At 50.6% G+C, this 70,176-nt stretch overlaps 2 protein-coding genes, 2 long non-coding RNA genes and 2 pseudogenes across 7 annotated transcripts in view; 1 reads left to right on the top strand and 5 right to left on the bottom strand.

Moving 5' to 3' along the window:
• The window catches only part of Lrrc32 (leucine rich repeat containing 32), a 12,527-nt gene extending 3,635 nt beyond the window's left edge, over positions 1 to 8,892 (bottom strand). The window contains exons 1-3 of one of the 3 annotated variants that reach the window (XM_006507979.3): positions 8,803 to 8,892; positions 3,889 to 3,983; positions 1 to 95 (exon numbers count right to left, since the gene is read on the bottom strand). The exon at positions 1 to 95 is cut by the window's left edge and continues 3,635 nt beyond it. In XM_006507979.3, coding sequence (XP_006508042.1) covers positions 1 to 95; positions 3,889 to 3,975 — 182 coding nt within the window. In that variant the 5' untranslated portion in view covers positions 3,976 to 3,983; positions 8,803 to 8,892. Of the gene's footprint in view, positions 96 to 3,888; positions 3,984 to 6,059; positions 6,158 to 8,099; positions 8,207 to 8,802 lie in introns of those variants that run through there. The other 2 variants (NM_001113379.2, XM_006507978.3) reach the window with 2 other exon arrangements.
• A 3,083-nt stretch (positions 8,893 to 11,975) lies between these two features.
• On the bottom strand, positions 11,976 to 16,932 carry Gm38588. Of its 2 annotated transcripts, XR_869808.1 has the most exons (3): positions 16,803 to 16,932; positions 14,616 to 14,832; positions 11,976 to 11,988 (listed from the first exon to the last, which is right to left on the bottom strand). It is a non-coding gene; the product is annotated as a predicted gene, 38588 (long non-coding RNA). The 2 variants fall into 2 exon arrangements; XR_869807.1 differs by lacking the exon at positions 11,976 to 11,988 and having other exon boundaries at positions 14,428 to 14,832.
• A 3,786-nt stretch (positions 16,933 to 20,718) lies between these two features.
• Gucy2d (guanylate cyclase 2d) lies at positions 20,719 to 57,781 on the bottom strand. Its single transcript, NM_001130693.3, has 19 exons — positions 57,682 to 57,781; positions 54,014 to 54,772; positions 48,160 to 48,455; positions 46,309 to 46,663; positions 44,711 to 44,795; positions 44,048 to 44,144; positions 43,838 to 43,966; positions 42,067 to 42,147; positions 39,751 to 39,927; positions 39,417 to 39,573; positions 39,052 to 39,192; positions 36,013 to 36,161; positions 34,100 to 34,263; positions 30,426 to 30,618; positions 27,009 to 27,183; positions 25,810 to 25,908; positions 24,910 to 25,004; positions 23,455 to 23,540; positions 20,719 to 21,013 (listed from the first exon to the last, which is right to left on the bottom strand). The coding sequence occupies exons 1-19, from the start codon at positions 57,686 to 57,688 to the stop codon at positions 20,905 to 20,907; spliced, it is 3,354 nt and encodes a 1,117-aa protein (NP_001124165.1). The 5' UTR covers positions 57,689 to 57,781; the 3' UTR covers positions 20,719 to 20,904.
• On the top strand, positions 31,713 to 33,070 carry Gm44978 (annotated as a pseudogene).
• On the bottom strand, positions 42,520 to 43,104 carry Gm2926 (predicted gene 2926; annotated as a pseudogene).
• Positions 57,782 to 60,422: 2,641 nt separating the features above from the next.
• Gm39053 lies at positions 60,423 to 64,737 on the bottom strand. The gene is made up of 3 exons (XR_869806.2): positions 63,971 to 64,737; positions 61,428 to 61,550; positions 60,423 to 60,877 (listed from the first exon to the last, which is right to left on the bottom strand). It is a non-coding gene; the product is annotated as a predicted gene, 39053 (long non-coding RNA).
• Between the last annotated feature and the right edge of the window lie 5,439 nt (positions 64,738 to 70,176).

Genomic DNA, 70,176 nt, shown 5'->3' with positions numbered 1-70,176 from the left:
TGGTTCCCGGACAAGTAGAGAGCTTGGATGTCCAGTGAGAGCACCGAGGGGACCTGGAGCAGGCCAAGGCCGTGGCACAAGGCCTCCTTGTTCACCTAGGGAGAGCAAGGGTGGCAGAGATGCTGGCATTAATGGGGACAGGACAGTAGGTGGGGACAGGGTTCTGTAGGAAAGATGACTCGCCCTCTCCCCAAGCTTGGGGTGCTTCCCCCAGAGTCCCAGGATGTTAGCCTTGCCTCCACCCAAGCTGATGCCCCAAGCTGCTCTCTGGCCCTGACTGGCAGTCCTGCTGGTGCTGGGCAGAAGGGAGCAGTAGACAGAGACATAGTAGAGAGCTCTAAGAATACGTATGTGTTGACTAGTATCCTGTTCTATGGGAAACTAAGCCATATTTCACTCACAGTGATGCAGAACAGAGGGGCAACATGGCCCACAGCTTCCAGTTTCACACCTGGGTCCTTGCCACATCCCAGATAAAATTCTAGCTTTAGGCTGGAAGCGTCATCAGGAAAAGATGTTTGCAACAGGGAAACCAGCAGGCTTTTGTGCCAGCCCTTTGATTTGGTCCAGCCAGCACAGCTCAGACCACATTCCTGCTGTGACTCGTTCCTTTCTGCAGCTGCTAAATACCACCATATCAGTGGCCTGCTCTGGTCCAGCACAGCATCCAGGTCGTAGGAGTAAGGAGACAGAATAGAATAAAGGGATACCAGAACCCAACGGGTTATCTGATGACAATTTAACTGAAAGATCATTAACAGGACACATCAACATTGACACTCCAGTTCCTTATCCCAAAATTAACTTGTCCTTCCCAGCACCTACTTAATACATCAGGACTTTCAGACTGGCGATCTTGTCAGAGCCTTACAACAGCCCACCCAGTGCATATGGGTAATCTGATGTAATTATAGATTTTTACCAAAATCCAGGTTGGAGAGGGTAAGAGAGACTTCAGGACCACCCAGCTGATATGGTGGGAGTTGGGATTCGAACACAGGGCTCTTAGCAACTCGTTTCCTTCCACAAAATGCATCGTTAAGGGTCATAATTCTATGCAAATGCACATCTCCATCTGGTGGCTCCCAGATTCTCACCCCAGGTGCCCCTGCCCTCCCTAGCAAAGAGTGTAATGTCTACATCAGCCAGCTTAGTTTTACCCCTGCCCCTAGCCTGTCTCCATCGACCCCCACTGAACTGCCTACCTGCGAAAGGCCCACAGACTGTTCAAACTCCACTTTGCCTATGGTACTCTTGGCTTAAACACAGAGCAGGGTCCATCAAGTCTGTCTGTGGCATTGACCAACCTGTCGACTGACTCACTGCAGTCCAGTTTACATGCAGTGACCATGCCTAGCACTGGTCCCACCCCCTTGCACAGCCATCCCTGGACATGCATGGAGCAGACCTGTATGAGAATTCCTCACGGGGAATCCCAACATGTCTTCCACAGAGGCCCTCCCTAACTGTGTCTTCTCCCTACAGCTCAGTGTCCTGGAACAATGGTGGAATGGGGACCCGCAGACAGTGAGCTCTGCACGGACAGGGGCTACTTTGATTGACATGGATGTCTTGGACCTGGCCCAAAGAAAGTCCTCCGGAAATGTCTTTTATGAATGAGTTGCAGACATCTGTGCTTAAGCAAAGGGCCTTGATCCAATCAATGCCGGAAAGAAAAGAGCTAACCCAGATATTCATATTCAAGCCAGAGAGAGACATTAGAACGGAGTGAGCCAGCCCACCTGCTGTCCAGATGCTGAGGTCAGGGTCTGCCCTGGCAGTAACTTGCCTGTGTCACAGGGGTCCAGTGGCTGAGGTAGCAAGGAAGAAACACAAGCCTGGCATCCCTGTCTGACCTAGCTCTGAGCCTCCTTCCCCCCAGACCCCCCAGGCCGGGCACCGTCTGGCTATGGGCACCTGTGCAACTGCCTACTGCATAAAATACCTTGACAAGCCTTGTACTTCCAGAAAAAGCTGCCACCTGAGGCTCTAGGAGACCCAATAACATCCCTCACCAACACCCATAGAAACTAGACACCTACTTGACACTTAGCTCCTGGACCACCCTGCTGTAAGCAGCATTGAGATGAGCTCAATGCAAGCATGAGTTTCTTTTTGTGTAAACGGAGCCTTCAGCTGCCCAGGTACTCAGGCTGGCTGAACAAACACCACCAGACACTATTTACTATGCATTTGCAGGGTGCATGCCACGCTTCCCCATGTAAGCCCACACCCATGGACTCTCCCTTCTGGGTAAGCAGAGGCTCTCCAGGACCCCAGCTCCAAAGGGACCATGACAGGAGGTGACATAACCTGAGACCACCTATCAGAAACTGCAGAGGTCCAGGGGAGTACCTGGTACCCTCCTCTTTGATCCAGCCCAGACTTCAGAAGGAGCCTGAAGGACTGGACCATCTCAGCACCCTCCCTGCCCTTATTGCTGAGCTCTGACTGACTGCTAGAAGTCTCTGGTGCAGAGATATAGGGGTCTTGGCTGGGGTTTAGCATCCTCCTTCACTCTGCCATGTCAGTCACTGATCTGCCCTCTTCCTGAGGGGGGAAGGAACATGCTATCCAACTTCACTTCCCATCCATACACAAGAGGAGAGGTTCTGGCAGTGAACTGCACAGGGGGAACAGGGTTTGAATCCTGTCTCTGTCATTTCTGCTGTCGGAGCCCACAGGGTCACATGTCTTTTCTGCAGCTGGGTCTAGAGCTCTTTCTGACAGTTCAGAAAGTCTTCTCCTATCTCATGCTTCTCAGAGAGCCCCTGCTCCATGCCCTCTGTCTACAGGTGCCAGAGTCCTCACCATTTAAGACCTCAGTCCGCCAAGGCTGTGGGCATATGGTGATATCTGAGGTCTTTGCTCTCATTAGTCTGGGTGTGAGACTCTCAGGATGTCTCTAAGAAAGAATTAGTGGCCACAGCAGGGCACACAGACCCCAGGAAATGGCTGCTGGCATTTCTGGCCTCTTTACACAGTTAGTCCATTCTATGCCCAAGTGCAGCTGGTGGTGTGCCTGTCCTGCTTTGCAAGTATTCCTAGAGCAGCGGTTCTCAGCCTTCCTAACCCTGTAACCCTTCAATACAGTTCCTCATGCTGTGGTGACCCCTGGCCAGAAAGTTATTTCATTGTTACGTCACAACTGTAATTTTGCCATTGTTATGAATTCTAATGTAAGTATCTGATATGCAGGATATCTGAGCTAAACCCCCTTAGGGGTCGAGACCCACAGGTTGAGAACCACTAGCCTAGAGGGTTTTTCTCCCTATACCTCACAGGGTCACAATGTCTTCAGCCTGTATGGTTTCTGCCCCCTAGGAGCCCTTGGTCGGCTGGGTAAGACAGTTTTTGGCTATGGATGAAGTAGCACATATCCTCCGTCTGCTCAGCATGGAGATGGGGGAGGACACAGAGCCAGAGGAAGGAGCAACAGAAGAAATCAGCAGTCAACGGTGGGAGAGGTTTCCTGAGCAAGGTGGCCTTTGACCTGGCTGCAATGAGGGAGGAGCATTCTAGCAGGCAGTCCAAGTTCAGGGTCCCAGCCAGGGAAGGGCTATGTACCCGGGAAGAACAGTACAGCGGAGCCTTTCCAGCTTGTGTAGCCCCCAGGATGTCCCAAAAGACCAATCACTTGTAACAGGGAATAGAGGGCCAGTGGCCCCACGGTCCCTAACTGAATAACCTTGCTTAGGTCACCTGGCCTCTCCAAACTTCCCCTTCTGTAAAATAGGAACAAATGCGATTGTTAGGTAGACAGGCTTCTCAACTGTCTAGTGTATGCGCGACAAATACCGAGGCAAAGCTCTATCCTTTGCTGGCCCCACTAACCTTTGACCTGGACTGGGCTGTGGGACCCCTCACTCTGCCTGCACTGTGTCTTACCGTCCTACAGGGCACTTGCTCTCGACGCTGAGAGATAGCCAGGCCCAGGGTCAGCATGGCCAGGAGTAGCAGGATCTGGTGGCTCATGGCTCTGCCTAGGGTGGAGAGAAGAGAGCAATGTTGAGACCACGGCTCCCCCCACCGACAGCAGCACCCACTTGCCCTCCCTCGGGGATCCTGACAGAAATCGGGAGCCACGTGGGCCGTGCGCGGGCCTCAGGGGAGCTGAGAGTAGTGGTATTCTGGAACTCAAGAGGCTGAGGTAGGAGGCCAGGGATTGCAAGTTTGAAGGCGAGCTGAGTCATTGCTCAGAGGAAGCAAGACTTTTAAAGCAATGTATGACCGTCTGCTTTGCGTTTACCTAAGGCCCACCTCAGGCCATTGAAAAGGCCCAGGGGTAAAGGCTCTTGCCATTAGGCCTGAGTTTGACTCTGGGACCCACATGGTGGAAGGAGAAAGCTGGCTCCTGGACTTCAACTTCCCGCTACACATGCACACCTCCCTTCCAATAAATAAAATGCAATAAAAAAACTAAAGAGGGTCACCTGGCAGAAGACAGTTAGGAAGGGGTGCTCAGGTGACAGAGGGACCCTAGGGCAGGGCCGGATTGGGTGGGGGAGTGAACCTCTGACTCAATTTCCCTCCAGGCCCCAGGCAGGCCCCCATCCCAGGTCCTTAGCCCCAAATGGAATGTTTCATTCTCCACAAATCCTTCCTTTTGACCTTTTACTTTTGGTTGGAATTCTTAGACCTTGTCATTGTCAGGGGCTGGCCGGGTGCTGACAGGAAGCCCCACCCCAGCAGGCTGCCAGGCAGCTACTTTCACTGAAGGCTACAGCTGCCCAGGTCCAGAGCTCCATTGCAGTGTAAGCAGCCAGCACAGGGACCCATGGGGACCTCAGAGGCTCTTAGCAGGGGTGAATCCCTGTGGACTTGAGCCATGTGCTGGGGAAACACAGATCAACCTGTTAGTTAATTAATTAATTAATTAATTAATGCATTCACTTCCTCCCATACTGAATGTCACCTCACATCTAGTTCTATGCTGGGAAACAGGGAGATTACAGCCTGGACATGGCGGCGGAAGCGTGGATATGGCGGCGGCAGCGTGCTTGCGAGGAGAGACCATAGCACTCGCTCCCTCTCATCTCTGCTAGGCATCTGCTGTGTGACCTTACACAGGTGTTATCTCTCTGACGTTGTTTCCAGGGGTAAATGTCAGGTTTTGTTGAGGACAACAGACATTCTATGAAGGTGTTACAGCATATCATACCTCACCATCAAACCTGACGCTCAAGGACTCAGCTCTGTTTCCTTACACATCTTAGTTTATAGAAGGGAAAAGACAAACAGCCAAACCAAAACAACACCGAGGCTCAGAGAGGTTATAAAATACAGCTAAGACAACACAGCTACATGGTAGACTCTGTGCCCTTCGCCTCTGCACTTGAAGGTCTCCAACAGTGGGTAAGGGAATGAGAGTTGCCACTCTAAAGATGGCCTTGGGAGAGCTCTGCAGGCCTGTGCCGGCTCTTTTGACTGTCAGAACCCACTGGGGATGACTCTCAATGCCGTGGCTGCTTATCTTGCTGAAACACGCAGGGGCTAGTGTGGCCCTTTCAACTCTCCTTCCTGGCTCCCCCAGAGCCCAGCCCTGCCCCACAGTGCTCCGCTTTCACTGCAGGCTATGAATTCACAGGAAATTTTGTTCTTTTGGTTCAAATGCAGTCCCTACCTGCTTAACATCAGCATCCTCAGAGCTAAATGAAAGCCCCTGGCCTTCATCTCCAGGCTCTGAGCAGCTATCCCTTCCTGGGCCAGCCTTCATGTCCAGGCCCTGGGCAACCATCCCTCCCTCGGCCAGCTCTTGTCTCCCACCTGACTTGTCATTGTCCTCGCTCTGTCTCTGAGCCCTGAGCACATGTACGGACCTGTGCTTCCTTTGGACCTCTGGACCCCTGGCTTCCTCTGCCTCCCCTGCAGCTCAATGTCTCTTCACCCGTGGAGCTTAGATGCCCTGTCCTCTAGGAAGCTTCCTCTGGTTCTCACGGTTACCCTGTGTTCTCAGGGCTCTCACAGTTGCTGAGCATCGGACAGCTCAGTGTGGGGCACACAGCACACCCCACTGTGATTCCCTACCTCTTGAAAAGGAAGTACCCGTGGGGACCCACCTTATGACACAGGGAAGTCAGATGGCGCAGCAGCAGGCAAGTCTCCACTATGGGATACAGGTGAGGAGAGGTCCCCCTGGCCCCTCCCCGCCCTAGTCCAGCAGGTTCAAAGCCGCCCACCTTCACTGCAACAGCCAACTCCACTGTTTGCCTTCTTGCTTCCCTCTAGGACGGGACAATCTGCCCCATACATGGCACCCAGTGACGTTTCAAAATCACATGCCAGATCTTACAAATCACTTTGAAATCTCCAGTAGCGTTCAGACGTCACCCTCTCTCCCATCAGCTCCACCTACCACCTTCTTCCCCTCAGCAAACTCCTCAGTCACCTCAGTACCTTCCCTGCTGCCTGGTGGTGGGTGTGTGTGGGGGGGAGGGGGATGGGGGATGGGGAAGGACTCTGCTTGGCTGCTCCCTCCTGGTCCAGAATGTTCCTGCTCAGGCTCCTGGGTGTTCTATCCCCCCTCCCGCTCTCATTTCTCATTTGCTTCATTCCTTAAGTATATGCTCACTAAATTTCTCCCAGGGAACAAGTGGCTGAATGATGTCACAAATTCAGCTGCAATAAGGACAAGTTAGGACCTGGGGTTAAGGTAGGGATGCCCAAAGGGACCCTGTCTCTCCTTCCTCTGCACATCCAGAAGAGACAGTCCCCACAGAATTATGGTGGAAAGAAGCACCCTGCTGTGCCCCATCTGCAGCAGTGAGAACTCAGCCCCCCAGGGACAACCAGAGGCATTCAAACCCAGGGCTCACTGTCAAGCCCCACCACTGGCTAGTGTGGTCCTCAGGGCAAATTCTTTATCTCTCCTTGCCTAGGTGATTCATCTGCAGGACACACCAGTTCCCATTCCAACACTGGCTATCCTTGCTTAGCATGGATCAGGTGGAGCATGACCAGGAAAGTACTGGGACCCTTCCATGTCCTTCCCTGATGGTTCAGATACCAACGATGCTGAGGATAGAGGTCCTGGCTCTGCAGGCAGGTAGCTGGATTCTGATTGGAGAGGTGTCAAAGAATATCTCTGTATGTGCTTGTATGTGTGTGTGCACATGCACGCGTGCTCGCGCGTGCATGACAGAGGGGGACAGACAGATAGTGGAGTCAAACCTATAATAAAAATAAGACTGCCCCTACTATGCAAGGAGGTTACAATTTTTCTAAGCCCTAGGTTGACTGCAGGTCTTTTAACTCTCACAACCACCAAGTGAGGTGATTACTATAATTCCCATTTACAGACTGGAGGACCGAGGCTTGGGAAGGCAAAGTGCCTGATCCTTAGCCCCTAGGTGTGCTGCAACTGGGACTCAGCCAGATCTATAGTCCCTTAGTGCTGGGTGGTCTCCACTAGTGCAGACCCCACGGGCACCCTGTGGATCTCTCTCCCAGACCACGAGATTCAGAGAAATGACTTACCCTAAGGCACTTGTACAGTAAATCGAAGAGTCGGTATCAGAATCCAGCCCCTGTGCCTCCAAAGCAACTGCCAAGACTTCCTTCCTAAGTTACTCAGGAGCCTACAGCCCCAGGCCCAGGAGTATACTGAGCGGTAGGGCTCTCAGTCTGTTATGACTACTGTCAAAGGGGGCCTGGGAGAGCAGCTTCAAGGCTCACAGTGCAGTGAATCACTCACTAGGGGCAGCCCGTTCTAGAGACATCCTACATCTCAGGGGAATCAGACCTTAACCCAAAGGAATGTGCTTGTGATGTGAAATGTCAGGGTGGAGGTGGGGTAGGGGGGTCCCTCCTATCTATCACACATAAAGAAGTCTCCCCAAAGAGTTCTGGGTATCCCCTCCAGATAATAGTGGTAGTGTGGAAAGCCCATGTCTGCCTGGGGCAGACCTGAATTCAAATCCTAATCTGCTTGCTTGGCTGTGTGCTCCTAGGCACACCCAGAGCTTCCTGCCTCGATTTTCCCAGCTGTCAAATGGGAACGCCTATCTGAGCCCTTCCTTAGGTAGATCTGCTAACACCCGGGTGCCGAGGGAGGGTCCGGCCCTAGCTCTCTAGGCACCGCCGCCGACCGCCGCCCCTACCTGGCTCAGCGCCGCCGCCGCCGCCTGACTCCTCCGCGCATCGTTCGCGCAACCCCGGGGGTCTGGCCCGCCGAGGCCGGACCGCTGCAGCGCCGCTCCAGCCGGCCGGGAGGGGGCGGCGCCCGCCTTTTAAATAGCACCGGCCGCCCGGCCACGCCCCCTGGGACTCTGAGCCGCGGGGTCCTAACACCGCCCTGCCAGCCGTGCGGACCTAGGAACCGAGCATCGCCTCTGCTCTGGAATCGCCCGGACCCAGCTAGGGCGGCGCTTGAAACCGAAAAACGACTGGAGGGAGAAGGATCACAAAAGAAGCTAGGCCGAGGCAGCCGCACGTGCAGCCGTGGGCCCGCGAGGTCTTGGGTGCAGGGAGCCGCAGGTCCGCGGAGGAAATCCTGGCGCCACCGCACCAAGGCAGGGGGCCACCCAGAGGTGACTGGCAACCACCGGCACGGAAGGAAGTGACCCTTCTTTGGCCCTGGGATGGCCCTGAGGGGGTCCCATCCACCCCCCCCCCCCCCCAGCTATCCTGCCTTTAAGTCATCTCCAAGCCTGTCAGTGTCCCCTGCTTACTGATAGAGAAGCTGAGGCTAGGAGTGGGATGAGGGAAAAGCCAGCTGGTTGAGACTTGTCAGGTCCCCACGGACATTTGGGGGACCTGAGGCTCTGATAGGTTAAACTGCATAATGACAGTCTCATAACTTACCCAAAGCCGCTGCCTTTACAAGGTACTTAGCCTCCTCAGACACTGGCACCGTGCCCTGCTGGGTCTAGACTGAAAGATGGGTGAAGAGTGTTGCTGCCGTCCTCCAGTCTCTAGTTCTGTATTCATAATGTTCTCCCTGGTGGTCACAGCGCCTAGAGGAGGGCCATCCACCCTATCTTAACAGCACCAAGCGGGGTGAGCCAGAGTAGGGCTGGGCTCTGAGCTGGGCCTTTCCTCCCATCTAGTCCACAGTGGTTGGATGGACCCATGCGGTGCGAACAACCCAGAGAGGACAGTCCCTGACAACTCCAGTCTAGAGCCCTGACCTAACCTAAGGTCAGGGAAAGGTTCACCAAGGAGGCATCCTCTGATGCTATAAGGAGTCAGAGCAGCAGAGTAGCCCAGCTTCCTGCCCCCACCCACCCTCGGGAGCTCTCAGGGTTGTGGCTCTCCCACCTCAGCCCTTGTGTGTACTATCTAGTCAGACTGAACTTCAGTTCCCCTCTCTGCCAAGTGTAGAATGGCAAGAGCCGCTCTTTTGGATGAAGTCGATGTAGGCCTGGGCCTGCACCCGATGGGTGTTAGAGACCGTTCCTCATCTGCTGCTTTAGGAGGACACCTTTTCCAGGTTGGAGTCCATGGGGTCATGTATCAATCGAGGAAGGGGCTTTGTGACTACTCTGTAGCGAGGGCAGAGCATGAACAAAGACTCAGGTAGGCTGGGGCTCTCCCTACCTGCTTCCCCATGATGGCCTGATGCTCTCTCACACCGTCAGAGTTGCCCTAGAACTTGGCTCAAGGTGGGGGCAGGGCAGGGCTGGTGCCATCACTACAGGATGAGCGGCCTGCTTCCCTTGTGCCCCCAGGGGCTGCGGTTGTGGTTAGGAAGCACATGGGGTTCTGTGCCCGGATGGGGCTCCCCAAGAGATAGGAGATAGAGGGGCAACCAAGCATGTCCTCCCCCAACTACAGAGGTCTCTTGGGACTGAGGACCAGGCGGAACTCTTTAGCCCCCACCCCCTACATCTCTGCTCTTGAACTGTCATGCTGTGTGACTTGGGGAAGGTTGCTTGACTTTTCTGACCTCCACTTGTTTCTGTAGAGCGAGACAAATGGTAAATCTACAGTTCCTCTGGCTGGGGAGACCACATAAGACAGACTGGGTTGAGAACCCAGTGAGGAGCCTGTCTCTCTTCCGCAGGCCCTGGGAAGCTGGGAAATAAAATTGTCCAGCATCCTCTCTTGTGGGCAGATGTGAGGCTGAGGAAGTAGAGCAAGGAGGGTGGCTGATCCAGAAGTGTAAAAGTACCCTCACCCCCTCCAGGAGGCAGAGCTCGAGTCTGCAGGGAGTGATGGATGTCAGAATCCAAGCAGGGTCTCATTTACAAGGCAGCCACGGACAGCACATTTTTCTAGGACCCACGGAGGGCATCTTTCCATCAGTTTCCTGCCACTGATGCTTCCATCTGCCAGAAACTGGATGTCTTCAACACAGTCCTCAGGTGACAGGTCAGACAGGGGACACAACTTTTCCTGGGTCCTTACTGGTTCCACCCTGACAGAGTGGCTCTCAGACACTCAGTCTTTCTCAAGACTCCCTGGGGGAATTTTGCTGAGGCAGGATAACCCTTGAGGCATAGGAGCTAGTGACCCAGAAGGCCAATGGTGCACAGATCCACTGTGACTCGGAGCATGCTGCTAAAACTCTGTGAGCGTCCTGTCCTTGCTGAACTGTGGATCGGAATGAGAAGGATCCGATCCCTAATTTAGTCTCCATCGCCCTTTGCCGGACCCCTGTTCTGGCTCAGTCCTTTTTATTTGATATACCAGAGTAAAGATGGCCACACACAGCTCTCCATTAGCTTCTATCCTCATCGACTGGAAAACAAGACTCAGAGAGTTCAAGTGACTGTCTCAAATCACACCACTTGGGAGTCAGGAACTAAGCACAGGTTTCCATCCTACACCAGAATCTAGTGCTCAGTTATGGCTATCTTCATTCTGTGACCCTGCTGACTACTGATGCAGGCTCCTGGGAGCCAGGGAGTTCCCCCACTAGATGCTAATAGGGCCCTAACTGCTGGGCCAGAACCCTGGCTTCCCCGGCTCTTCCCCGTTCATCTTCCCTTATACAAAGAGGGTGCTGACCATACCTGTTAAGGATCACGGCTCTGACCTTGTCTCTTGAAGGGACAATAAGAAAGTACAATTCATGTGTCTAGGTGTCAGACATATTAGAGAAAAGAATTTGAAGCCGAAAGCCAATACTGGGCCCAGGGAGACAAGCCCACATAGAAACTAGGTGTGTAATTTGCACTGGGGAATGAATGGCTTTAGTGCAGGGAAGAGAGTTGTGGAATGGGGTAGGGTGGATGCTTTTCTGGAGATCTCCCCTTGGCTGGTCATCATGGCCCCTTTCAGGGACAGGCTCGGAGATTCTGGCCTTATCCATACAATGGGTAGGGCAGGTCATCTTGAAGTCAGCAGGTCTATTGAGCCTGGGTGACCCCCAGAGGGCTGGTTTTCTGTTCTTAGTGGAACATGTGATTGTCAGAGTCATCCATGCAGGGGTAGCAGGTGTCGCTGAGGCCCAGTTTCCCCCAACTCTCCTCCCCCATCACACAGGGGCCTCCAGGCTCTGTGTACCAGCAGCGCACCAGCAGCAAGCATCTCCCAGCAGTGAGCACTTTGACTGATCCCCCTACAGGCTCCCCAGGCCCCCAGGGAGTGGCAAGGTGCCAAGTGAGAACTTTTAAGACAAACACGAAGCTCCAAGCATCTTCATAGCGTGTCTGTGCTGAGCCATAGACCGTGAAACCACAATACTGCAGCCGGGGACTGCTGGGAACTGGGGGGTGACCCAGCTCACAGGCTTCCCGGTTAACCATTTGAAGGTCAGATCCCATGGGGCTCTATCATGAGGGTAGTATGTCATGGCCTTATCCATGGTCTCTGAGGTGGTACTGGAGTTGGCAGTTATGGGATCTGGGCTTCACGTAGAGGACAGGTTCCTGCCAGGGACCCTCAGCTCAGCATCCTCACTGTGGTCTCAGATCATCTTCATCTTCAGTAGAATGGAGCACAGCTTCAGAGGTGGTGAGGGGCTGACGGGACCAGGGAGGGAGAATGGTGCAGGGCTGGATCATCTGGTCGGTGGTGTCATCTTCCTCTGGGAAAGCCAGAGTTCTGGGGATGGCAGGAAGATGGTGAGAGCGTGGGGGAAGGACCTGGGAGGCCTGGTTTGAGGAGAACTGTAACACAGAGACCTTGCCCCGTAGGCTCCATGCACCCCACGCTCTCACAATGGCCACCCTGTCCTGGCAGTTCCCTGAGGCCCTTTCCTAAGGTGAAGACTAGATGCCAGGTTCCTGCCTGGGCTGAGTTTGCAGTGGGCATGAGGTTCCATCTTCCTCAAAGGGCTAGAAGTCCCACATTTGGCAGAGCCTCTGGAATCTGGCTTCCACAAGTCAGACTGATCCCCACGGCTAGGGGTCACCTTCCCACACTTCAGAGGATGCCATCTGCCTGCTCTCCTAGAATCAGTAAGGTGAGAACACAGCCTGTGGTCACATGGGGAGAGTCCAGTTCTCTCGGCCCCACTCACTGTCTTCAACATGCTCCACATTGGATGTGAAGCTCCTGGCTTCACACAGCAACCTCTTCAGAGGAGACAGAGTCCTGCTCCCACACTTCCTAAAAATGAGAGTTCTTTAGTCTGGTTAAAAAAAGATAGCAGCCTCCCAAGGGAGGCTGACTCAGCGGGTTGGAAGCGAGCCCCAGAAACTGGACCTTTAGTGAACCTCGGTGGTGTTGAGGCTGCTGGTCCATGGACCTCCCTCTGAGAGGCAGCTACACTAGGATGGCTCTGGACATGGGGGACTATGTGATGGGGGACAATGGGCGGTAGGGTAAAAGGACAATGGAGAGATGTCCTCGTCTTGATAAGCAAGCACATTTACCAACCGAGCCATCTCCACAGGGCATCCCTGTGGGCTTGAGAGCTTGGCTGGAAATAAAAGGGCCTGTTTCCAGGATCCCTAGTCTTCCTCACCAGAGGTGGTCTCAAGCTGGTAAGGCAAGGCTAGACCAGGCAACTTTTGAGTTATAGCACAGTCAAGCTCCACTACACCTAATAAGGCAGGTTTTAAAATCATCCTCAGTGATATTGTCATCTCCATTTTGAGGGTGATACATGCTGATGGTAAGTGATCAGCTGAAGGTCACCGAACCAGGGCACAGCAAGCAGATTCAGCTTCCTGCGCTACATCACCAATCCTGTGACAGTCCCTAACTAACTTGCTGGTAAGAGGCACACACGTGCTCCACCAACACTGTGTGTCAGCAAACAACACCCACACATATATGCCTTCCACACACAGCCTTGGAGACAGCCAGAGACCTCTGGAGCACACATTCATGGAAACAAAGGCCTGTCACCTGACACAAAATGCCACATAAGTGTGCAGTGTCACCAACCTCTCAAGCTCCTGATGGGTCATCTCAGGGTTGGTAAAGTGTTTGCTGGTTAAGCATAAATGCATGAGTTTGGATCCCTGAACCCTCTTTAAAAGCTGAGTGTGGTGCACATATTTCTAATCCCAGTGTTGGACTGGATTGGACTGGGCTGTGGGCTGGGCAGGAATTGGAAGATAGAGGAGGTTAAGAGACAGGCTAATCCCTGGGAATCGTGAACTCCAGGTTCAGTGAGAGACCTTGTCTCAAAAATGAATAAATAAATAAGGTGGAGAGTGACTGAGCAGGCCACCCAACTCTGATCTCTAACCTTCACATGCACATGCAAGCATGTGTGTGCTCCTGCACAGACATGTGCACACATATACAACACACACACAGACACACAGAGAGAGAGAGAGAGAGAGAAAGAGAGAGAGAGAGAGAGAGAGAGAGAGGTCACATAGTCATCACACACAGATACACACACAAGTTCAGCACAAGAATGCAGGGCTTGTGCAGAACACATCACAGGTGTATACACAGCACACATGCATGCTCATACACTGTATATAGAATGCAAACTATGGTTCACATTTTTTTTTTGAGTCAGGGTTTCTCTGTGTAGCCCTGGTTGTCCTGGAACTCACTCTGTAGACCAGGCTGGCCTTGAACTCAGAAATCCACCTGCCTCTGCCTCTGCTTCCCAAGTGCTGGGATTAAAGGTGTGTGCCACCAACTGCCCAGCGAGTCCAGGTATTACAAATGCAGCAGGAAGGGAGAAAATAGAGGAATAAGCCGTGAAACCCCACCAGAAGGACAGAATTGAATGCCACAGACAGGGCGGTTATATTGGAAAGCCAAGTTGGATGCAGCAAATGTGGCTGGAAATCAGAACAAGCATTTTTCATTTCATCATCCTTTGTCTGTAACAAGGAGACACGCAATTTTGTCTGAATGTCAACGTATGGCTCACATCTTATGTGTATGGAGGGACAAATGTTCCAGCTCCCCCAAATCCTTGTTCGTACACCAGAGATGTGGACAAAAGTCTCCTTTCTGTGTGTACACATATACACACTCAGACACACAGGCACATTTGTAGACACACTCATAGGAACTGGGCTGCCATCTTCAGGGCCCAGAAGTAGATTTTCTCACTGTTAGTCCACACAGGAGCCATGTGTCTTTTACTACAGCTGATTCCCTAAGGTACAAAAGGGAATGGGGGGGGGGGAAGACATGTTTTGGCATCAGTTAGATAGCAGCAGCCGTGGAGATCCCGTGATTAATCCAGACAAGGAGGCCGGGCTATGTCAGGGGATGCTTGCCCTTCTCCCCGAAGCTGCTCCTTTTCAGACCTGTGATCTCTCGGAAAGCCCTGGGCGTTGAGGACTCTGCTCTCTGGTCTCTTCCGGGCTGGGTGGGTGGTGCCTGCTGGCTCTCTCTCTCCTCTGAGCGGCAGGCAGGCAGGACACCAGGGTTTGAGGTCTGAACTCTTCCTCAGAACAAACTTGATCCTGTCTGCATGCATCCCGTAGGTGTGCCCAGTCTCCTGGTGGTTAGCTGTGCTGCCTGCTGGCAGATACGGTCCCGAGGAAGAAACATTTAGATAGTTGCTCTCCCTGTGTGTTTTTCCCAGCAGTAGGGACAAAGCCCTAATTCCCAGCTGCCTCTTCCCAGTCAGACTTAGAAGGGAGCTGACTACTTTCCTGTCTTCCCGCTCCTCACTGCTGCCTCCGGCTCCTCAGCCTACTGAGCCGGATCACAGCCTTCAGGCCAGTGTCACCATGGATGGACTCTGTCCCTGGTTCCCTCGGCCACTGGTCTGCATCCCTCCCTAAGTCTTCCTTCTCATATCTCCCTCCTCCCGTCTGAACCCGGAGCCTCTTCTGGGTTCTCACCCTTTCCCTAGGACAGCTTCCTAGTCCAAGGCCCCCTTTCCTGTTCCTATGTCCCTGTGGCAGCCATGGGTCGGGCCACTCCCTGCTTAAAGAGCTATGATGTCACTGTGGTGGGGCTCATACCACCCCTCCTGTCTTTCCTCTCTCTTGGATTGTTCACATCATCTCACAGATCACACAACCACACATGTCCTCTGCCCCCCTCTCCTTCCTGCTCTTTCCAGCCTGTTTGGTTATCGCCACCAAAAGCCCTTTCCAGTTCCCCACTCTCTTTCCTCTCCGGCTCCTCCCTCTCTGCTTCCCTCTTCCCCACCTCCTCCCTCTCTCATGGAAAATTCCAGAGGCGAAGGCTGGAGGAACTTCCTAGGAGGGCTCCATGCTGACCCTGCAAAAATGGCCCAAAGGGGTCTCGAGTGTCTGTATTCCTTGGGCTCAGGAGCCAGGGAAAGGCCACCGAAGGAGGGACAGGAGAGACACTGAAGGGGCTACTGCCGCGCACAGCCGCATAGCCGCACAAGTCTGAAGCATCCTAGGTCTCTGGCCTTCCCTTTGCTCTCCCACAGCCTGACATACTATTAGCTGGAACGTGGCCTCTGTCCTCAGCACCCTTCTTAGCCCTTCTATTCATGTATACATCTGTTCATGGCATTGCCCTAACCGGTTCCTTTTCTGGCTTCATCTCAGAATGCTCATGTTTCCACTGTTGGGCTTTTCCCTCTCCCTCCCTCTCTCTCTCTCTCTCTGTATGTGTGTGTGTGTCCATGTCACCTCATTACTCTGTAGCTCGTGAGGTTGCCAGGTTGGTGTTAGAGTTGGCTTTGGAGTTGAGGTTCAGTTCTGCGAATAGGGTGGCCGGGTGACCTTGACCCCAGCCTGAATACCTTCATCTAAAAAGATGGCTCCTACTTACCTCGTGGGACTGTGGAGAAGATGGAGTCCCAGACACCTCATACACATTAATTCCCTTTTTGTGTGACATGAAAGGTGCTCTACAGCTACGTGTGAAAGCCTCACAGTGTTTCCAGTACCAAGCCTTTAAGGAGCCCAGGCCTTAGGGTTGGGGGAATGGCTAAGTCAGTAACGTGCTTGTCATGCAGCAGAAAGGCCTGAGTTCTGACTCCCAGCACTCCACAGAAAGGTCGCTGTGTGGCATGCACCTCTAAACCTAGCGATAGGGAGCCTGAGACTGGAGCTCATTGGCTAGCCCAATCAGTAAACTCTGGGTACAGTGAGAGACCCTGTCTCAAAAACTAAAGTGAAGAACAATCAAGGAAAATTCAGCATCAACCTCTGGCTCTATTTGCATGCACACATACCTAAACACAATCTACATACATGTATACACTCATGCACACCTGTACACATGTGTGTACACACATGGGCACACACACACACACACCTGGCTAGACCCTGCATAGTTGAGAGACCTGGTCTGTAGATCTAGGGCTCAGAAGAAAGGCCAAGCCATCAGTGGGAGGCCACTAAGTGTCTCGCTGTCTGTGAATGGGACAATCTGGCCTGCCTCCCAGGAGAGGGTGCAATAAGCCACGGGAGCCAGGGAACGTACTCTAAATGAGCTCGACCTACTTGTCATTTGGTAGAAAGTGTGACTAATGAAAGGCCAATGAACCCTTTAATACATACCTCCCGGTGCCCCCAGGCCTTCTGTGTGGTGACAGGACACTGATTCCTCGCTGCCCTTCAGTGGTCAGGTGGAGTCTCCAGGCAAGTCGATACAGTTAGTTAAGCCTACCACTGCCCTCCCTCTTCCAGCCGGCCAGCCAGGTCACCAGCCTGTAACTCAGAAAGCCTGTCTGCTTCTGGAATGCCTTGCCTGCCCCCTAGTGGATGTCCTAAGATCCATCTCTCTGAGACTGGCACCTTGAACAGGACATGAGTGAGGGTCAGGGAGAGGGGTCGTGTAGACCTCAGACCCTTCAGGAGGGAGCCAGGATTGGACTGGGGACCTTGACTTCTCATTAAGGAGCAGCTGACCCTCTCCCCAGGACCTCCAGGCTGTCCAGAGACTGTGTAGGCGATGGACAATCCATGTGTCCCTCTCTGCAGTGTGTAACTGCCTCCAGCTTAATGTGGCTTCTCTTTTCTTTTGAGCAGTGTTCCCCAAACATTGGTATCCTTACACCGGTGCTTACTTAACAACTGTAGCTGCCTCTACCTCTTCTGCCACATTAAATTCCTTCTCTGTTGACCAGAGACTCAAGTTACAAGAGCAGGGCATAGACCTGGCCCTGCTCAGGAAGCCCCAGGTCTCAGATCAGTACAGCCAGAGTGGCTGGGAATGAAAATCCATGGCAGATATCTCTTGCATAACACTCAGGGGTGGGACAAAGGCTCCAGGGAAGGCTTGGAGGGCTTCCTGTAGGAAGTGGCAAAGAGCGAGACCTGGAGAGGAGGAATCTGTCAGGAGAGGTGGTAGCCAAGGGTCTGGAAAGAAACACCAGGCTGTGCATGACTGCAGTTGCTGTGGGGTTGTGAGCAGAAGCTGTACAAGAGAGGCTAGGGCAGCTGACATGCCACAGAGCCTAAACCACTGGACCCTGAGTGGGCATCAGTCCAAGGAAGGATCCCATAAGAAGTCTATGGGCTCCTTGGCTTTGTCACTTTGCGTATTTGCCCACTCACTAATTCAGTCCCTCACCTGCCTCTACTTGGGCATCAGGCTAAAGGAATGAGCTGGAGAAGGCTGCTGCCCCAGAGCTGCCAGCCATAGCAACTGTTAGCTCATTCAGAGGAGGGGTGGGGAAGGTTTATAGCAACAGGAGGAGGCTTCTTCAGATGGGCTTTGATGGGTATGTAGCAATTTACAGGGCGTTGGAAAGGACTAAGGTCATTTAGGTAGACAGCGGCAGGAGCAAAGTTGGGGTATCCCGAGGGGCCTGGGGAAGAGTAGAGAATGTGCCACAGCAAATGATCTGGGGTTCTGGGAGCCTGTGGTGGAGCAGAAAGATGCAGAGCCTGGAGGTGAGCTAAAGACTCTGCAGTGTTCCAAGTCCACTACCCCAAATCATGCCCAATTGCATGATGGGGGACTGACTGCTTCCAATCACCTGGCTCCACCAGGGACCCCTCTGCTGAAGTATGACCCCCCCATTTCCTAGTGAGGCTGGAATGGTTCTCCCCTGAGAACCCACTCCCAAAGGATGGGAGGATACCTAGGCTGGTGGGACAGAGGGACATCTCAGTCACCAGCTAAAAGCCAGCATAGGACTCTGCCTGAGTGTGTGAGCTCATGTAAGACACCAGGCTGGCTTCTCTCCAGAGCCACTGTGCCTGGCTCCAAAGGCCCCACAGCTCTCTAGACGAGAGCCTTGGTCCTGGAGGCAGACCCCTGGGAACATACTGGGGACTGTGGCTTTTTGGAGGGGGGCTTCTCTAGTGCTAGGAGGCAGGGGTCAGGGAAGGGAGAGGGCACACTACCCCCTCCAACTCTCCATCTCCTGGTTCATAAAATGGACAAACAGTTCCTTCAAGGGTCGTGGGCATGGTAGAGCTAAAGACAGGCCTGACCATGCTGAGCAGGCAGTATGCAGGGCATAGTGGGGGTACAGCCCACTCCCCAATTCTGACAAAGAAGTGTAGGGCAAGGGAACACCCTCAGAGGGGCCAGCTCACATAACTACTTGTGCTTAATTGGCAAGTTTTAGAGCCAGGGTCCCACTCCCCACCCCAAACCCCAGATTCTTCCAAAGGTGTCTGTGTGCAGAAGTCTGAGAACAGCTGCTTGGGCCACCAGTGGGGACATCTCCTTGGTGACCAGCTGGCTGGCTGCTCTCCTGTACTGCTCAAGTGTGAAAGCCTATAGGTAAAGCCAGCTACACTAGAAATGGCACATACATGGGCATGCACAGACACATGTTATAGGAAATACAAAGGTGAGCTGCACGGTGCTCACAGCAGGGCTTACACAGACACTCAGATTCAACCACACACATGCTGAAGCCAGGCTTGCAGCTCTCCAGGCTCACAGATACAGTGTCACCTGCACTCAGAAACACAAAACACAAGTGCATAGACACAGAAACTCATAGACAGTGCTTGCATGACACAGTGACAGCTCACATAGGCTCATTGTGTTCTGCCTGCAAGGCTTCACAGAGATTCATGGGTCAGGTCACTTACATGTGTACACCCTAAGTCATAGCTGTCCCATATCCTGAGTTTGGGTGGCTTCCACTTCCTGACCCCCCTTGGATTGCACAAGAGCCCACAAGACAGTAAAGGCATCTGGCCTCTGTAGTGAAGTGGGGATGGAGGCTCAGAAACCTGTGTGATGGTCGAGGCTACGCAGCTCGCAGAGGGAACACCAAAGCCCAGGTGAAGGCAGTTTCCATGTGTTTGCCCATCATGTGCAGATACCTCTGTATCCCTCTGTGTACCCCAGGACACTCACAGCATCCACATGTTCAAGAATCCAGACAGCCTCACTGACTATCTAACCAATCACTCATGTCTCAGAGGAAGATACGGAGGAAGGTTTCCAGTAAGAGCTACGGGCCTGAGGCAGGCCGTGAAGACCCACAGAGCAAGCAGGTCCTCCATAGCTATACCACACAAGCCATAGACACATCCCACCACACACAGGAGGGCTTCCCCTTCCAGCATCTGTAGGATGACTTGGTGGACTGGCATAATGTCCCCACATGCTTAAAAGGATTAGGTGCAAAGTTACACAGGTAGGGATGGCCAGGTGAAGGGAATCTGGACACAGTGACCCTAGAATAGTTTTCCAGAACCCCTAGGCTAGAGTCTTACCATCAGCTCCTTCTCCCAAAGGGCTCCAGCTAATAATGGGGACATGAGTTACATGTGCAGCTGATCTTGCTGGCTCTGAAATCAGCTGCAGGGATTTGGGGGAGCGTTCTTTGATGTGCTGCTGTTTAGTGAGTTGGGCTCTTATATTCTCCTCCTCCTCCTCCTCCTCCTCCTCCTCCTCCTCCTCCTCCTCCTCCTCCTTCTCTTCTTCCTCATTATTATTCTGAACTCTCATTTCCTGACAGCCAAGGAATTCTCAGCCCCTCTCCCCCATCATGAGATTCTGGGGCCCTACATTGGACTCTCAGCACCGTGCTCCCAGATGCTGAAGTTGTGGACCTGTTCTGGTGAGGCAGGGGAGTAGTCAGGACTGGGCGCTGCCTATGGGCCCAATGGTATACTCCAGCCATTCTGAGAGAGAGAGAGAGAGAGAGAGAGAGAGAGAGAGAGAGAGAGAGTCCTTTTGATGCTCTTAGGGAGGATAACAAAGAAGCCCCAGAAGCACTGTGATGGGGCTTGGGGCGAGGACAGAACCAACACACACACACACACACACACACACACACACACAGAGGGGTGGGGGGGTACACTGGCCAAGCCTGAAGATCCCTCTCCTGCCCAGCTTTTACTTTTGCCCAGAAGAGCTGTGTCACTTGGGGCAAAGGCTCCCCGTACCCTGGTCTTGAGCCCTTAGCTATGTGCTGGGGACAGGATCTTCCATAAGGAACAAGGGACTTGGAGACAGTGAGCTCTCTGCCTCAAAATGGCTTGTCCAACACTTCAGGGTGGAAGCGGGTATTCTATTTTTATTGTTTTCCTGACAGGAGGCAAGGACACCCCTGGAGTTACTAGGGAAGACACCAACTGCTCATACCACTCATGGGTGGCAGACAGCCAGGGAGCTGACATTCCTAGCAGAGCAGGGGTGGTGGGGGCATCTTGACTGCCTTGGCCCTTGCCCACTGACTTGCTATCAGGGACCTGGCCCAGCCTCCCCTGATTTTCTGGGCTCAGCCAGTCCCTGGCGTGCTTTGGCAAAGCCAGTCCGGATTTCTTGGTTTATGCGGTCCTGCCATGGGTCTCTGAGGAGAAAGGAGAGATGAGGATCATAAATGACTGTCAAAGCAACAGTGAGAGGTGGTAGGGCTTTTTAAAGGGGCCAGGCATGCCTTCCGCTCTTATGTCTGCTGACACCGAGCAGCATGCCCTGGGCACAGGGGCACACTGGACATACTGCGCATACCAGGCCCACTGAGCATAGTGTGCATACCAGGCCCATTGGGCACATTGGGTTCATGGGGACATACTGGCTTGATCCTTCCTACCTTTGTATTGCAAGATCCCAATGCTCAAACATGTGATGTCTTCTGCATGGTCACACAGTGACTTGCCATCAGCGTGTGTGGCCACCTGTCTGTGCTCTACTTGGGACATGACTCTGGGAGGCACTGGAGCAAAGTGTTCCCTGAACATCCCTCCATAAATGTTCACTTTCTCATGCTCTGCCCATGATGCCCAGAGCTGGCCACCTTCTCCCTCCACCCCACCCTCCACCCCCTACCCCCCACCCCTGGCATTGCTTTGGTTCAGACAATGAAGCAGGCATCTGAGGGACAGCCAAGACAAGTCACAGCATTCCACAGGAGTAAAACCCAACACTTCGCAGATGCTAGGCAGGCATTCTGCCACTGAAGCGCACTCCCAGCCCTCAGAGACACCTTGGAGGCTGGTTGGCAAGTGCAGAGGGAAGAGAAGGGAGCTTTGTGGTGGGATGTCTCCCTGAGGTATGTTGGGGGCAGGGCTCTCTGAGTTCTGTTGCCTGGTAGGTGGCTTTGCCATCACAAAATCAGGGTAAAGCTTCTGTCTCTGATCTTTGTCCCACTTTTGATGGAAATAGCATGTGTACACAGACGCTGTGAGTGTGTGTGTCTGTGTGTACAAACGCAGACCCCTGACAGCTCACATGTAGGCTCTGAGCACAGACCCTCCTCTGCCTGCCTGAGGCTCTGGGTCAGACGATGCTCCTTGCAGCTAATCTCCAGTTCCCTACCTCCCTGAGCCAGAAGATGAAAATGTTTCTGGTACTTTCTGAAGTCTCTGCCTGAGACCGGGAAAGTCATCAGCCTAAGGAGCCCAGGTTGATAAACTGCAGCCAAGCCTGCAGAACCCGGGCCTGGGACAGAGGAGTTGGGGCAGAAAGGACTTCAGTGAATTGTAGACACGGACAGAGCCTGGGTGGAAACAGGGCAAGAGGGGCCTGGGACTTCCTCAGGCTGTGGCCAGATCAGATGAATAGAGGGAGCCTGCGAACTGAGGCCTGAAACGCAGGAAGGGGCAGGGCTACTGAGGGTGTGGCTCAGCGTTGGAGCACAGTCCAAGTTCAGTCCCAGTACTACAAACAAACAAACAAACAAACAAACAAATAAACAAAATGACTTAATGATTAAAAAAAAACAACAAAACAAAGGCGCTAAAAGTAGCAAGGCATCTTAAGCCATAGCAACAGCAAGAGCAAAGGCCCTGGGGTGGGAAGTCTTGAGGTGTGCTTTAGTGGGTAGCCCAGAAGCCCCCGAGGAGCTGTCCAGCTGCAGGAAACATTGGCGTCCGTACTGGCAGGGGTGAAGGCAGTGGCTCAGAGCAGCCAGTTAGATTCCCAGCTGTGGCGACCCTTGTTTAATACAGTTCCTCATGCTGTGGTGACCTCTGACCATGAAGTTATTTCATTGTTAGTTCATAACTATAATTCTGTTACTGCTTTGAGTCATAATGTATGCAGGATATCTAGTATGTGACTCCCAAATGGGTGGCAAACCACAGGTTAAGAACCACTGTGTTAGAGGCACCTGGGAGGGGCCTGGTGCATTCCCAGACTTAGTCCCCTGGTGGACTAAGATCCTTGGGCATCATGGTCCAGAATCTTCTGTCCTTTAATAACACCTATGCCTGCTGCCTTTGTCTGTGGAGGCTGCGTATGGGGGCAGGGGAGCGAGGATCAGCCTGTTAGAGGTACCCACTAATGTTCCACATGGCCCTCAGTGAAGGACATGGTACTCCCAAGGATGGAGGGCAGAGAACATGCTGTCAGAGGCCCAAGCTCTAAAGCATCTTCCTCATGCCACCCTTTGATGTTCTGTCAATGTAAGAGTCCCGTGTCTGTGGCAGATAGCGACAAGGACACAGCTCAGAAGAAAGACCCTCAGTGCTGGATGCTGGATGTGTATGGCATGTCCCTGTGTGGTGTCCCCACCGGTGGCCTGTTTATACAGCTTTTGTGGGGACACAGGAAGCTCTCACACTAGCTAAGTGAGCGTCCTAGGGAACTCTGTTGCACCCCAAATGGTGGCTCAGCCAGGCTGTGGAGCAGTCACAGCTGCCACCCATTCACACAGAGACAGTGCTTAGTTAGCACTAGGCAAATTATGTATTTCCCAGGTCTTTCCAGTAGTCAGGCCTTTGATGATCTAAAAGAACAGGATCACCCCTAATGAGGAAGTGTTCTAGTTTTGAGGAAGCCCTTACTCACCCAGGCTTGATAGACAGAGGTGTAGGCAGGGGTCTGCAGAATCCTACCTTCCCTGTCAGCCAGTAGGTCTCCTCCAAGCCCTTCCCCTGGAAAAGAGGAAGAGGTGGGAGACCCAGGCCCTGAGAAACCTCTCCAGGCAGGGAGAAGCCTGGCTCTCCCTCTTTACAACTGTGTGACCTTGGCCAACTTACCTCACCTCTCTATGCTTCCTCTGTTATCTACTAAAGCCATTGTGAGAATTAGATAATGTAATACTTACCAGTTAAAGAGATGAAGGCATGCCTGGGATGCTAAAAACCTGATGCATGCACTGTGTAGAATTCCTTCCATCCTTCCCTTGGAAGACTCTGCAGCCTTCCTTGTGGACTGGGTGGGAGGGAGCTGTAGGACACTGGTCTCCTATGCTATTCCAGCCCGCAGAGTTCCTCTTTTGACACAGCTCTCTGTTTCTCAGGACACAGTATGCCATGCTCATGTCCCCAAGTCAAACTCTCCTGCCCTGGGCTCATTCCTCACTGACCCTAAGCCTTCTCTAGCCCTGTTAAAGCCCAGAGTGTCACAGACAGACAATGGCCCCCCAGAGCTTGAGAACCTCAGTGTCTCCTGCAGCTACACCTCCTGCTGTCCCATCATCTCAGTGCCATGAGATGAATCATAAGGAGTGCCTCATCCTGAGGTCCAGTCACAGCCCGGGGCGGGGGGGGGGGGCTTTACACTAGGCAGCCCCTGCATCATAGTCAGGCCGTCCCCTAGCAGAGGAACTGGGGAGGAGGATGGGACAGGGTGAGGAAGGGGAAGCCAATGCCTTTATCAAGCATTGTATTAAACAAAGAGTAGGAGGAGGAAGAGGAGGAAGAAGAGGAGGAGGAGGAGGATACAGCTAAGGCTCAAGGCTTTTCTCTGCCTCGAAGGAGTTCATGGACAAGTTCAGAGCCCAGGATCACACTGTGGCTGTGGGAAGCCATTCATGGGCGCACAGGGAAGTTATGGCAGCCACTATTTGGAGGAAATGGAGATGTTCTTGGGCCAGGATAGGCTTTGGTGAGAGGTGTTGTCTGAACTGGGTTCTGAGAGATGCACAGGAGTCCGAGAGTGTTATAGAGAAGGCACAAGATCGGAGCTGTTATTGGATCGTGTCATGAGCTAGCCTTTGCTTTTCAAATTGGTCTTACTGAACTATATAACATGTAGGTATTTGGTTCTTTTCTTAGCTGCTCTGAGGGTTATAAGCGTTATGTGTGCTGGGCACCAGCGCACTGCACAGGTGGATCATCCGTGGCTACAACTTCTCTGACATGCCCCTGACGCTAGAAAAGAACCAAATGGCTTCCAGGGAGAAGCCTTTCTTGTTCCTAAATTGGGGCCATAGAGGATCACTTCTATGCCCAGCTCACACAAACTGGCCATCTGAGGCCTCCTGATGCCCAGAAGCCAGTCTCCAAGGCAGTCCCTCACCTTCAGTTCAGTCTGACCTCTGACATCAATTTTGTAGCCTTCATCAAGGCTGAGCAGGGCCTGGACAGTGCTTTGACTGACATGGATCCTGTAAGCTAAGAAGAAAGACAGAGATCAAGCCATTGCCTGGTGGCAGTCTACCTCCTAAGAGCCTATGACTCCAGCCCCAATCAGCCACACAACGCAGTTACTATGCATATGATTCTCTCTCCTAGACAGTTGATTGCTAGAAGGGCCCCCAAGAAAAAGCAAATTGTATAAATGAAGTGTTAAAATGTGGTGTTCCCCCCCCAAAAAAAAGAGGTGGTGTCCCAGGAACACAATATTTGCCTGTAGAGCTACCACATCCAGTTACACAGTGTGTGCATGAGCTACATTAGGGACTGCACCATCTACACCCAGACACAGGTCCTAAGATGTGGCAGTGTTGGCTCCTTTCTTCAGGCCATCAGAATAGCTTCTCTCTATGTAGGGGCCTAAAATGTTGGAGGTGTCTACATGGTGGCGTTGGAGCTGACCTAACATAACAGGGGTTGACATGCAGCCAAGTAAAATCCCAAGCTGGAAGAGGCCATCTGACTGTAGAGGGAGGATACCAAGGTCTTCCAGACAGAGAGTGCTCAAGGACACTGGGCAAGTCGGTTGCAGTGCTAAGGGGAGGACCCAGGTTTTCTGCCTCTTGAATCATTGTCTTCTCTGCTAGTTCTCCCATGAGATCACTAGAAAAGCTCCATGGGAAGTTAAAGGACACACATCCTTCCCTTCTGTTCCCTGTGCTGCAGCCTAGGGAATGCTGCCACCAGGAGGGGACATGGTGACTGAAAACTGTTTCCCACAGACAGTCTGGGTTTGTTGAGAAAGACTTCTCCCAGGGACAGGAAAGAAGTCAGAGACACTCACGCAGCCCAGTGGACTCCATCCTAGAGGCAGTGTTGACGGTGTCCCCAAAGAGGCAGTACCGAGGCATGGTGAGACCCACAACACCTGCCACACAGGGTCCTGGAAAACCATACGTGCATGGGGAGCCCAGGGGCCAGAGAGAAGTTCCAGGGTCCACCTCCCATGCCACCACACCACCCTCTGTGTGTCCTGAGCTGAGGGTCATGGTGGTGTCTGGAGTAAGCGTCATCTCTGAGGGAGGTCATGAATGTGATAGGCTCTGGGCTGGGACCTGGCCAAGTGGGAGACAGAGAAACAGTAGCCAGTGCTGGGACCAGGGAAGCCACCTGAAGAAGTGGCAGTTGACCTGTCTTGAAGGGAAGATAAGATGGGCAGGAGGTGAGGTTCAAAGGCCTGAGAAACTGAAGCTGACTGTGGAGAGGCTGGTGGGGAGCTGCAGGGGGAGACTATGGAGGTCAGTGATGGCTCTGAGGCTACAGGGGGCCTCCACTCTGCTCCTGGAGGAGGAGCCACAGGGGTGGGAGGAGCATAGAGATCCTTCTGTGAGGCCTTTTCCACTCCCAGGTCGTCAGACATTTAGTTGTCCCCATGACTACAGGATATTTCTGCCTCTTCCATCAGACTATCAACGTCTCCACCTGGAATCAGCTGCCCTTGACCAGATGCTACGGGCTGAAAACTTCAAACCAAAAACTTCAAACCAAGTAAAACTTATGAAATCTGAGTGTCTAGGCCCTTTGGTAGTCAAGGGTGACCAGAAACAAAACTTTCTGACAGAATGTCTGGATGCCTGCCCGAGGTCCAGATGCCCCACTAGAGCTGACCCACCACCAGTGCTGTTGGCATCAGGACCTCCCAAACCTATGACATCACATAGGCGGCAGTGCAACCTACAGACTTGTTGCCAAGACAACGGCAACCATATTCCCAGAATCCACTTGGCTCACCTCCCACCTTTACCTGCGTTGTTATTTTCCATATAAATAAGGGGAACACCCCTCCCTCTCTCTCTCTCTCTTTCCCCCTTTTCTTTCTGCCACCACCTTCCTTCCAGCCCCTCTCTCTCCCAATAAACTTCTCACACGTGGAACTGTTTGGGCCCAGTGTTTTGTGTTCAGATGAGAGCCGTTATTTTAACACATCAAGTGCCCCTGGGAATTCTGGGAGGTTGATCTGGCCTGGCCATGTCCCCTGCCTACCTGAATGCAGACCTGCCCTGACACGGATGGGTACATCGGGTGCATGCCTCATCCGAAAGTTGCCTGCATAGCTAAGGATGTCCAGGGCCAGGTTGGCGATCTCAGCAGCGTGCCGATTTCCATTGCGCCGAGGGAGACCAGAAGCCACCATGTAGGCATCCCCTATGGTCTCCACCTGCAAACAGCAACGTCATGCTGGGGCAGCCTGTTGCACACCCAATCCTACATGCTGCCGATCAGTAGCCCTCACCCTACCACCCCCAGATCTCACACACTCTGCAGCCTCTGCCAGATCTCCAGACCCAGGCACTGGGCACTGATGAGAGATGCGAGCTTCAGGTGGCTTCTGGCTGTAAGGCAGGTGACAGTGTGTGTGTGTGTGTGTGTGTGTGTGTGTGTGTGTGTGTGTGATGGCTCCGTGGGTAAGAGTGTATGCAGCTGAGTTTGGTGACCTGAGCTTGAGCCTAGAACCCTCATGGTGGAAGGAGAGAACTGGTTCCACAAGTAGTCCTCTGTTCTCCACATACATGCACACACATGCACACACAGAGATACATGCACGCACACACACACACACACACACACACACACACACACACACACACACAGAGAGAGAAACAGACAACAGACCAACAGAGACAGACAGACACACAGACAGTCACAGAGAGACAGACACACACAGAGATAGACACAGAGAGAGAATGAGAGAGAGAGAGAGAATGAGAGAGAGAGAAATTAAAGAGGAGGAGGTAGAAGAAGAAAAGAACGTTCTGGAAGCACCACAGCTCTGCTGCCTGCACACACTGGGGCTTCCTTTGCAGCCACAGCTCTTCCCTGTGAGCTGTATGTGGAGTTAACAGAGCCAGCTGTGACCCTGCCCACAGGGAGCCCCCTGAAGCCCCAGGACCCAATGTCTGTGTGATGCCCCCTCCACCACACCCCTCTACTGCAGAGTTGTTTGTTTCTCGAGACACCGCAATGCCCCACACACCCCAAGTCATGTACCTTGGCTCTTACCAGCCCTGCCCCCAGCCCAGCACTGCAGGGTCAGCCACACTGGCCCTCACAGAGGTGGCATGCCCAGAGCTGCCTGGAAACAAGCAGCCACTTGCAAGGGAGGCCATGGCTGCCTGAAGTGTATGTGCTTCCTTCAAAGAGGAGGCTACCACAGAGGAGAAGCAAGACGAATGGCTGCCTCCCACTGAGCATGCTTGTAGACTCTGACTGTGCTACCTACTTGCTGTGCAGCCTCCATGAGGGACTCTTGCCCTCTCTGAGCTTCATGTGTATGGAGGGCTAAATCATCCCACCAAGGGCACACATAGTGCCAAAGATGGCATGCTGTGAAGACCTCGAGGCCAAGCTCTCCGTCAGGGTGAGGCCTGAGAATGAGGAAGAGCTGAGGTCAGTCGCTGCTAGCCTTCTGTCGGTGACTGCCCTGTCTCTTCTAATCTGCAGAGCAGAGCTGAGCCACTGGTATTTCAACCCCGTGCTTCACTAAGGGGAACTTTGGGCTCAGAGGGTGGACAAGCTTTGGGGTTGTTTGATGGCTTAGATGGCTAAGGCCTCACATCTCACACAGCAGGTTGAGCTGGGAAACCACACCTCTCCTTGTCCCCTTTCTCCTGTCCCAAGCCTTGTCCCAGCACTCAAATTCTTTGCTATGTACAGAGAAGTGCTCACCCAGCAATGCTGATGCTGGGGTGGTCCTTCCACCCAACCCCATTACCAACCCCCATCCTTATCCTCCATTCTCTCCCTCACCCCTACCCATACTGCCACCCTTGCAGGAAGTGGTTATATGGTTGCTTCTCAGCCCAGAAAAGATTCAAAGTGGTAACTAGATCCTGCTGTTGATGGGCGGGGGGACCAAGGCAGATGGGGGGAGTGATGAGAGATGCACTACACATCACAGAGGCTGGGCCTGCTGTTCCCCACATCTGGAGGGGTGTGCGGGCCTTGTTTGATTTCATTTCCCTCTGCTGGGAAGATGCAGGCCTCTTGGCTGGAGTTCAGAGCAGAGCTGAGCCGTGATTCAGAGCTGTGAGGGCCACATGTGTGAGAAAAGATTGGCAGAGGTAGGAGAGACAGGCCAGGGGTAACTTGGGGCAGATCAAAGCATGGAGGCGCAGGGAGACCTGTGGGACACACAGGAGGCCGGGGTGTGCCCATTGGCCTTCCAGACATCTTAGGAGCCATGGAGTCCCCAGGGGGAGCAGAAGAGAGGCTGGGGTCTCAAGTGGCAGTGGCAAAGGTGGTCACCACCATACTGTCTGCAGGAGAGAGTGCTTGTGGTAGCCTGTGAACACTTGGGGTTCCTCGTGGCTCTGCTGTTGTCTGTGTAGACCCAGGCAGGCTTCCTTCCTCTCTGGGCCTCTGGACTGAATCAACAAATTCTGCCAAGGGGAGTTTTACAAGTGCCAATGAGAGCAGCTACCTATGCAAGGGAGTGAATGGGAGACTGGAAAGATGGCTAGCAGGGAGCAGGGAGAGAGGAAAAAGGTGGGTGAATCAGGAAGAGGAAGGGTTATATGAGAAGGTCTGGTGGTGTGAGCCTCGAACACTCAGAAAAATGTGGTGGTCCACAGAGGTGGAACAGCCACAAATGCACTCAGAGAAGAGCTGGGTCAACTCCAGAGGGCTTGTGGGCCACTGTGACATTATCCCAAGAGAATCTATGTCGCAAAGAGGGTAAACTTCCTACAAGGGGCTGAGGACTCAACAGCAAGTTCAGCCCTCAGGTTCACCCGAGTCACTTCACCCCACCATCTCATCTGTAAGTGAGGGGTGCTAGCCCTTTCCTCCTAAGTCCTCATGCACACAAAGCCCTTAACCTGGCATCTTGTATACAGTAGGTGCTCAGTAAGTGCTGGGGCACTACAAACAGTGTAAGCAGCTTGCCTGCTCCATCTCCTGACTCTTTCCGGAAGAAATCAACTTAAATGTCACACTCCATCCCTCCTTGGATTCACATCCCCTGCAATGTGGCTACAACGCCCATCCACAGCTGGTACTGCGTCTTCCACCTCTTCAAGTTGTCTCCCTCAGCCAACAGAATTTGTCAGGAAAAGCAGTGTGCCAACCCCAGGCGAGAGCTCAAGGGCTAACATGCCTCTGCCCTCTCTCAGAACCCAGCTATACATGTGAACCATCTCAGAGAGACTCTGGGCCAGAGCCCAGTCCCTCCAGTCAAGGTTCCAGAGATGCAGAAAACCAAACTAAGATCAGCAAGCTGCCCACCTGGCCCACATCTGGCTGGAGATGCCTTGTGAGTCACAAATGGTTTCTTTGTATGCTACTGGACTTTGAGATTATTCATTACACAGCAGGGTTAATTGATACAAGCGCACAGTGAGTGGATAGACACAAATTAGTGGTGCTGGCTACAGAGAGAAGAAGGTCACCTGTTGTCCTCACCTTATACACATCATGGCTGTCGAGAACAGCATCAAACAGCGTGTAGAGATCATTGAGGAAGCCCACCACCTCAATGGGCTCACTCAAGGCTGAGATGGTGGTGAAGCCCACGATGTCACTGAAATAGATGGTGACCTGGTCGAAGTACTCGGGCTCCACTGTTGTCCCCATCTTTAGAGCATGGGCGACAGACCTGAGAAGTGAGAGGGGCCATATGAGGACCCTGTTTTTTTCCAGCTTGGAGGTTGGGGATGTGATAGGGAGGATGTCCCTGTTTGGCTAGTGTGTCAGCCACACTGGATGCACCTGTCCTAACTTTCTCAGAATTAAAGCCACTCCTTGCTCTTGGGGTGTGGGGCAGTAGGAGCTCAACTCAGATATGCACAGCTCAGTGTCCAATATATGGGGAAAGGCTAGAAAAATACATTAGATAGATGAGAAGAAATGAGGATGGGAAGGGGATCAGTCAGTGAAGGGGCACGCAGGAGGACCTGTGTTTGATTCTCAGAACCCAAATAAGAAGCCCAGGGTGGTATGCGTGCTTGTAAACCCAGTGCCAAGGATGTAGTGACTGGAAGGTCCCTGGGTTGCCAGTCCTCCCAGCCAAATTGTAGGCCATGAAGATGAATTCAATCTTAAAGAGACAACGTGGGAAGTGTTCTAAGAAATGACACTTGGGGTTGACCTCTGTCCTTACACACATGCACATGCATGTGCATGCACACATGTGTAGGGGCATGGAGGTGTTTGTGCTAACAGACATTCACTAAGGGAACCTGGAACAGTACACACACAGGGTTGTTCCCTCAACGGCAAAACCTGTTTTTCCCGCAGAAGGCCAGAGCAGACAGGCTTTTTAGCCTGGTGAGCTTTGAAATCTGTGTGGCCTGAACTGGCACCAGACCCTCCTCCAGACCCTTCTCTTAAAATTGTTTTTCCCAGTCTCTCTATATAACCTGTCTCTATGGAATTTTACAAAGAGTTTCAACTTTACAAAGAGTTTCAACCTCATGAAGTCTGATCTGTATTTAGCTTACTTTGTTCCTCAAAGAGATCCAGGTATGCTTTGTTGCGCATGCGGGATTGAGTTCATTATCACAAGAACGGTTTTCACCAGATTGTGCTGGGCTTAAATGTGCCCATGGTAAACAACTCGGGGTGAGACCACAAGAGTTTGGACCAACACTGGCTCCTGAGTGTTGTGACACCAAACTGCCTTCTTGCCGCCATCGTCTCTCCCACCGCTGCCCACAAAGGTCACAGGAACGCTTTCATCTGATGCCCAACATGGAAGGCTTGACCCTCAGAGAAGTAAGAGTGTCTTTAATGTAAATGGAAGCAGAGGGTAGGAGTTTGCGTCTCTCTCCCAAGGAGCTGCCACTGTAAGTCACAGAGTGACACCTCATGTGTTCTCAGCCTCGAAGGCCATGCATTTTATGCCATTTTTGAGGTGTCTGTTAAAATCCCGGGGAACACCTGGTGGCGATGACTCACACCTTTAATCTGAGCACTTGGGAGGCAGAGGTGGGCAGATATCTTATCTTATGAGCTCCTACTTTGAGGCCAGTCTGGTCTACAAGGTGAGTTCCAGGACTGCCAAGGCTACACAGAGAAACCCTGTCTCAAAATAAAACAACCACCATCAACAAAAAATGCAGGGGAGCAACAGCTCTGTGACACAAAGTCACAAAGGACTGTAAAATATAATCTTTGGTGTTCTGAACAAGGAACCATGCTGTCAACAATCGGAAACATGGGAGCCAGAGTAAAAAGAGCCCATAGAAAGGGAGATAAGATCACTGTGAGTTATTTTGCAATCTGGCAGTAGTAATGGACTCTCTTCAAGGGGATCATAATAAAGAGGAGACACTCCAGACATATCTCAGCAGAGAGCAAGGCTTGCTAAGGAAATGGGTGGCTCCCACCCTTTTGCAGATGGTGGCAGTGTCACTAAGTGGCCCTTGGCCCCACCCATGTATCAGCAGGCCTAGACCAAGGTGCCAAGCTCCACCCAGGACCCAGGCTACTCCCCTTTCCCATGATGCACTAAAGGAATGGAGATCCAAATTTGATTCCCAGGGGGCAACCACAGACCCAGAATCAAGGGAGAAATTGACCCAGTATGAATTGACCAGTGGCCCTTTCACGGGGGGAAAATTAAAACAAGCCCAACTTCTAACACAGGAACAATAACTAGGACATATAGACTCTTTCATCAGTCCTTGGAATTCTCCTATTTTTGTAATTCATAAAAAAGCAATGGGTTGAGACGGGGATCGCTGCTGCCAGTCTCTCGTTTTCATCGTAGACACTTCTTTTGCAAAGGTGGTCAACGTACCTAAAACCCAAAGGACTTTCTGTAAGAAATGTGGCAAACAACAGCCTCACAAAGTGGCCCAGTATTAGAAGGGCAAGGCTTCCCTGTATGCCCAAGGAAAGCGGAGCTAGGATGGGAAGCAGAGTGGCTACAGTGGGCAGACAAAGCCAATCTTTCGAAGAAGGGCAAAACCACAGAGAAGATTGTGCTCAGACTTGAGTGTGTTAAGTCCAACTACAGATCCAAGAGGATGCTGGCCATTAAGAGATGCAAGCATTTTGAACTGGAAGGCAACAAGAAGAGAAAGAGCCAAGTGATCCAGTTCTAAAACTTGTGTTCTCTGAAAGGAAAGTACTGAAGGGGTAGAAAAATGACCTGCTAGAGAATAAAGTTATTGTTAATGATTTTTTTTAAAAAAAGGGAACAGTAGATTTCAACTGCTACATGATCTCAGGGGCATCAATGCTAGTATGAAATGGGGGCCTCCAGCCAGGCTCTCTGCTCCTGCTATGATTCCTCAGGGACATTGCATTCCTAGACTTGATTTAAAAGACTTCTTGTTCTATATTCCTTTGTGTCCTGATGCTAGAAATGTTTTGTATTCTCCATTCCTACTTTAAGCAATCAATAGCCAAGGACCTGATATCAGGGGAAGGTTTTAGCACAAGGGATGAAAAATGGCCCCACGGTGGGCAATGGTTGCAGGGGTCTCCCCTGGGCAGCAGTGGGAGAGACGATGGCGGCAAGAAGGCAGTTTGGTGTCACAACACTCAGGAGCCAGTGTTGGTCCAAACTCTGGTGCTCTCACCCTGAGTTGTTTACCATGGGCACATTTAAGCCCAGCACAATCTGGTGAAAACCGTTCTTGTGATAATGAACTCAACCCTGCATGCGCAACAAAGCATACCTGGATCTCTTTGAGGAACAAAGTAAGCTAAATACAGATCAGACCTGACTAGGTTGAAACTCTTTGTAAAGTTGAAACTCCTGTAAAGTTCCATAAAGAGCGACTGAGGAAACCAATTTTAAGAGAAGGGTCTTGGGGAGCGTCTGGTGCCCCCCCACAGATGTGAGTTCTGGCCACACAGGTTTCACAGAGCTCACCAGGCTACAAAGCTTGTCTGCTCCAGTGGGTGGAAAAATGTGTTTTGCATTCCTCCCATTGAAGAAACAACTCTCTGTGCATAACATTCCAGGTTCCCCTAGTGTGTGTCTGTGAGCACAAAGACCTCTGTGCCCTTACACACGTGCGCTTACACAGTGTGTAGGAATGAATTACTGAACAAGCTCATCGAGACCAGTCTCCCTGAGCACCTCCTGAGTTCTAAAGCCCCAGAGGAGGGTAGGGGCCACTCACGGAGGGAGCATCTGCGAGAGCAGCCTCTCTGTCTTCCGCCTCTCCAGTTCCAGCTCCTCAGTCCGCTCCTGGACCAGATCTTCCAGGCTTTCGGAATACTTCTCCAGCATCCGCAGCATGGAGTCTACAACACTTGTCTTCTTGCCTTGGTTGATGCTTTTGAACTGAAGAGAAAACAATATCTCGGTTTCGTTCATAAGGATCAGTGCCACCTGCACACAGCTTGGGAGGGAGCCAGGCAGAGCCCCAGCCTGGGGAGGTGGAATGAAATGGAAGATGATATGTGAATCATGAGGAGACGGGGGCCCCGAGGGATGTGGGGGAACCTCTATGTGGGATGGGCAAGTAGGAAGAGAAGCTTGGCAGAGAAGTTTGTGTCTGGGCAAGCATTATCATCAACAAACCCAGGTCTCACAGTAATGGTGGATGGATGAGTAGAGTCATTATGGATAGGTGAATGGATGAACGGGGGCATGGTGAGTGGATGGATGGATGAGTGATGGATAAGTGATAAATAGATGGGCAGACAGGTGGACAGACAGACAGACAGATAGGTGGGCATACAAATAGATAAGTAAACTGTATGAAACTCCACTTTACTCCAACCTTTAAAAACCTGAGGATATTAGGACCAAAGGAGACTAAAGATTAAAAAGAAAAAAGGGTTAAATCCAGGAGTGAGGTTTGCAGGTAGAAATGTATCATTGTTTAGCTACAAGCTTCTTAGCAACAAAACCAAATGGAAACAGAGGATCAAACCCATTATTCCAAAGAAATACAAGAGAGAAACCTCTTTTGTGTTTTCATATCAGGTCACTGGGCCATAAATGACACTCTTTCCAGCCAACATATAAGAGGTTAAGAGAAAGGGGGAGTTTAATTAGCCAAGCCAGTGGGTAAGAGTTCAGGCTGTCTGACTCTGCCTTTCCTGCCGTGTGATGCCAAGCACAGTACGAGCCCATCCACCCTTCTTTGCCATGGGCCTCAGGCAGGGGTCTTTCTCACAGGCACGCTTCACTCAGAGCCAGTGCCTCATCCCCTGGCTTCCTAGCTAGGATGACCTCTAACCTCCACAGGAGATGACAGCCTGGTATTTGAGGAACCTGTGCTCATTATAACTCATCTCTTTCCCCCCATCATAAGCCTTGGAGCTCAGTAATTCTGAAACTCAGGCCCCCATCTGCGAAGTGGGTACTACCCATGATGCTACAGTAGGCATGGGCATGTGTGCCAACATCCCAAGGAGCCTTGCAGATTGTCTCTGCCTCCCAGGCTGCCTCTGCCCCTCCTCAGCTGCCCCTCTGGCTTGTTGAACTTCACCTTGGTAACTTGGTGCTGTGACTGGGGACCGTGAGATTAGACCAGGAGGCAGAGATGTGCCCCTGGGTTTGATGGGCTGGTCCTGGAGGAGAGCTGTCCTGCCCAGTCAGGCCCACACAGCCCTGAGAACTCGTGCAGGCTTGCCTCAGCCGTTCCACTACAGTCCCAAGGCTGGCCAGGGGTCCCCAGAGTCCCTCTAATCTCAGTGACTTGGGAACCAGGGTTGTCTCCATAGTCATTAAGGGCTTCTCAGGTGCTAAGAGGCCTGGTTCTGGGTGAGGCTCTTCAGACAGACAGACACATCCCTTGGGTACTTGTCTCTGCCTCATTTATCTCCTACAGAGGTATGACCATGGTGCTGTGCTTCAAAAGGTCACCTTCAGGATGGAGTGACTTAAAACAGGCTGGGCACTTGGGATAGCACTGGCAAACATGGCTCTCTAAGACTGTCCCCCTCAGAGTGGTGTTGCTGGCCTATGTCCCCGGACTACCTGGCATTTCCAGACTCTGGAAATGCACAAAGCCTGTATGGGGCCAATGAGGCCTGTGGACGGCATTGCTTATAGGCACCTGCTCCTCTGGGGAGCACTGACCTGTGTGTAGATCTGGTCCAAGCTTGGCCTGTCATCTGGAGCTTCCTCCCAGCATAGCTGCATCAACTGGATACACTCGAGGGGACCCTGGTCAGGGGACACCAGTGGCCGGCACAGAGGAGGGGGAGATGCCACCTTCCGGATGATCTCTGCAGCAAACCCCATGGATACCTTGGGTCAAACTGCCTTGAGAGATTATAGGAGGGGGTCTTGGGGCAGGGCCGAGAAGGGGGGATTCGGGCCCTAGCGGTGCTCCCCACGCTCTTTCATCTGTGACTCATGCCTGGCTGGTCAGTGCATTACCACCTTGCAGTTCTCCTGGGTCTCCAGGCTGTGGCTAGAGGAAGATTTGGATAAGGAGAACTAGGTTTAAATCCTGAATATGCTATCACTCTCTATGGGGTGGTGGAGAAAATAGTAAACCCTCAGCCTCAGTCTCCTCATCTGTGAAATGGGATTAGCAAGGGCACCCTCAGCCTCAGTCTCCTCATCTGTGAAATGGGATTAGCAAGGGCCTCCTCTTGAAGGGTGCTGAGGGAGGAGGTGTGGAAGGTGGTGCCTGGCACCTAACAGACTCTCCCCAAGGCTGCTGTTCTAGCCTTGCTCTTGAAACCCAACCACACAGCTCTTCCTACCAGTCTAAACATCCAGAGACTACGCAAAAGAGGAGACTACAGCCCTCAGCACCTAGGTATCCCTGATCCACATGGGGAGGACCATGTCACCATATCAAGGCTGAGAGACCAGTGTCCTGGCTCTCTGGCTCTGCCACTCTATGCCCTGGTACCCCCGACTCCAGACACTCCAGACACCTGCCGCTGGCAGAGTCAAGAATTCATCAAGACTGGGGAGAGGAGGACCTGCACGCCATGCTCAGGCTCTGAGCCTGAAGCTCAACATAGGTTTCTGTCATCTACGTACAATCTATGTAGGTCAGGACACAGCAGGGGAACCCCCCAAGGAGGTCTGGGACCCTCCTGCCATGGAGCCTGTTCCTCTACAGTCCTCTTCTCTCTACATTAGGTTGGCCACCTTGATGGAGATAGTAAAGGAATCACTATCTCTTTACAGTTTTGGGGTTTTTGTTTTTTTTTTTTTTGCTTTGTTTTGTTTTGTTTGTAGGTTTGTATTTGTTTTGTTTAAGATGGGAGTCTTTCCCAGGCTGGCCTCAAACTTCTTATGAGGACAAAGATGATCTCAGATTTCTGATTCAGATGTGTCCCAAATGTTGATCCCAAATTCTATGACCATGTGCCACCATGCCTGGTTATACCATGCTAAGGTTCAAACTGAGGGCTTTGTTCATGCTGGGCTACCACTCTACCAGAGGAGCTCTATCCCCAGCCCTGATTGCTATGTTTTTGAAACAGCGTAGTCCATGCTTGTCTGGAACTCACAATAGAGCTCAGATTTTACTCAAATTTGCTATCTCCCTTCCTCTGCTTCCCAAATGCTGAAGTTACAGGTCAGTGCTATCATACACTGTCTACTAATGTCCAACGTTATAGACAAGGAGACTGAGGCTCCTCAGGCTGGGGCTGGGGCATCTAAACAGGACAGTAAAAAGCAGACATGAAAATATGCTGTCTAAAGGGTCCCAGCCTCAGGCATCAGACTCCAAGGGCCTCAAACCACAGGGACTGAGAGACTGTGTGCTTACAAAGAGGTGCGTGCAGATGGAAATGATACAGACCATGCACACTTGGGCAGCTGTGCTTTAAAAGCATACCGTTTGCATCGTGATGAATGAAATGTAAATCCATTTCAAAGCATCTCAGATTTCTGAGTATCATCTGTCATCGGGGTTGCTGCCGTCAGCAGATAGTAAAAGCTGAAGACAGCGTGGGGGCTCCAACATTCTGCATAGGGTGTGTTTGGGGGGTGGGTGTAGAGGTGGGGGTGCACATGTGTGGATGGCAAGCACATACAGGCCAGAGGTTGATGTTGGCTATCTCCCCTAATCAATCTCCATAGTATTTTTAATGACAGGATCTCTCAATAAACTTGGAGCTTGCCAGCTTGGCTAAACTGTCTGGCTAGCATCCCCTGTGCTCCTTCTGTCTCTTCCTCCCTGGTGCCGTGCCACCGCACCCAGATTTTTATGTAGGAGCTGGGAACCCACACTCGGGTCCTCACAATTGCTTGGTAAGAGCTTTGCTGCTGAGCCATCCCCCCAGACCGGGGTGCCAGCATATCCAAGGTTAGAAAATGCATGCAGGATGAGAGCGATGGCCTGCGCGGCTCTCCAGGTTCTCCTGCTGTGCCAGGTCCACAGTTCACACCCAACATGTCTCTATTCTCAGCAGTGTTGGCTTCTGGTTCCTTAGAATGCCATGCCTGGATAAGGAGACAGGTCTCTGGGACTGGGCAGATGTGGGGTTGAGGGGCAACTGCAGGAGCATCCTAAGGTCCAGGGAGCCCTGACAGAGACCACAGAATGGAAAGACATTTCTGAAGACTGGCCCTGGGATTAGGGTGGCAAGAGAAAAAAAATCTACAAGGCAGGTGGTAATGGGGAAGTATGTGTGTCAAACAACTGGAAAATGGAGACAGAGACTTCAGATAGCGTGCCCTCTGGGCAAGTAACCAACCTTCCAAACACAATGCTATCTGGCCACATCAGCACAGAGCCTGATGTCCAACACAGTTATATTGGAACTCCATTTTAAAGATGAGAACATTGGGACTCAGAGTGGGTGTGGGCTGTGTAAGTCAATAGAGCAGGACTGGACTCTACATAGACACAGGGCGGTGACGGGCTGAGAGGGGACATATGGCCCAGGGAGGAACACTCGCAGATGCGTGTGGGAAGCACACATCTTCTTGGGAGAAGAAGCAAGGGTTTACTGCTCACACAATGTCCACAGCTGGCCAACCACCTTGTGTGAGCTGCTACAGACAGCCTGACTTAAGGCAAGGAGACCCAGTTCTCACCGTTAGGCTTTAGGCATGTGTGCCCAACTTTCCTGAAAGTCACAGAACTTCCTAGCTATCCGTGACAGCAGCCAGGGAGGCCAAGAAGGGGAGGAAGAAATTTACCTTCTGCTGAGAGTCCCCAGGAGCAGTAGGGTGGGTCTCGGGTCAGTACCTCCTGCAGGATGATGGCCAAGCTGAAAACATCACCTTTGAAGGTGGCCTTCCCAGGCCCCCGCAGCAGCTCAGGAGCCGTCCACAGAAGCTCTGCAAACACAGGAAAGGGTCACGCAGCCATCACACCCTGTTCCCGAGTGTGTCTGCTCTCCTGGATTCCCAGGTTAAGGGCCTCAGGTTCTTCCAGAGCAGAAAAGTCATCAGTTCTAGGTCCAAACACAGAAACTGTGGGGTACTGTGGATCTCTCTCTTCCCTGGTGTCACAAGCACCAATGTACCGCAACCTACTCATGGCCCCCTGCTCCCAAGCTGACCTTCTGGGGCTGGCTGGGGCCTGGAAGAACAGTGAGACTCCAGGAACTCTGCATAGCCATGATCAGTGATCTTGAGCACAAAGCGAGTGTCCACCACACAGTTCCTGGACTTGAGGCGCCCGTGGGGGAAGCGCCGATGGTGCAGATACCGCAAACCCTGGGAGGGGGCATATGGGGCCAGTGAGGAGTGAGAAGGACCATGGATGTCCACAGGACCCAGTGGCCTTCTGGCCTCAGCTCTGCTTTTGTTCTGTTCGATTTTTAAAGGCAGGGGAAATCCGAGTGCTTCCCATCTACCCTTCCCCCTTGACTTAGCTCATAGGGAGGCTCTCACTCGGATCAGATCCAACAGTAAGGAGGCCTTGAAGGTCCAGTCTAGCCTCAGGTTCTCATTCTGCAGCAGGTCCTCCAGGCTGCCACGGGCACAGTGCTCCAGCACCATTGCACTGACCCCAGGGCCCACAAAGAGGCCCAGGAAGGCAGTAACATTCTCATGCCGCATCTCCCGCAACTGCAGAGGCAAAGGGCACCTTAGAGTCCCCCGGGGCCCGTCACCAAGGCCCCCTGGGGTAGATGGGTAATGAGGTGGTTGGATGGGGTGAATGGATGGGTGGCTGGCTGGACAGATAGATGGACAAGGGGGTAAGTAGGTAGATAAATGGATGGGCAGTGGTGGGTAGATGGTGGTGGATGTTGATAGGTGGGATAATTGAATGGATGGATAGATGAATGAAAGAATGGATGGATGGATAGACAAATGGATGGATGGATGGATGGATGGATGGATGGATGGATGAATAGTTAGATGAATGAACAGATGGATAGATGAATGGATGGATGGTTAGATGAATGGATGGATGGATGGATGGATGGATGGATGGATGGATAGATAGATGGATGGATGGAGGAATGAGTGGAAGCATCTAGGATGGGTGAGTCGGGGAGGTGTCAGTATCTCCAATAGTCAGATTTAGGTCTATTTCTCAACTTGACTGAAGCCAACGATCTGGAAACTACTCATCCTCTCTCCAGCAGCCCACAGGATTGCAGGAGGAAGGGAAGCTCAAGGATTCCTGCCTGCAGTGAAAGAAAGCAGCCTCCCCAGTGACTGCGTCCAAGCAGGACAGAGTAAACCCTTGTTTGGCAAGGCTTTCTTCACAAACACGACTCAGGACTCAACTAAATGTTCTCCCTCCTCCGACTTGCCCAAGGCAGAAGCTTGCATGGAGAGATAAGGATGGCCCTGAAGCCTTTGCCAGTCCTGCCATGGAGAGGTGATCTCTGACACCCCCTCCCCCTGGGTGTGCTCAGTGACTAATATGAACTCCTGAGCACAGTGGGGTGGTCTTGTATGTTTTGGGGTTCAGAGTTTAGGAAAGGGCAGTTTCCACTTCAAATGGTCTGCAGCACCCCAAGTATGGAGCCCTTCTCTGGACCCAGAGAGACTAGTGGATGCCTTCAGAGTTTAAGAAAGAAGTCATATCCGGTGAAGCTTAGTCTCAGCTGCCCTGCCTGCGAATGAAGCTCTTCAGTCCCTGTGGACCAAGAAGCCATCTGAAGTGATCCTGATAGTAAATATTTTAGACTTTACACATCCCTGTCACTAACACTCACTTCCACCACTGTGGCAGGGAAGCAGCTATAGATAATACACAAAGGAGAGGGTGTGGCTGTGTCCCAACATTATTGGTAAAGACATCCTTGGGTCGGATTTGGCCTGCAGGCCATAGCTTGCCAAGTTCTGACCACTGAGCCCTATAGGCTGATCCCCACCCACTGCAAAACTGAACAGAATCGCCCAATCAAGTCCTAATCAAATTTCTTACAAAAGTATAAGATGCAAAAAGCATCATCAGCTTTAGACACAGTACTTTAGAGTATACTGCAATACACCACTAGACAGCCAGAATGGCACAATAAAGGCTCTGGGAAGTTCTGTGGCTACCCCAAGCAACCTACAAACGTGGCTGACCCCCACATGTAAGACCCTTTTTCTTAGAGGAGCTGCTCACAGTGGCTACAAGGGAAATGCCTAAATACCTCCATTCACTTAATCTCTCTGAACTGCATTTAAGAGCTCGAATGCTGGGAATAATAATAATAAATAACAAAAGTCACAACTGAATAAAATCCACCATTTCTCAAAGGCATTGTCACTTGCTGGGGACGGCTCTAGGTCACTCTGTACACTCCCTGCCCTCCTCACAACTCCCCTGGCTGGGTGGTATTGGCTCTGCCTTACAGGACACCATCTGAGGTCTTCCTGGGCCCTGCCGTTCCTCCCAAGTGATGGTGATAATCTTGGGGACGGTTAGTGATGGTGCCTGAAGCTCTCTCAGGAACCCCTTTCCAAAGCCCAGAACTTTGCCTGGCCAACAGGGAAATAGCAAATCCAGGGATGGGCACAGGGAGGCAGGCACAGGCTAAGGACATGTGGTGGTACCCAGGTTCCATTGCTGGGAGAGAAAGAGCTGCGTCCAGACAGTTATGGTGAGACTTCTGTTAGGATGTTGGCATGGATTGTGGGATGCTGGTGTGTGAAGGTGACCATGCAACTGGTGTGATGCTGGCTGGGTGACGATCATGATGAAAGGGACCAATCCAGACCGGTGAGGGTGTGCTGAGCACATGCCTCCCTCTGAGGTCTTACCTTTCTCAGGAAGCTAAGGCTACTTGGCCGAAGATCAGGAGCCACGCCTGCTTCAAACTTCTTCAGCCATACCCACTCTCCCTGTTTAAGTAAGAACAAGAGTTTGCCTGCTTTAGTTCACTAGCTGGGTGATCTCAGAACACTCCCGCCACCTCTTGGCCTCAGTGTCTACCCAATGCATGCCTTTTCTGTGTTCTGAACTGGGCCTAGCCTGGTTAATGGGAACAGTAAACAGACTTCTATTGAGACTCAGGGTGGGCCAGGGGCAGTCTTTGGCTGGTCGACCTGAGGTCTGTTTGTCCCTTGGCCTCCCTGGAACTCTGTGACCTGGGTAGATAACTTCTAGTCTGAGCCTCAGCTTCCAAGTCTGCAAAGCAAGGCAACCAAAAGGTGGGGGCTAAGGAGGTACTGGTAGGAAACAGGATCCTAGCTGGATCTTTTTTTTGTGTGTGTGTGAAAAACTTAAGAGTCAATCTGTAATGCAATACCTCTATCTTATTCCAATGACAATTAAACAAACAAACAAACCCCCACCGACCACCATGAAAACAGGCCAACTAAGATAGTAAGAGAACCAAAACCACTTCATCTATCCATCTCTGAAGAGCAGTGCCTCCTGGTGTCTTCACATCCGCCTGCCTCTTCTGTGTACTTATGTACAGCACATTGTTTCCTCGGATGAACACATCTCCGTACTTATTCTTCAGCTGTCCATTTACATACACCTCTGTCTGTTCCAGGGCTACATTCATGTAGCCATCCAGGCAGGCCAGGACCCTCGATAATCCATGCCAGGATTTAATTTCACCACAACTGGCCGCCTGATGATCTGCTTTAAGAAGTCGCTAGGGGTTTGCTTCCGCAGGTTCATGTTTAACAACCTTCGGAGGCAGGAAACCTGAGTTCTAATCTCTGCTACTTAATTATCTGTGCAGCTTGTGTAATTCATCACCATTTCACCTGTCACGGCCCCAGGCTCATCTTGCAGCCGGATCCAGAACGCTCACAGGCCGGGCCTCCTCGGACGCGTGCCCCTAGCTGGATCTTTACCAGGAAGAATTCAGGTACCTGGGATAAGCTAGCTGTGACTTGGGCCTTCAGAAGAGACGTGAGATGAGGCCCACTGTGGTCCCAGCCCTCTGCTCTGATCCCTAGGGAACTGGCTCCTCCATACAGCCTCACCTGCAGCCTGCTGGCTATTGTGTTTTGTGTGTCAGGAAAGCCTCCTTTTGGTAGGAAAAGGAAAAGGTGGGGTTGCCCAGGGGGATAGGTGGAAAAAATAAGCAACAGGAGCCTCACGCTGCTTCCTATGGAAACAATTAGCCATGTTCAGGAACTGTGGCAAAGAACGGTTGAACTTGAGACTAAGGGTGCCTGGGAATTGGCTGTGATCTCCCCAGCATAACCTTGCTTGTTTGACCTTTCTCTCTATAGGCTCCCTGTTAGCCCAGGGGCCCAGCTTCTACCTGGAGGTGTCTATGGCCGAGTCCTGCCTTCACTGCTTTAGGAACTGGGGATGTCACTGAGCAGGGGTGACTTGGGCCAAGGCCAAAGCTGAGTGGTTGAGACTGACTCCCAAGGTCGGCTCATGAACCATGCCGGCAGGAGCAATGTGTCTTTCCCTGTTTCCCATTTCTGGAGCCATGTGCTGGAACAACCAAGAAAACCCCAAAACTAGGGCCCCCTGGAAGCCTAAGACTATCTGATTGGCTTCTTCCAAACTGGCCACAACCAGTTCCCGGCCTGGTATTGGAGTGTCAGCAGCCCTCACCTGGTACAGGGCCACGTTGGTGTGCTCCAGGAAGGCTGGTAGGCTCCTTGCTGACCCCTGGGTCACCGACCGTGGACTTCCACCATCCACCACACTTCTTGACTCACTGCCGCTGTCCACATGTGGCCTCTGGGATAGGAATGGAGTGGGGTTCAAGAGGCTAGATGCAGGGTGCCCTTCTGCCTACCCAGTCCAGGTCTGCCCACTCACCCTCCGGCTGGGGGTCCGCTGGAGGAAGGTGAGCTCCTGAGATGTCAGCAGGATCCGATGGGGGCCCCGCAACAGCCGCAGCTGCTGGAGGCCTAACCTGAAGATGAAAAGACCTCATTCAGGCTATTGGCCCTGCCTGGACTCAGCACCACCTCCTCATCTTTCCACGTCTCATTCCGTGCCAGCTCCAGGGCTGGCAGGTGGTGAGTGCTACCAATACAGAGCCCATTGGCCTTGGTCTCAGGTCTGCAACTTCCCAGGGCCCGATGGGCCTACTGGTGCGTAAACCAGGTTCCTTGAGGCTTTGTTAGAGGTGAACATAGAAGGCTTCCAGATATGACTGGGGCTCAGGAGCATCTGAGAGGCGAGACATGTTTGCAAAGAGAAAGGATCCCTTGGATGGGCCTGGCTAGCCTCTCGCTGTACAAATAGGACCCAAAGCTCAGAGGCAGAGCCTCATCCAATGTCACAGGCTTCTTCCTCAAGTCTCAAACAGACCTCTCAGGAGGCAGCTGGGACTCCTAGCTCTTCTTGTTGAGTGCAGCTAAGAGAGGGAAAGGAGGCCCTGAGATCTAGAAGTAGAGGTGGGGAAAGCCCCTGGGCTTGCCAAGGGAGACCCTATAGGACAAGGGACTCAGTCTGAGCCAGGCCTGTCAGCCTCACCTGATGAAGTAAGCAAGGAATCCACCAACCAGTGCCAGGACACAGGCTATCGTCAGAGTCAGGAGGCTGCCCAGGGGCTGCACACCTATGCAAGGAAAGACAGGGTCATTAGTGACCAGTCCTGGCTCTGCTGCTGCCTTCTCAAATCCCTACCCTGTGTGGGCTCTAGCCATCTCGGACTGCCTGGGGCTGAAGCCCCTGGAGGCCTGGCCTGGCTTTGTCTTTGAGTGTCTGTGGGAGGACAGGGTCTTTGTCCTGTTCTCTCCTACTCCTGAGAACAAGCAGTGGCGGGCCAGGGGGCAGGAGTCACTGTTCATAGAAGAAAAGAGGGGCAGATGAGCAGGTGAGGCCTTCGGCTCCTCCCTCCCCAGAGGCTTCTCCGTATGCACATGTAGTCTGGTGGCAGATGGTCCTGCCTGGTTGGGCACACTGAGATGAAGGATGCTCTGGGAGGATCTGGTGTGTAAGGACCAAGAAGGCACGGGTGTGGCTCGGTGCTGGAGTGCTTGCTTGTGGTAGAGAACACACACATGTTACAGATCAGGTGTGGTTAGGCAAGCTGAGGTGGCACCAGGGTCAGGAATATAGGCGTTCCTGTTAGGGGAGGCCTGAGGGGTTGCCACCTCTGTTTGGAAAGTGTTTGGGAGGGAAGATGCATGAGTTGCTGTGTCTGTAGATTAGAGTTAAAAGATCCGGGTTGGCTGAGCCTGGACAACAGGAGGTACAGAAAGTTCGAGGCAGGACAGGGACATATACAAGTCTGGTTAACCCTGCCACTGCCACCATAATGATCACTCATGCATTAGAGAATGTGCTTGTACGTATGTGCCTGTATACATGTATGAGAGTTCAGTCACATGTGTCATAAAGGATGACAGCCAGGATGGATGAATGACAGAAATCAGAACTGTGTGGGCCTCTTGCCCCACAGCCACCAGTGGCCATAAGGAAAATGAATCTGTGTTGGATTCAGCAGACTTGGGTCCAGCATGAGCTCAGCTACTGCTTCCCTGTGGGACTCTTGGCTAGTCCCCAAGGCTTTCTGAACTTCAATTCTTTGGTGGTGTCTATGGAAGGTAATGGCCTCCGCACAGGCTGTGAGGCACTTAGGAGATGTATAAGCTGGGAGCATCTCTAGCCCTGATCATCCAAGGGGAGCCCTTGCTGGTCTCTCCTGGTGTTTCTCAGCTACTGAGTCAGGCTTCCCCAGGAATGGTCATAACTCTTCTTTAAATTTGCTCTCCCTCCCTTTGTAGGACTGATCACCCACACGGAGAGTTTTAGTGTAGGATGGCTGAGTAAACATGGAGAGACAAGATAGGTGGACTGATGGAATGGGTACATGGGTGGGGAGATGGGTGAATGGGTGGGTTGGCAGTGGATGGATGGAGGGATAGGTAGGCAGGTGAGATGGTTAGATGAATAGATGGATTGGGAGGATGGATGGACAAATAGATGGATGGACGGATGGACAGACAGATGGTTGCATGTAAGGAAGGAAGAGTGGACCGATGGATGAAAGGAAGGATAGGTGTATGGATGGATGGACAGATGACTGGCTAGACAGATTAAAGATTAGTGGGTGGACAGTGAATTACCTCTGATGCATAGTGTGTTGGGGTCGAACCAGCAGCTGGCGTCATGGGCTGGAGGGCTCCCCCCAGGAAAGTGTATAGGCTTTCCCAGAGGCTGCACCTGCCATGTGCTTGTGTCCAGAATGTGGGTAGGAACCAACTGGCTTCCTTCACCATCTGTGTCCAGGATGACATATTGGGCTAGCCTTCTGCCTTTCCCATCTGTTCGGATTCTCTGGCTAAAACCAGCCACATCAAGAGCTCTTACGTGGTCCCCTAAGTGAGCCCCTGAGAGCCCCGCTCCATGGGTCTCAGATCGGTTCAGGGCATGGGCCAACAGGATGACGGCATCATAGATAGTTCCAAAGAGTGGGGACACCTGTGGGAGAGACAGTCCTCCATCAGAGCACCCTGGACATCTCAGGGGCCTGCAGGATTTTTTACACTGTTGTCCTCTCCCTGGCACTGCCCACCCCCGTTTGGCCACACATTACCCCAGCCCGACTGAGCAGCCCCATTGTCTCCATGGTTACCATCACTGCTGTGCTAGCCTCTAACTCAGATGTATCTCAAAGCCTCCAAAAGCAAAGCTGTGGTTCTAGCAGGCCCTGCCTCTCTGCTCTTTGTTCAGGTCCTCATCTGGATACGTCTCCATCCCTCAGTGCTCCACACAGACATAGTGACAAAATGAACTAAATTCTTCTTATATAAGGACAGCACGGGATACATACACAAGAGTGTCCTGGCCCAGCAATATATATGACAGTGATATTATATATAATGTATGTGGTATGAATTTGACATAGAAAGGTAATTTTAATCTGTAGCCCATCAGGTGACACCTGGTTCACTCAGGTGTCACCTCCTCCTGGGGGCCTTCCTGGCCCATCATGTCCCTGTTGTCCACTCCTCCACACCAACCACTCTCCATCCCTTGATCCTCGTCTACTTTCTGTGTAGTACCATCATTCTGGATTTGTGTATCTTGTTTCTTGGTTGTTGTTTGTGTTCCCTAACAGAATGAAGCCTGCCTTGTTTTATCGACAGGCCCCTGACTCCTGGCGTGTGATGATGCCAAGTGTCAGGAGATGACGAACCTCCTTCAGCACCTGCATCCCTGTAGGCACCTCAAGCCACTACTATCTTGCTTCATTAAGAAGCAGGTGTGACTGGGCAGTGGTGGCAAACGCCTTTAATCCCAGCACTCAGGAGGCAGAGGTAGATGGACCTCTGAGTTTGAAACCAGCCTGCTCTACAAAGTCCCAGGAAAGCTAGGCTACACAGAGAGCCTTGTCTCCAAAAACAAAACAAAACAAAACAAAACAAAACAAAACAAAACAACAACAAAAAAGAAGCAGACAGTGGAGTTCAGCTGAATCTGATAAGTCAAAACCAGGCCAGTAGCCATGCCCTACCACTAACACTTTCTATAGTCACAGTGACCTCAAAAAGTCCACCCTGACACTTTTTTTTTCTTCTGGTTTTCACAACCTGCTAGAGAGATTGAGTCAGGAGAAGTAGGATGTCGTGAAAAGAAGAGTGGCTGGAATCGAGTACACTGTAGCTGGAGATTACAACGGAGCAGAAGAGAAGATGAGAGAGAGGAGGGAGGGAGGAAGGGGGATGGGAGGGAGGGAGATATGGAGGGAGGTATGGAGGGAGGTATGGAGGGAGGTATGGAGGGTGTCCACAAGCTCACAAGCCCATATCTAGGGCTAGGCAGGCGGACACAGGTCATGTGGCCACAGTGGGGTGCGAATGGCTAGCCAGATGTGTCACTAGCCCAAGCCAGGAAGACCTGTAATGGGTAGAGTGGGCACATACACTGGCTCAGGGCTCCATCCTCTAAGGCTGGAGAGAAGCTGACACACTCACCTGCTCTGGCTCCAAGTTGGCAGTTGCCCCTCCACTCATCTCGGTAGCAGTGAAGGCGTGGCTCTCAGGACTGGACTCCAGACTGACAGTGAGTACTGCGTCATAGGCTTCCTGAAGGGGCCCATGGTCATCCAGGACCAGGTAGGAGCGGTTTCCATAGGGCAGGGCAAAGAGCAGCGTGTCGTAGGGCAGGAAGACCAGCCTTCCGTCTGTGAGGCCCTCCTCCCAGGCACAGTGCAGCAGGGTGGTCTGCTCCAGGCCTCCAAGCAGCGCCGAGTGCATGCACAGAACCACAACTGGGGGTGGACATGCAGGGTCACCTGAGCACTCCAGTCCTTGTCAGAAACCCCAAATCCCGAGGCCCTCAGAGCTTCCAAAATCCGTGGTCATACTTTTAGCCCCAGCTCCAAAGCATTCTGAGTATAAGTGAGATTTGCCCTCAATCTGAATGTAATTATGACTGAGGCACCAAATCTAGGGGGAAAAATCCTCTCAATCTAGAATGCTCTCTGACCTTTCGTCCTAGAAACAGAACCTGCAGGCCCTGATGATTACTGCTGTTTGTCTATGGTTGTTCCAAGTACCCTTCCATTTAGTCATTCACTGCGGACTGGGGTATTCACATGTAATGCCAACACTGAAGACACTGAGACACAGAGGCAGGGGGATTATGAGTTTAAGGACAGACTGGGCTTACATGGTAACATTCTGTCTACAAACAAACAAACAAACAAAATGCCACAGCATGAAGATAGATGTTTATCATTATCAACCTCAGGAGAGGAAACTTGGGCACAAAGAGGTTTACGAATTTCCCCAGAACATATAAGCACCATGGTGGTAGAGCTAAGCCTTGAACCCAGGGATCACTACCAGCTTATAATACTTAAAAAGATACATGTTTTGGAATAGAGCCTTGTCGTGTAGTCCATACTGGCCACGGACTGTGATTCTTCTGCCTCAGTCTACCCACTGCTGGGATTATAGGTTTATGGCATTGTGCTTATCTTAATTTTTTAAAATTAAGATGACTTCCATATCAGAAATCATATCCTTAAATGTGTACATTTTGGTAGTTTGGATGTATTTGCTGTTTAATCTGCAGGGTGTTTGTCACCCCACTGACACACCTGCCCTCCTTCACAGTCTATTGGCCATCTCAGAATATTGTCTGGTCTGAATATTTCATCTGACACATGATCCTTAGTGTCTGACTTCTTTTTCTTAAAGTACTCCAGGTTCGTCTTGATGACATGCGCCAACAATTCATTCTTTATATGGCTGTATAATATTCCACCATCTGACCACATTTTGCTTCATTCATAATCAGCCTACAACTTTAACTGTGGCCTTGGGTGGCACCTAAAGGCCAAGCAGATACAGAGACATACGTTGTATCCTTTATGGATTGGCTCTGAAGTGTCTGTCCTCCAAAAGGATCATGCATTGAAGTTTTGGTCCATGGTTGGTGGTCTCCGCCTTCATCCGTGGATGGGTTCGTAGTTGGTGGTATTGTTGGGAGGCAATGGGATGTGGGACCTAGCTAGAGGGAGTGGGTCACTGGGACCACGCCTCTGAAAGTTAACCTCACCCCTTCCTGACTCTGGTTCCTGGTGCCAGGAGTGAGTCACTGCTCCTGACACCAGGATATCCTGTCTCACCTCAGGCCCAAAGCATTGGACCCGTCTGACCTTGAGCTGAAGACCCAAGAAAAGCTTCCCTCCTTCCAAGCTGTTTTTCTCAGGTACTGTTTTTCATAGCAAGGTCGTCTACACCACAGCCTTTAATTGCCTCCCCAGGGACAAGGTAGAGTGGCCCCACTCGGGGTAAAGGTCCACAGATCCCCTCGGCTCCTCTGCTCTCGTCCCACCTCGGGTTCCTGATAGGTTCATAGCCACGGCAGAGAAAGCCAGCGTTCACTGAGATGAGGTCAAGTTCCAACTGTCATTCTTTTCCTAGGAAACCCAGGAAGATGAAGCTATCACAAAAGAACAGAGGTCTCCCTGCTGGGCCACAGGCCCCTTGTTGCACAGAGGTCAGAGCAGGGATGGAGCCTTTTCCTTGGCTGAGACCCCCAGTGGTTGTTCCTGGGGTGGTAACCATGAGTTATCTGAAACCTAGACAGCAGGAAGGGCTCCTGCCCAAAGACCAGCTGGGATAGGCCATAGTCATGCCCCGCCTGCTTTGCCACTCTTCTGTCTCCCAGACACCCCTTTTCTCTTAGGTGATATTGGAAGCATATTTTGTATTTGGCCACAAGGGGGAGCGGAGAACCACATAATTAAGGAGAAAGCCAGTTCGGGGCACCTCTCAACATCGCATGAACAAGGAGTTTTAAACTGCCTTGTTCTATTGAAGGAACTATGGAAAAGCCCAGAACATTGAAAATAAAGAACACTGAAAGCACAGATAGGTTTTGGTGGCTTGCCAGAGGCCACACAGCCAGTAGGGCCAGCAGGGAACTCCCACAGTACCCCTCACTGTTCTGCCTCCTGAATCTGAGTGTCAGAATCATGGCTGGAACTCAGGTCCCTGCCATGGTGGCAGTGGCCTGGTCTCACAGCCTCCTTAGCTTCTCCCACTCTGGTCCAGCCATGAAGAGTAAAACTGTCCCTTATCTTCCTTGGCCATGAGACGTGTTACCTGCATTCCTTATGCTAGCTGGTGCTTGTCTTGGATGCGCCTCCCTCATCTCCACTCTGCAGTTGACTTCTTATTCATTGCTCTCAGTCCCACCCTAGTGTCCCCTCCACTGGGAAGCCCTCTTCACCTCCGAACAGGCCATCCCCTTTGGAGTCTGTTCCTTTTCCAGTTTCATGTTCCTCATAGCTAAGACCCAGTCTGTCTCTGTCATGTTTCCAGAGCTCAACTGGAGGTACATTTCACAAAACTAAGTATTCAATTGTTGAGTCAAGCATCCCCAGAAAGGAGAGGTAGTACGTTTAGTTCCACTCATAAATACTAACCATGCCAGTTTGGGGCGGGGCTTTTGGCCAGGATCCAGGGGCCTGGGCTTGAGATTTCTGAATGAAGATTGTTGAGTTAACTGTGATAACTCATGTATCAGCTGTCAGAATCCACTACCTTGGAGTGGTGTAGGGATCAGAGCCAGTGCCCTGAGCACCTGGGATGAAGGCAGAAATACTAAAATGCAGAGAGAAATGTCACCTCAGGCTGGCTATGATCCAGGCTCACTTGAACATTGCAGATGTTTCTACTGAAATATTAGGGGTAGTAAAAAAAAGAAAATCCAACCGACCACCTAATCCTGGATGCCTAAATCCCAATTCAGAAACACAAGAAATATGAAAGATCAAGGTGATGTGACTGCCTGAAGATCATCAATTCCACAGGAATGGAACAGAGAGAACTCCAAATGGAAAGTTCAAAAGAACGAGTATAAAATGTTCAACTGAATCAAAGAGCCTACAGAGGAATTAGTGGCTGAATGAAAAGAGAACACAGATAAACAGCAAATGAAACAAGTCAATACAAGATGTCAAAGAGGATATGAAGAGAGGAATACTGGAGGAAGAGAATGGAAAAATGGCTTAGCAGATAAAGATGCTAGTCACCCAGTGATGCAGACCTATACCCTGTGCTCAGTCCCCAGAACACACATGTGTACCATAGCACGGGCAACAACATACTCACATCATATACACACACCACCACCACCACCACCATCATCATTATCATCATCATCAATTTCAAAAGAAGTACTGGAAGAAATCAAGTTCAAATATTGGAAGTGAGTAGTTAAATAATTCAAATAAAAAAATTCAGTGGAAAGTTTCAGAGCAGAATGAACCAAGCGTAAGACAGAGAATATCAGGTTTTGATGTCAAAGTACATGAATTCAAATTTTCAGGCAGTGGTGAAGATAAAAGATAGTAAGAAACTGTGAACAGAACACATGAGATCAATTCAGTGCCAATATATGAGATCTGCTCAGGGTTATCACAGGACTAGATCTGAGAGTCATGGACATAGAAAAAGGAGAATTTTGTGGCTGGAGAGATGGCTCAGCGGTTAAGAGCACTGACTGCTCTTCCAGAGGTCCTGATTTCAATTCCCAGCAACCACATGGTGGCTCACAACCATCTGTAATGGGATCTGATGCCCTCTTCTGGTGTGTCTGAAGACAGATACAGTGTACTCATATAAATAAAATAAATGAATATTTAAAAAAGAAAAAGAAAAAAGAAAAAGGAGAATTTCAAGTTAAATACATGGGAAATACATTAAAAAAGAACAGAAAATTTCCCAGTCTAGTAGGCTATTCAAATGCAAGAGGCATTTAGAATGCCAAACAGACAAGACATCCTCATGTCATATTATAGTTAGAATATAAATGTACAGAACAAAGAATGTATATTAAAAGTTACAAAGCTAAGCACAAAAGTCACATCTGGGACAGGTCTATCATAATAATAGCAATAGATTGAAATATAGTCCATAACCTCTTAGCTTTAGAATTTCTGTTGAGAAATCTGCTATTATTGAGATAGACCTGAGAACATGGATTATTATACCCAGCAAAGCTATCTTTCATATTATCGTTCTATATAAAAACAAAAGTAGAGACATTTATCACCACTGAGCTAGCACAATACACAAATGGGAAGGATAAACTTATCCATGGGGACATGAGAAAGAATAAACTACAATAGAAAAATATATAAGCAATTTAGAATTGGGAAAGGATCAAATATTACAAAAATAACAAAGTAACAGAAATGAATGCATACATTTCAATAACAATGCTGGATGCTAACAGCTTCAATTCATCAATTGAAAGGATAGATTAACAGATTAGATTTAAAACAACAAAAACAACAACACCCATCTATTTGTTGTCTATATGAAACATGCCTCACTAACAAAAACAACCTTTTGGTGAAAGGATAATAAAAGACATTCCAAGTTAATAGAACTAGAAAGCAGGTGACCCTAACAATTCTATCATCTGGCTAAATAGACTTCAAAAAGTCAGAAGAGATAAAGAAAGTCAGAATGTTTGATAAAGAAATGACCTCTGAGGAGGCTACTGCAAATCTGAATATACATGCACCAACCATTGGCACATCTGACCTTGTAAAACAGTCCACACTGGATGTAAATGCACTGATTGATCTAAACACAGTAACAGTGGACGACTAATTGGCTGCATTTTAGGACACAAAGCAACTGTTAACAAAAAAGAACCCTGAAATAATTTTATCTATTCTATCTGATAATAATGGGATAAAACCATAAATCAGTAGCAAGAGAAACTACATAAGATGGAGATTGGACAACTCAGTACTAAATAATGAATGAATCATCAAAGAATTCAGAGAGTGAATTGTTAAATTCCTAACATCAAATGAAAATACAATGTACCAGAACCTGCAGGATACAATGCAAGTAGATTTAAGAACTGCATATATACACATACACACACACACACACACACACACACACACACACACACACACACACACACACACTGTTCTATTTTATTTCATTCTCAAATCTATTTTTCCTTCTCCCCTATTTCTTTTTTATAGTGCTAGCTATGATGAGATCTTTGCAACACTCCTGGAGCTTTTATTTCATAGGCAACTCCAAGGATGGCCTAGGCTTCAACAGCAAACACTTGAACCAGAGCTTAGCATCCTGTTGATCTGCGAGACTGCTGTGTGACAAGTTCTTTGCTCTCCCTGACAAAAGAAGCCTTCAGCAAGGACAGCTTACAGGACCACTGCTGAGATACTCAGCAAGTGCTCAGCCCAGTTGATACAGACAGGGTCTCCTTGTGGCCATGTAAAGTCCAGCTGCCTACAGCAGGGAAGGGCCCTGATATACTTACTTTTCAGACCATGAACACTGTGGAGCTGCTTGCAAACCTCTGTGGCCCCCTTCTCTCCAGGTCCCAAAGAGGTCACCAGTCCGATGGGCAGCCCATGAGTCCTGAAAGCAGTGGCCAGCTGCTGGGCTGTGGTTACCCAGATGTCCTGGTGAGAGGACACAATGGCCCAGCGAGCCCAGCCAAAGTGTCTCATGACAGACAGTAGCACATCGGCCGCAGAAGGTAAAGTGGGCACTAAGTCACCTCCTCCCTCTGGAGCTTCACAGGCCCAGGAGAAGAGGGACTTGCCCCAGCCTTGGGCCAGCAGGGCTGCTGCTGAGCAGAACCCAGGATTAACAGGGCCTACAAAAGCAGCCACTATGTTCTTGTGGGCCACGAATGTGGCCAGGGCATGAGGAGTGTCACAGCCTGTGGGGAGGACCTTGAAATCCAACTGTGAGCCTGGCAGCAGTGAGGCATCCTGATTAACTTGATCTACAGCCAGCTGGGTAGCTATGCTGGGGAGGGCCTGGGCAAAGATGGGGTCACAGTCCCAGGGACCCAGCACCCCAAGGGTGAAGGTCTCTCTTGCCCATGCTAACAGGGAAAGGGAGTCAGCCCAAAGTAGGACACTCCAAAATACCACAGAGAGGACTGATATGGAAGAGACAGTCTTCAGATGACTGACAGTGAGTCTCCACGGGCCCTGGCAGGGCAGGCAGGTCTTCCAGTGTGGTGCTGTCCAGTTCTGGCCTTCAAAGTGACAGCCCTGCTGCAGACCTGAGGAAGGGTATGTATGGATAAGCCTTGTTGTCTATCAGAGTCCCAAGCATGGAGCTCAGACCGGATGTCACCTACAGGAATAACATCCAGACCTAACCTCTTGTCTCCACCCACAGGTCCCAGGCTAGCCTCTGGGTCTCTCTGAGCCTTGTTTTCTTCCTCTGAAAATATGGGCAACAAAACTGCTCAGAAGTTTTACTGTGGTGACAATATGGCGTTGTGGACAGCAATCGGCCTAATGCCATTGCTTAGGGACTCAGTGTCCTAACTCCTTAAGGAGGACCAAGCTCTCCCTGACCTGTTGCTGTTCTCCACAAGCCCAGCTCCGCCCAAAGACCCTGGCTGCTGAGCCCAAGGCTCTGGGAGCAAAGCACACATGCCAAGTGCAGCAGCTCACCTGCTACATCTGCTCACCAAGAGAACTGAATCTAAAGTGTTCACATCACCAGTGGACCCATTTCTCACATCCTTCACAGACCTGTCTGGACCAAATGGCCTCTCCACCACACTGCATAGAGGAAGAAGCTAGGGGAGCCAGCATAGCGTCAGTAGAGGATGGTATATGACCCAAGTCCATTTGGCTCCTCTCCCGCCCCAACATGACCTTCTCAACCAGAAAATTTGGACTTCCCTCCAAGTGAGTACATTTGACTCTGTCGTAAGATTCCTCTACCTGCTGGCCAGACTCTATGTCTCAAGAATCCTAGAGTTGAAGGCCCTAGCAGGCCAGCTTCAAGATAAGGCAAGGTCTGGCTTTCACTCCTGCTGTGTCTGATGTGGGCACAGAGTCCACATCCCTCGCCATTCTCCACTCTATTCTACTGTTAGAAGCTCTGGACACCACCTTTAAGCCTTTCTTGGCCTCTGCATGGAGCACCATAGCCTCTTCTCCATCCACAGAGCGTGGCTGTCTTTCTGCCCACACCATTTGTGCAATCATCTTAAGAACCCCAGCAAAGAATAAGGTGCATCCTGACCCCCAGGAAACTGCCAGGGAAATAGGGATGCAGAGCTCAGCAAAGGAAAGAGTTAGCCATGAGTTTGGGCCATAGACAGGAGGATGGATAGGAATGAGCAAGGGCAGTGAGGGCCTCCTGGAGGATGCAGAGCTCACGTCAACCCTACACTTGGAGACATAACTCAGGGGAAGGGAAGGTTTTCTTTGAATGTCATCCAAAGGGGTCTGGGTAGAGCAGCTCTTTAGAAACCATATTTGATACTGAAAGGTAGATGAGAGCCTTAGAGCCATATTAAAGTTACACTCATGATCTCCTAACTTTGGGCTAAGAACTGAGGTTCTTTGAGCCTCAGTTTCCCAGCCTGCAAAATGGAGGTGCAACTAGTTACCTGGTAGATTATGGAAACTAGATTGCCTCATCTATGGTGGGAGAATGATCTGCACGCACTAAGTGAAGCCATCCCGCCTCTTCCTCATTATCACCCCCATCTTCAGATCTTTGAGGGGAGGCAAAAGGTACAGAGAGAGCCTAGCAGGAAGGAGGCAGGAAGTTGAGTTTCAATTTCTCCTCCTGTGGAGTTTCCAACACTTTTCCCTGCTGACTGAAGCTTTCAGTACTCTTCAGGGCTGGGGAATGAAAGGCTAGTCTTCTGTTTGTCTCGGAGCCCTGTGGGCTCAGTGCCCTCTGCTGTGATACTTAGTGGTCTCCTAGCATCCAGCAGAGGTTCATGTGCCCTGGAAGTGAATCCTTCGGGGCTGTGGGATGAGCTCTTGATGTACAGAGTCCTTGTCTGTCTCCAGCTGAGAACCAGAGCATGAGTCTTCAGTGTTCTAAGTGGCAGTCACTTCCCTCACAGTCTTGTTACTGAAGTACCCCTGACTCAGACTTTGATGGAACATCTCAGAAGCTATCAAGCTTTTGCTTAACTCTCAGTTTTAGAGGAAGAAACTGATTATGGGTAGTGACTTGTCTGAGGTCTTAACGAAAAGGTGAGACCAAATCAGAGCCAGACTTAGCCACCAACTTCCCAGCCAAAGAGAAATCCCACCTCACCTCACTTGCTTTGTCTCTATATCTATATCTAATCTATATCATCTATATCTATATCTATCATGTCTATCAATTATCTATCTATCTATCTATCTATCTATCTATCTATCTATCTATCTATCTATCTATCTATCTATACCTCATAGAGGATATCAGAGCTTTAAAGATGCTGATGTCTAAGTTAACCCCTATGAGTTCAGTTGGGGACATTGAAACCCAGAGAAGAGGCTATACTTCCCCTGGTCCTGCAAAACATCCATTGAACTCCTTACCTAAGGTCCTGCTGGTCAGACTGCCACAAGAGTCCTGCAGCCAATGGCCTACAGAGGTGCACAGACATTAGCAGGGACCACCTTTTACCACAGCTCTGCCCTGATTTGTAGCACAGGGTCTGGACCCCTTTCTGTGACCTGGTTTCCCCAACCACAGAGAGCTCAGTTTGCCTCTTAAAGTCTCTAAATGTCCATTTTCACTGATGTCCCATGGGCTGGTAGAACATGGAAATAGATCTCCGTCTCTGAGATTAGCCATATTTACCTCCACCTATTGCTTCAAAGGGTGTAAGCTCCTCTGGTCTCTCTGCACTGGGCCCAGTAGGTTAATGGGCAACCCTGAAGTGGAGAGGGGATTGTATTTCTTGGATTTGGTAATGGCCTTTGGGTTTGCCACAGGTTACTTGGTTATGAGGCCATACACATGGAGTTGAAGGTTCCCTATCAGCGCCCTGGAGCTCACAGACAGAGAAGGAAGCTTTTGTCTGCACAAAGGCACCAAGCCAGAGAGAGTGACATCAGCGCAGGGGAGAAGGATGGAGAATTCTTATCAGCCTAGGGTCACCCACTTGCCCCCAGCCTGGCCCTTTTGGCTCTCTTCAGGGCATGCTCCCAGCAGACTCACCTGCCATGATGGGCTGTCAGAGTTGACACTGGATCTTTGTCAGACCGGAGGGTCGCACACCAGGGTCCTCAGAGGCGAGGCTTTCTGAGCACTCTCTGACTTGGGGCCTCCCACGTCTGTGTGGTGTCTTAGCCACTCATTGCTCCTGTTATCTGCTGGCTTCCCGAGACTCCTGCCTGGGGAGTGCTTCAGATATGGCTCGTTCCCTCCCTCTTCCCCTTAGGATTCCAGAGAAATCATCTGGAAAATTGAATCTGTTCAGACACCAGGGCTCTGGGGATCCACACGAGAGAGAAAGAAGTTAGGGTGGGAGGGAGAGGGAGGAGGTAAGAGGGTGTCTTCGGTCAGCACTGTGGACAGCTCTGGCCACTCTGGGGTGCCCAGGAGGCAGGGAGTCCAGACAAGTCACAGAGCTCAGCATTGATAAGCACCCATCAAGTGCAAAGCGCAGTTCATTCTATCCACAGTGGCACCGTTATTACGTCTTTTTAGAGATATACAAAGTCTGGCACAGAGAGGTTAGATAATTTGACCCAGGTTACAGAACCAGTAAGGGCCATGGCTAATCGCTGCTTTAGGCTTCTGTTTTCCGCACCATGATGGTCTTGCATGAGATGGCTTTTGGTGGCTAAGACCTCAGACCAGAGGGCTTGCTTATATCCCCCTTCACTACTCTCTCTGGCGGACCAGCTTTTCTTGAGGTCTCTGTTCTGCTAAGGGCTGACAGCATACTCCACCTCCCCTTGAGATGACTTTGTCACACGGAAATGTGTCTTGTTTGTTTTTGTCACCTTATTCGTTCATCTGGAACTTACTAAGACCTCATTTCCCAGGTCTCCCATGGAGTGAGTCAAAGTCACTTTCCCCCCATTGCCTCAACTATTCCTGCCATTTCCCACAAACTCACTTACCTCCTAGGTGTTGTCCTAGATAAGTGAGCCCCATTGACATGTGGAGAGAACAAAGCATTTTTCTCTTAACAGATCTTTTCTAGCAAGGATAAAGAGGGGCACAAGAGTCAACAAATAATAATTTTACTGCTGAAAAGTGACAGATGTTATAAAACGAGGTGGCGAACCTCAAGGGTACCAGATACACAATTCAGCAGAAGAGTTTTATATTATTATGCAGTCTTTAGAAAGGTAGGTATGGGGCTGGAGAGATGGCTGGGTGGTTAAAAACACTTGGCTGTTCTTCCAGAGGTCCTGAGTTCAATTCCCAGCAACCACATGGTGGCTTACAACCTTTTATAATGAGATCTGATGCCCTCTTCTGTCATGCAGGCATACATGCAAATAGAGCTCTCGTATACATAAGATACATAGAGAAATAAAAATTTTAAAAAAGGGTAGACCTGCCTGTCATAAGTTAGTTTTGGTTGTGAATTTTCTTGTAGCTCCAATAGTGCTCTGAGTGGGCTGCAGGCCCCTGCTGATGTGCTCAGAGTGCTGCTAGGGCAGAGCATAGCTGCCTCCTGGTTCTCTTTCCAGCTCTGCTCCATGCTCCAGGTGGGACCTGCCGTTTATCCAAGCCTCTCTATTAGGAAGGTCCTTGTGGAGTCTGTTCTTACTGCAGGACTGACAGTGGCCTGTGACACTTCTACCCTTACATAGCTGCTTGGAACAAAGACCACAAGATGACTTGTGGCCCAACAGGGTGACTTTCACTCAAACGCATCAACAATCATTAGGGACAGGACAGGTTTCTGCATAAGGAACAATTATATTATCATAAGGCTGCTGAAACTGCCAGGTGGGTGAAACTGAGCTGCCTTCTGGAAGGATCTGAGTTTAGTCTTTATGGGATTCACCGGGATTGTAGGACAAGGCAATTCTTGGGGCTAACATTCTGCATTCGTGCAGCCTATGGGGCACCAACACCACCTCTCTATAAAGACTGAGATCTGTCACTTGGGCTTATGTAGTAGCTCCCTTCTTGAATTGACCTGGGGTCATGAGAAGTCCGTATGGCTGGGGATAAGTCCAACCCACTTCATCAGAAGAACTGCTGGACCATGGTTCTCAACCCCTGTGGGAGTTGTATATTAAATATTTACGTTATGATTCATAACAGTAGCAAACAAAATTACAGTTATAAGGTAGCAACAAAGTAGTTTTATGGTTGGAGATCATCACAACACGAGGTACTCTATTAAAGGATCCCGACATTAGAAAGGTTGAGAACCACTGCTTTAAAGAATCACAGTACTCCAAACGCCAAGCTCAAGAGCACAGAAATGGCAACAAGTGTGCTTTCTTTAGCGCACTCTATCCTTACTCCTGGCCCATTGCTCGGACTACGAGGAGACACATTTGGCCCCGAGACTGCATCCTATCATGCAGGATGTTGTCCCAACTGCCCCTGTCACAACCCTCTGAACTCCCTTTCTCTGTCAGGTGCTCTTGGGTAACAGAGGAGGTGAAGCCAGTTAACTCCTGTTTCCCTGCTCCTGCAGTATAATGCCTCCTTCAATCATGGACAACGTCGGACGCCGGTAAAAGATGGGATGGTCTGTACGACTATAACCACGGTTTCAGCAAAAGCACCGAGGGTGAGAAAAACAGATGTATGTGCAGTTCAGCTTCTCTTCTGAGAGGGAGAGATCTGATAGAGTCAGCCCATCTCCAGGTAGCTGGCTGATACCCTCCCCTTTACAGGAACCGTTGCTCAGCAGCGACCTCTGCTGTTAGCAGCTTGAATACACAGCGATGCACAGTCATAATCTAAGTCCATGGGTCAAGTGCGAGTGTAGGCTACATTATGACTGTCAAGGCTACTTCCACCTATTGATGGAACCCTAGGGTGTGGGAGAAACAGCTGGCTGACAGCCATGGGTCATCTTGTATAACTAAGTGCTAAGGACATGCATGTGTATATATATATATACAGACACACACACACAACAATTATAATAACTTGTATTAGATTGCATGCTATCTGGCGCCTCAGATCTGTTTCTTCAGTAGCTCATCAGGAGCCTTCCTACAACAGCCAAAGTAATGAAGTGGATTAAGAGCAGAGAAGCTTTTTCGGAGGCCGTGGATGCTGCAGGAGATAACCCTGCAGTGTTGGACTTCCCGGGCGCAAGCTGTGGGCCTTGTAGAATGACCAACTTCCTCTTATTCTTCTCTAAACCAAATTCCAAGGTGCTGTTCCTTGATGTAGATGCGGATGACTGCTGGGACAGTGCTGCAAACTGTGAAGTCAAATGCATGCTGAGCTTCCACGTCTCAGAAAAGGGGTCAAAAGGCAGATGAAGTTTTCTGGAGCTAACAAAGAAAAGCTTGAAGCCACTGTTAATAAATTTGCCCAGTCATGCCCTGAAAAAGCAAAACAGCCACCAGCTGCTTAAAACTTATCATTTTTTATTTTCTGAAAAGAAAATGAAGTATGGAAATTTATATCCAACTGTCATTTATTTAGAAATGACAATAAAATATCAATTCCACTCTTTAAAACATTAAATTTAAAAATTAAATTAAAATTAAATTTAATTGAGAAACAATGCTCAAGGTAGACTCTGGTCTGCACCCCCCCCCAGATGCACCCACACCTATAGCCCCACCCCACAAACACACACACACACACACACACACACACACACACACACACACACACAGAAAAAGGGAAGAAAATAGTCTGGAAGGAAGGGAGGGAGGAAGGGAGGAAGAACATCCCAGCATGGCGTTAGGCCATCTGGGCCCTGAGGGACAGCTTCTGAATTGTTGTCTCACCCTTGCACTTACCACTGTGACAGCTAGGATTCTGGCTACCTCCCTAGCACCAGGTCCAATTAGCAAAATGGCACCAATATAATCTGCTGCCATGATACTGTGGGCTATCCAGCTGATCCAAGGTCCCCTTGAGCCCTGTTATGACAGAGAACCGGAACGCTGGATAACTCTGGAGACCAAACAATAGAGACCTCTGTTGTTCAGCACAGCACCTCTAATGTTCTTCCAGAGAGGATCAGGAGGGGAGAGATTTGCTAGGACAAGAGCCACAGAGCAGGCGTCAGGGACTGTGTTGACTAGGACCAGTACAGACAGGTGAGATGGAAGCTTTCTTTGATATCACCTCAGACTGCATTGGCGACAGCCACCTTTGTCCTCCAGGACCCCTCTAGCCTTTTCCTCAGTTAAAATGCAAGCATGGGGTGCTAGAGAGATGGATCAGGGGTTAAAAACACTTGTTATGCTTCCAGAGGACTCAAGTTCGGTTCCCAGAATCCATGCTAGGCTGATCACCACAGCCTTCCATAGCCAGATCCAGGGCATCTAACTCCCTCTTCTAGTCTCCATGAACACCTGCATATGCATGCCATGTATACATGAACACACACGTAAGAAATAAAAAAATTAATTTGCAAAGGAAATGCAAGTTGTTAGGGGTGTGATAGGAATGACTGTCCCCGTGTCTGTCGTTCACTTCAGGGTGTGGGGATCTAGCACTGCTGGGGCTCTGCTCTCTGGGCAGGGGGCAGAGGGGTGAGTTATTTCAAAGCTTCTGCCTTATAACTTGTCTCCTAGAGCCCCTCATCCCCAGGTCAGAGAGGCCAGATGGTGAGCTGGCTTCTTGCATGCATACCCACTTTCATCTGCCCATTCTCGAGCTGGGCAAATAACCACCACTAGGAAGGCTCAGGCAAGACTGCCCTGCTTGCACCTTCTAGCCGCCAGCACTCAGAGTCTGTGTCTAGCCACCTTCCCTCCTCTATGGAGGAAGATCAATAGCATCCACTTACCTCAAAGGGACTTAGTGTCCTCCCTCACTCTGTCCCCATGAGGTTTTGAGGCTGCGAGTGGCAGTCTGGGAACTGTGTAGGAAGAGGGCGCCCACACTGTGGTGACTACAGAGAGCTTTTGGCTTCTATCTCTTTCTCCCCGGAGATGATATAGAGATCACCACAAGGGGACAAAATGGGGACCCCACCCCCACCCCCAGAGCCCTTAATCTGGTGCCTACTGACAGCACAACTTCTTATCCACAGTTGCTCCCTCTCAACAGCCTTGCCATAGAATGCTGGGTCAGACCGCAGGGCCAGGTTTCTGGAAGCCCCTGTGATGAGACCACCTGAGCAGGTGGGGTTCAAGATGGCCACAAGCATAAGCTAATAGATCCCAAATCCCTCAAGATCAAGGGATAAATAGAGGTAAAATGGAAACCACTACCAGGGGAGAAACTCATCTCATAAATGCCTTTGGGAAACCCCAAGAATGGACTCAAAGGTCCAGTCAGAGCCCAATGGTAAACTTAAAAATCACTAATTTTGAGGTCCCTGCAAGTGGGCAGTGCATTCTTAGCTCCCCACTAACTTTGCTGTGGAAAACAACTGCTTTCACTGAGAACACCAACTCTTCTTGCAGATGTCTGAAGGATGACTGGCCAGGTGAAAGGCTTGGCATCTCTGTCTTCCTAGTGTGTTTGCCCCTTTTGCTACCTTGCCCTGGGAGCCAGATTCTACTTGACCATGCACATAGAAACACATTTCTCATTTACAATGCTCTGCTCATGAATGATCCCATGGAGTTCACTTGGCCGAATGCCCTCTGGAGCTGGAACATGCTCTACCCCACCTTGCTGTTTCTTTAGTAGTCCAAACACTGGAAGTCTTTCTTCCTATCATAGAGCCAAGACTAAACTCTAAGGCCAGGGCATCCTTGGGAGATGGTGATGCCATCAGCAGAAGCAACTCAGCGGCTCCTGAGTTAATAGAAGCACCCCACTAGCTTGCCAACCTTAAGGCCACAGAACAAAAACTATCCTTTGAAACTATACCCAGTTTAGCTCACTGCAACAGATCAGTAGAATGCTTGCCCCTCCTTTCCTTCAGTGGGCAATCTGGTTACTCCTTCAATCAGTGCCACCTCGCTTCTTTCTACTCACAAGGTCAAGTCCTATTAAACTCATGACTATCCTTTTTTTAAAAAAATGATTTTATTTTTGGAGTGTTTGAACCCAGGACCTTGCATATACCAGGCAAGTATGCTATCACCCAGCTGAGCACCTGAGCCACTTTGTCTGACCTGTGACCTTTGTGTTTGTTATACCTCTATTAGTCCTGAGTGAATACATCCCACCTGTGGTGTCAGGGACACTGAAATGAGTTAAGAATCTCCACAGATCCCAGAAACACTTCCACAATTATTCTGCACCCATGGCTCATGCTGATAATTGTGTTTCCCCCCCTCCCTCCTTTGCATCTGATGGGAAAAGGCTCTTTCTTCCTTATCTAGACTCCCAGGCTCCCGTTACCCACACTGATATCAAAGAGCATCTATTACATCACCTCCACAGTCCACTCTGGCTCCTAGAGGTCTTCAGCAAGAGCGGGGGAGGGGCACCCTGTGCGTGAATTCCTCTTTGCTCCGGTGGAGGGAGTGTCCTCTGCTCTCCTAGGAGGCTAGCAGGTGCCATAGACTTCATCTGCTTCAGTGAGTCTGCTTCTCTCGACCTCCAGATGTTTCCCTCCCCCTATTCCAAAGAGGTGCTGACATTTCTTTTTTATGAGCGAGGCCACTGTTGAATCCAAACTCCAAGCTCATCCACCCAACAGATGACCAAGGAAAAATATTAGATCCTGAAACCAGGTGGGTCCCACATCAGTGAATTAGGCCCAGTCTAACCTTAGCGTTTTACTCTTGATCTAAACTTCTGAGGATTGGCGTGGACTTTCACTGCATGTGAAGCTGGGCACCGAGAGCATTTCACTTGACCCTCATTGTCCATAAAACTGCTTCCCAGGGGTTCTTCAGGCTCTGCTGGGGTGGACTCTTGCTTGTGGTCTGAAAGCAGTGAGTTGGTGTGAGCCTGCTCTGGGAGGAGCCACGGGAGTGCTCAGAAAGGCCTTGCTAGCAAAGGACTACTTCAGGGCAACTTGGAGTTTAAGAATTCTTGGACCCATCTCTGGTCTTCTAAATGCCTTCCCCCGCCTGAAGTGTGTCTTGGGATCCCATCCTTGCCCCTCCTTTAGGGTAGAAGAGGGAACAACTGCAATGTTATCATCACACCCTGAGTTCAGGCCTCCATTACACCTCACCTGTCCCCACAGGGCCTGAGGGACTCCATTTAAGTGTCATGGATGCCATCCATCGGTCACATGCCTTCAATTGTGTGATCATAATTTACACCCTTTATTTCCTACCTACAGATACGCATCACATAGCAGTCAATGGCAGACTGCATAAGTGAGTGTGCATGGTGTGGTCTAAGCATGTATCATTATGCCATCTAGGTTTGTGTGCATAGACCCTGATGGTCACACAACAACCCAAGTTGCAATATGCTCTTCAGACTGCACCCCTGTTAAAGAACACACAACTTTAAGTGTATCCTCTTGGGCTGTAATGACCCAGGTCCCTCCACCATCTTTACATTCATTATCATTGTCACAGGGGCTTAGTGCCAGAGCCCTGTGACACCTAAGTCTATGTATTGTCCCACACTACCACCTAGGACAGGTTGCTTGTTCCCTGTCTCCCTCAGTGAAAAGACTATTCCAGGATTGCACAGAACAGGAGACTATTTGTATACTTCACGATTTGACTGGTTGTTTAGTTATTTCATGACTCCAGGAATGGGATCCAGGCCATCTGCTTAGGCAAATGCTTTGCCACAGGATTTTAGCTCTACTTCCAACAACTCAACATCATTGTCTTCTTGGGCCGGTCATTTCCTAGGATCGCCACAGAAACTGTATGGTTAAACTGGGGCAACTTCAAGAGGCCTTGTTGATGGGTTTTTTGCTCAAGATTGGGGTAGTAGGGCTGACGAGATGGCTCAGCAAATAAGACTTGATGCTAAGCCTGGCCACCCAGGTCCAATTCCACACACATGGAGAAGAGAGAATATCAACTCCCAGTTTTCCTCTGACATAGACACACTCTAAATACATTCATTAATAACTAAAGAATTTAGAAGATGGGGTCAGCCTGTGGAGAGGGTGTTTTCAGGAGTCCCACAGACAGCTGGCTTCCTGGGGAGATGCAATGACCTCTGGTGAAAAGCTATACCAGATTGCAACATCTGAGCTGAGAAAATAGAAATCAAGCTTGTGTGAGTGGTGTGGCTACATGTTCCAAGTGTTACAACTGTCATCCCATTTTGCAGATGAGAAAACTGAGACCCACAGAAGGTAACTTTCATGGCATATGCTGTATGCTCTACAGTATCTCTCCGAATTCTGAAGGGGACAAGCAGAGTGTTGCATTACATTATGTAATTTGTTCCATAACGAGGGGAAGATACCCAAAGTGGAAAGGCTTAACCCAACCCTAGGCTATTTTGTCCATGAGTCTGTCATTTGGAAATGGCTGGGCGGGGAAAATTGTATCCATTACCTTTTCATTGCTCTGACCAAATGTGTGAAGAAACAACCCAAGTTTGGAAGGATTGGTTTTTGGCTCCCATTTCATCCTCCTGGGCTCAGTTGACTCTGTGCCTGTGCAAGGCAGAATACCAAACCAGACACACACACACACACATAAACATACTAAACCTTGGTAAATGTCTTAAACTATGCCGGCCATTCCCTTCTGTGCTCTTACGGAAGTGACAGCAGTGGTGGTACATAGGTGACACTTGTGTGGCATTGTGTGGTGTTCTTGTATCACAAAAGATTCAGTATAATGTCACAGTGCAAACTGAAGACAATCAGGGTCCTCTGGTGCCCTGCCCACAGATGTGGCACATGCTACACACAGCAAGCAGTCATCAGATGGTTAACTTTGCCACTGAAGAGCTAAGGCTCAGAGACCCTGAGACACTTGCCCAGGGTGACAAGATTAGTGACATCTCATTGTCTTCAAAGACTACTCCTAATGTTAGGTGGTACCATGCTTCAGTTTCCCCATCATTTAGATGGGGATCCTGACTAAGGCTTTTGACAGCTACTGGTGGATGGGAAAGTGCTCTTCAAATGGGGGAAAAGCACACATATTAGGGCCTCTATTTCTCCTTCACTGTGGCATTGAGGCCTGTGCAGGAACTGGTCCAGATGAAGGGCTGGGGATGCTGCAATGAAGAGCCTAGTGGAAGGGAATTGTTTCTTTTGGACATAAGTGATACTGAGAGGGAGGAAGGGAGGGATAGAAGGAAGGAGAGATTGTAACTTGTAGGAGTAGGTGTAGGGATAGATCATGGACTTGATGAATAGTAGGTCGATGAATGGATGGATAGATGCATGCATGCATGGATGATAACCAGATGAATAGATGGGTGGGTGGATGACTATATGATGAGATGGGTGGATAGATGAGTGGGTGGATGAATGGATGGTAGCTGGATGAGTAGATAAAGGAATTGTGGGTAGATGGATGATGACCATAGATTAGATGGGTAGATAGATGGTAAGTGTATGGATGGGTGAGTATGTGGATGAGTAGATCAAAGGATTTATACTTGATAGATGGATGATTGGTACCTGGATAGATAGATGAATGAGTTAATAGAGAAATGATGTTGCCAGGTAAATGCTTTAGAAGTGTAGTCATGGTCATTGCTTCTTCCAGCAGAGGGCGCCCAGACTGCACTCACTGGCTCCACTAGCATTCCAGTGGGTACATCTGTAGTGAGTCTGGCCTTCCTGGCAGCAGTGTGTTAGCAGCTCTAGAAGGTGAGAGACTCAAGGTGCAGAGAGCCAGGCTAGAGTCCATGGATACAGGACAGAGACAGAAAGCACAGAAACTCAGGGGCACCTGACACTCGCCATGGAATCTCAGGGGAAAATCGTAACATAATTGCCTTCAGTACTTGTTTAAGAACTGAATGGAATGTGTCTCAGATTGAAGCATTTGGAGCCCAGAGAGTTACCCTAGACCACCCAGCAAGCATGAGGTGGGAGGCAAGTTGTCCAGTATCTGAGAAGACTGGGGGATCTGGTTAAAGTAAAGGGGGTCCCTCAGGGGATGGAGGCAGTGGGGAGGAGCTGCTCTGAGGCTGGGGAAGATCCTTGCAGACACAGGATGTGTTGAGAGGACTCATCCTGCCACCTGGGAGAATGTCAGGTGCACACTTCACACCCCATGGTGAGCACCAGATGTAAGTCAGCAGTGTGCAAAAGCAGGGGCTTGGCTTGCACCTCTGGGTGTGAGTGTAACCCTGCCATCCTCAGGGGAGCAAGAGCACTGACTTCTTCTCCCTTTGGGGTTTGTCAGTCACTCCTGCTCCATGCCAGGATTTATCTCAGGCCAAGGGATGAACCTGTGGACTCCATGTCCACAGGTGACACTCTGCAGAAATCAAAGCCAGGCCCTACACAGCTTTAAAAGGCAAATTAAAAAAACCCTGAGAACAGTGGCACACACCTATAATCCCAGGATTTGGGGATGGGATGGGGGCGGGATGGGGTCACCTAGAACTATATAGTGAGACCCACACTGAAGGCTAGGGGTATAGCTCAGTGGTAAAGCACTTGCTAAGCATATTCAAGGCCCTGGACTCAATCCCCAGTGTACACACACACACACACACACACACACTCACACAGAGAGACAGACAGACAGACAGACAGAGACAGAGACAGAGACAGAGAGACATAAAGAGAGAGGTGGGGGAAAGGAGGAAGGGAGAGAGAATTGTCTGTTCTGAGTTGAATGAGTGTCCTGCCCAGAACCCAAAACAGTTACAAGATGTCATGCAGAACTGGTCCCCTGGTTTCTTGGGAGCAGGTCTGAAGATGGAGAAAGACCCTCAATGGGGAAGGCAGTGGCCAGAACCACATGCGTCCTGGTCTAAGGCCAATCCTGTTGGCGCTGCATCATGAGACCACTTCTGTATCTCTACAGCCTCAGTGTGGTTCACTCAAAGCAAGCCAACATCCTCTACACAGGAGGGTCAGCATCTTCTGTCAGTGAGTGACAAAACTCCCAGGCTTGGGCTCACAGGGCCTTTCCTTTGCATTCATCCCTCATGAAGCTCTCCAGCGCATCCTATCCACTAGTCTTGTTTGTTGCAATGCAGCCTCTATGCACATGGGAGATCCAATGGCTCCAACCTCCGGCTCTGCAAGCTGTTTTGATGTCAGTAGACAGGGCAACTGCTGTAATCTGGTGGAGGAGGCTGAGGCACGGCAGGAGTGAGAGCAACTGGCTTGAGAAGGGGATCCCCAATCTGGTGATTCCTGCCCCTCCATTGACATGCAGGTGAACAAGCCATCTGCTAGTTCATCACCATCCACTGCTAAATAACAGAAGCAATCAATGGTGGGCAGGCTGCAGGAGAACTTTCTTCCTGCATAAAGGTGACAGCAAATACATATAAGTAGGAGATACAGAAGCCATGAGCCATAGTGTATGACCAAAAGGAGCCCTGGCAGTGCCCTGGGACATGGGGTGCAAGCATTTGTAGCCTAAACAGCTGTCTATGCCCCCCCCCAGTAACCCAGTAGAGCCAACCTAACATGGTATTTTCAGAAGTTGCAGAGTACATAGTATTGATGCTGTGTTTGCAGGGCTTCCCTGGCTCTGGATGGTGACCCAGGGAGGAAGCAGGGCCTCTGCGCTGATAAACCACCAGCTGCCATCCCTAGAGAGGCAGGCCTGGACCTTCTTCCGGAGGGGATGTGATGTGTCTAACCCCCAAGCTCCTACCGTAACCGCCTCATCCTGACTAATTCTAGCGTGGTCCCGTTGGGATAGCAGGTCTGATGTACTTCATTCTGCTGAGTCTTTCCCAAAGCTGGTCCAGTTGCAGGCTCAGCTGATTCCTCTATAGCCAACTCTTCAAGCCTGGGTTGTCACTGTGGCCAGAGGACAACACGACAGGTGCCAGGCTGATAATTCTGTCCCATGATGACCTGTGACCCCTGGAGCCCAAGTTGCCTCACCTGTGACATAAAAGACAATGGTGCCTTCTTCTCAGGGTGACTATGGTGGTCCCATGGAGTGGTGGGCTCTTGGAACTGTGGATACATAGCAAATGTTACTTTAGATCTAAGTTCTAAAAAAGCTTAGAAGCCAGACTACAAGATGTAGAACCTGCCAGTCTGACGTGTTAGTCAACTCCTAGACCTCAGATGGCTCCAACCGTGTTCTCTCCCTGCTAAATCTTCATCCACACTTGCTTGGAACATCCCAAGAGCCAGGCTGGAGCCAGAGCTGACAACTAAGGTTGGAGTCAGCTCCAAGGCACAGGGGAAGTGATTCTAAGTGGAATGTGGGCAACAGGAGCTGTTCCCATGGGAGCAGAGTGCCAGGCTGTGCCCAGCTGTGGGGAGGTGGTGTGTGGCCGTGTGGGTGTGTGCATGAGTGTGAGTGTATGAGTGTGTATGTATGTGAGCGTGTATATGTGAGTGCATGTGTGTATATGAGTGTGTAGAGTGTATGTGTATGAGTGTTTATATGCCTGTGAGTATGTGTGCACATGTGTGAGAGCATGAGTATGTATGAGTATGTATGTGTTCATGTGTGCGAGTGTGTGTGAGTATACATATTTATGAGTGAGTGTGTGTATGTGAGCGTGTATATGTGAGTGCATGTGTGTATATGAGTGTGTAGA

This window comes from Mus musculus, chromosome 7 (assembly GCF_000001635.26).
Source record: "Mus musculus strain C57BL/6J chromosome 7, GRCm38.p6 C57BL/6J".
NCBI lineage: Eukaryota > Metazoa > Chordata > Mammalia > Rodentia > Muridae > Mus > Mus musculus.
The sequence above is the reverse complement of the archived record's forward strand: the minus strand, read 5'-3'. Positions and strand labels throughout refer to the sequence as shown.

Coding starts and splice junctions, on each gene's coding strand:
- Gucy2d (NM_001130693.3), bottom strand. Junction 44,145..44,710: donor TTCCTTGCTTACTTCATCAG/GTGAGGCTGACA, acceptor TTTCATCTTCAG/GTTAGGCCTCCAGCAGCTGC. Junction 39,574..39,750: donor TACTGTTGGATCTGATCCGA/GTGAGAGCCTCC, acceptor GCCCCCTCCCAG/GGTTTGCGGTATCTGCACCA.